This window comes from Struthio camelus, chromosome 5 (genome assembly GCF_040807025.1).
Source record: "Struthio camelus isolate bStrCam1 chromosome 5, bStrCam1.hap1, whole genome shotgun sequence".
Taxonomy (NCBI): domain Eukaryota; kingdom Metazoa; phylum Chordata; class Aves; order Struthioniformes; family Struthionidae; genus Struthio; species Struthio camelus.
The window spans coordinates 17,943,629-17,995,591 of NC_090946.1; the positions used below are offsets into that span (position 1 = coordinate 17,943,629).

At 56.2% G+C, this 51,963-nt stretch overlaps 4 protein-coding genes across 8 annotated transcripts; 1 reads left to right on the forward strand and 3 right to left on the reverse strand.

Moving 5' to 3' along the window:
- Positions 1–777: 777 nt before the first annotated feature.
- On the reverse strand, positions 778–19,645 carry IFITM10 (interferon induced transmembrane protein 10). 4 transcript variants are annotated; one of them, XM_068944781.1, is made up of 4 exons: positions 19,539–19,645; positions 14,091–14,876; positions 12,271–12,685; positions 778–1,820 (listed from the first exon to the last, which is right to left on the reverse strand). In XM_068944781.1, exons 2-4 carry the CDS (start codon positions 14,132–14,134, stop codon positions 1,671–1,673), a joined length of 609 nt encoding a protein of 202 aa, XP_068800882.1. In that variant the 5' UTR covers positions 14,135–14,876; positions 19,539–19,645; the 3' UTR covers positions 778–1,670. The 4 variants fall into 4 exon arrangements, with proteins under 4 accessions (XP_068800882.1, XP_068800879.1, XP_068800881.1 ...); XM_068944778.1 differs by lacking the exons at positions 14,091–14,876; positions 19,539–19,645 and adding an exon at positions 13,278–13,576; XM_068944780.1 differs by lacking the exons at positions 14,091–14,876; positions 19,539–19,645 and adding an exon at positions 13,120–13,421.
- Positions 19,646–19,722: 77 nt separating this feature from the next.
- Positions 19,723–31,938, reverse strand: CTSD (cathepsin D). The gene is made up of 9 exons (XM_068944777.1): positions 31,616–31,938; positions 31,329–31,485; positions 30,218–30,341; positions 28,803–28,921; positions 26,680–26,879; positions 25,115–25,237; positions 23,648–23,792; positions 23,011–23,109; positions 19,723–22,258 (listed from the first exon to the last, which is right to left on the reverse strand). The coding sequence occupies exons 1-9, from the start codon at positions 31,678–31,680 to the stop codon at positions 22,097–22,099; spliced, it is 1,194 nt and encodes a 397-aa protein (XP_068800878.1). The 5' UTR covers positions 31,681–31,938; the 3' UTR covers positions 19,723–22,096.
- Positions 31,939–36,115: 4,177 nt separating this feature from the next.
- LOC104143742 (cytosolic 5'-nucleotidase 1A) lies at positions 36,116–43,749 on the reverse strand. Its single transcript, XM_068944776.1, has 7 exons — positions 43,537–43,749; positions 42,221–42,307; positions 41,442–41,609; positions 40,820–40,949; positions 40,015–40,137; positions 38,981–39,159; positions 36,116–38,398 (listed from the first exon to the last, which is right to left on the reverse strand). The coding sequence occupies exons 2-7, from the start codon at positions 42,263–42,265 to the stop codon at positions 38,096–38,098; spliced, it is 948 nt and encodes a 315-aa protein (XP_068800877.1). The 5' UTR covers positions 42,266–42,307; positions 43,537–43,749; the 3' UTR covers positions 36,116–38,095.
- Positions 43,750–44,586: 837 nt separating this feature from the next.
- On the forward strand, positions 44,587–49,032 carry SYT8 (synaptotagmin 8). Of its 2 annotated transcripts, XM_068944783.1 has the most exons (9): positions 44,587–44,720; positions 45,511–45,630; positions 46,000–46,157; positions 46,822–46,917; positions 47,129–47,296; positions 47,492–47,659; positions 47,733–47,850; positions 48,055–48,188; positions 48,421–48,982. In XM_068944783.1, exons 2-9 carry the CDS (start codon positions 45,528–45,530, stop codon positions 48,652–48,654), a joined length of 1,179 nt encoding a protein of 392 aa, XP_068800884.1. In that variant the 5' UTR covers positions 44,587–44,720; positions 45,511–45,527; the 3' UTR covers positions 48,655–48,982. The 2 variants fall into 2 exon arrangements, with proteins under 2 accessions (XP_068800884.1, XP_068800883.1); XM_068944782.1 differs by lacking the exon at positions 44,587–44,720 and having other exon boundaries at positions 45,116–45,630; positions 48,421–49,032.
- The last annotated feature ends 2,931 nt before the right edge of the window (positions 49,033–51,963 follow it).

Sequence of the window (51,963 nt, forward strand, 5' to 3'; positions counted from 1 at the left end):
CGCTGCCGAGCCCCCCTGCTGGGGAGGCGCCGCCATTTTGTGGGGCACCAGCGGCTCGAAGGCGCAAGATGGCCGCCGGGTTCCGGAAGCTTCCGCAGGCGAGGGCGCCGCGGAGGGCTCGCTCCTGCCCGCGGCTCTCGCTGCCGGGGAGCAGAGAAGCCCTGCTAACGTGCTTTAGTAAGCAAAGCAGGAGGAGTCTGCCTTTATTAAGCCTCATCCTGGTCTCTAATAGTTCCTGGTGAGGTCATTTTACACGTGGAAAAAGATGAGGCAGCTGCGGTGTATGAGATGAGATAAAGGCTCAGGCATCTGAAAGGTTGTGTTTTAGCCCCGGTCTTGCCCTTTCGTTAGTTTTGTGACCTGGGGCTGATCTCGCAGTCCCGTGTGTTCATGTGAGGGTCTGCTGATTTCCAGCACGACACGTAGCTGCCGGCGGCTTTTGGGGGGGCTACCGCGCGGCGTCCCCTGAAACCGGGCTACCGCGCGGCGGCCTGCAGGGCGCGGCGGCAGTAGCCGGCTGCAGCCACGGCTCTTTATTTTTATAATAAACGTTAGCCCTAGTGGGAGAAGCGGAAGCTGCCTGCCCCGGCCGCGCTGGCTTGTTCGCGAGCGATGGACCGTCGCAGGAGTCGCTGCGGTCCGCGCTCTTAAACGTGGATACGCGCGCTCCTCCACGAGGGGCGTGGGGCAGGGCAGAGCCGTTTTCACTCTCTGCCTTGGGAGTCCCACGCGGGTCGAGCGAGGAGAGCACGATCTTAGGGATTAACCTAACAGCGTCAGATAGCAGAGGTATCTTTATTGACGGTTTACAGAAATACAGTAGCACTGGGTTTAACGGATTTATGCACGTTCTCCAGAAGGCGTCTAGGCCCTCAGCATTGCCAGCAGATCCCAAGGAGACGCCTTCCCTCTTTCGTCTGTCGTAACTCTTTGGGGTTTACCTGGAGGCTTTGGGGTTCTCCAGCATGAACTTTTCTAACGTTCAGTTCTCCGGGGAGGGTAAGCGGTTACAACCGTTGAATGCAAGTTCAACAGAGGACTACAGCAGAGAAGGAAAACGAACAAACAAACAAACAAACCCGAACGTACGCTGGGGAGCTGGGGGCAGGGGGAGAGCGGTCTGAACACGTCTGATATGTTCTGCGTCAGCCCTGCCTTGATCGTCAGGTTTCTCTCTCAGCAGCAGGCAGGTTGCCTTCCTCCCTCCAGCTCCGAATCCGTGCGCGCAGGTCCCGGCAGGTGCCTCCAGCCCTGGTCACCAAACGGTAGCGGCTGGGCCGCGTTTTCTGTGGCCGCTCTTCCTCCTGTACCGCTGCGGCCAGTTTCCCTGTCTAGGCTTATTGGCTCGAGTCATGTTTAGCTCGAGGTTTTGCACGCTGCTGTCACACGGTTTTCTTTACTGTAAATAGATATTTGTTATTGCTTTGTTTTTCTCCCTGTACAAATGTACAAGTGAAACCCTTTCCTACAGTAGTTCACATACAGTTTGGGGGCAGGAAGGGTATGCTCAGTTAGGCTGCTAAATTCATTTAATCTTTACTTATGTATTTACTTGGGGTTTTTTGCAATCAAGGTGGAGTCTTGTTTTTGCACCCTTGCTACAGGAAATAACTGCAGACACTTCTGGCATAGAGGCATTTTGGCGGCGGCTGCTGCTGCTGGCCTCACTCTTAGTAGTCAGTGAGTGGGTATCGCAGGAAGATGAAGATGAGGATGATACAGAAGGTGGCAAGGGCTGAACTGGTGATGTTAAAAAGCCGTGCTGTCTTGGCATCTTCAACTGCTCCGTTTAAGTCATTTAGGAGTTTCTTATCCCGGACCTGAGACAAAAAACAATTGGGACATGTATAAAAAGACATAAGCATGCTGGTTTCAAGCAACACCCGCGCAACTCCAGGCAAGTGCGCACTTGGAGAGGGAGCTGTAGAGCAGACAGCAGCTTGGAGGTAGATGTTTGCATTTTAATGCCCTGGGATCCAGATCCTCCCACTATAAAATACCCTGAGGTTTGTGTCCTGGCTCTGTTAAGGATTGAGCCTGTGAATCCAAGTACTGTAATGCATGTGGGCATGGAGTATAGCTTGAATATATCTCCAAGCCCAAGGGTGCACAAGGGGACTATTCGTCACTGCTGTCATGCACGCTGGACACGTGGACCCTTTCACTTCCCAGGGTGAGCTGGGTGCTAGGACATCCTTCCCGCCATGTTATACCCTGTGCATCCTGGCCCTGAAACACTGGCGTTTGGGTCAGCCGGTGGGAGAGCGAGAAGGCTGGCTCTGGTTCTGGTGCGTATCTCTGTGCCTCCGACTGCATTGAGGGGCTGAGCGTGCGAAACCTGGCACTGGATCCTACTGCAGTTCGCGGGCTGCGCACAAGCCTCCAGCATATTAAATAGTCCTGGGTTAATGAGCTTCTTTTGCAGGTCTTATGCAGCTTATGTAGCTTCTCTACCACTGGCGGCTTTCAATCCTAACAGCGTGGTCTGCTGTGTTCATTATCTTAGAGGCTGTGACTTTCATGGGCTCAGCTTGGGAAGCTCTGCAGGTGGGTAAAGATCTTGCATGGCCGTGCCACTGGCTGGCCCCCACCTCCGCCGGGCTGCCAGGGAGCCGGTGGCGCTACCAGCCAGCAGTTGGTCGGGACTTTAAAGCACAGCACATCAGGATGTGCTCCATCCGTTCCTAGCGCCGACACGTCCCCATCACTAAACTGCACTTACAGATGGCACTCAACACATCCTTGCCAGTAGCTGGAGCAAAGGGGAACGTAGGATGAAATATCTTGGAGATTTTAGCCCTTTTCCCTGTCTGATGTCAGAGCAGGGGCACCCGTGGGATGGTGAAGCATGGCAGCATGGGCCTGTGCGCTGTCTGCTCTGTCATTGGAAGGCTTCCGGCTGCAAGACTGTGTCTTTCGTGACACCCTATATTTGTTTCTGGGAGCGTGAGCACGTTAATGTGCTCCCGTCTGAACGCTAGATGTCGACGGCAAGCTGTGAAAACCTGCAGTCAGCGCTAGAGTGCTACCCAGAAATGTGAGAAGGCTTTTATCGACCAGGAGCCTTCCAAAGACATTCTGCAAGGGATTCAGGCCGCATCTCCGTGACTTTTTCTCTCTCCCTCCTGCGGCGCCTGCCCGCAGTGCTGTCCAGAAAGCTTGCTGAACATGGGGGAGGGCAGGAAACCCCTCAGTCCTGGATAGTCAGTGGGCCGTGCCAGCTCATGGGGCCCCTTAAAGGCCACCACATATTTCAGACCCTCCAGCAGTGTCCCCTCCATTCTAACAGTGGCAATCCTCCCCTTCGTCATCCCAGCGAGCACATCTCCGTGCCAACACCCCCTGCTCTTTGTTAATCCCGCATGGGGAGGGAGGCTGTTGCTTGCATACAGCGTGCAGGAGCCTGCACTGACAGTCACATTGGCAAGGCTGGAAAAGAAAACCTCTGTTTCCTTTTCTGTATAAAATCCTGGAGTCCCACCTTCTCCTCTCATCTTGCCCTCCTGCCAGGAGCGTGTGGCCAGAGCTGGGCTGATCTGCCAGACCTGCACTGGTGCCTGAAGCTCTGGAGGAGAGCCGTGGTGCTGCTAGCACCGAGCACTCGCTGATCCTGGCCCACGCCGAGTGCTTCTCGAGCAGCCAGCCTTTGAGCGTGCAGCCAGCGCTAGGAACTGAGCCACTTTCTGCGGGGGCCTGTTGCTGTCCCTATGCAAAAGAGCCAGGCTGAGAAAGCCGCCGGGAGCTGCTCCTCGTCTTTGCAGGGCTTTGAGGAAAACCAGGCACCAGGGGTGTTGTCCGGATGTCCTAGGACCTGCACATCCTGCTCTTTTGCAGCCTCGGGGGACCTGCCTTATCCTGCTGGGAGAGGGAACAGGTGAGAGCCCAGTCTCCAGTCCCCTGTAGCAGGATTTCTCATGAGTATACCAATGAATGTGGCAGAGGTAGGGAGCTTGTTGCAGGCAGCTATGCAGCAGCAAAAGCATTTTCCTTACTGCGCGGAACAGAAAGGATGCCAAGAGGAGTCCAGGTGCGGCTGGCAGAGCGGTATATACCCTGTTGTCAGCCTCCCATGGTCCCAAACTGAGCTTGGCTTTACGGCACGTTTGGATGATGTTTGCAGTAGTGGAGATCACCTTGGAGAAGGGGGCAAGGCTAGAGCCTGGGAGCTCACGTGCCCTTTTGTGTCAGTTTTGTGTCTGGCGTGACTCACCTCTGAAATTATTCTGCAGATTTAGCGTCCTCCTGAAAACCGTCAGCACATCAGTGCTGGGCAGCCAGCGCCTCCTCACCCACCAGTGGTAAACGCAGAGCTCTGTGCTTGGTGAACCGGCTGTGCACAGACAGGTTTCTCAGCCCAGACACACAGAGCCGCAGGGGCACTGGATTTGGATCATAAAGCCTTAAAGACACTCCCAGCGGACTCTCTTAAGTGAAGAGCAGTCTCTAATGTACTTGCCTCTTCACAGTGGTTGGGCTGCCGAAGGCAAACCGCGTGCTGCAAATATTGCGTCTCCTCCCTGCGCTTCGGGCACAGGCGGGCTGGGTGGTTGGTGGCAGAGCTGGAGGGCTGAGGGGAGAAGTGGGCCTCTGTGTTCATAGCAAATACCTGCTGCTGATGTCCCTCAAGCAACAGCTAAGCAGAACCAAATGTAGACAGTGCAGCTTGGAGAGGTCCCTATCTCTCTCCTGCAGCCTGTTTTTGCCTTCAGCCACACTGTGCCAGGGAGATGGAGATATCTCTAGCAGACCAGTATGTCTTGCGTACCAAGCTTTCCACCCCTCCTACTGCCTCCTAACCCCTGGCTCTTGCTCCTCCCTTCCCCGGTGCCTGGTTCTCCTTCACTGCTCCCCGCAGCAGTGATTTCCATGCCAGGCTCTTTCCCAGTGCTCCAAGCATCCTCTCTGGCCTGATGCTGACTCTCAGTAGCGACCAGCGCTTTAGCTCTCTTCCATGCCCTGCTTCGGCAGCACTCCTGCATCCCTGCCTTCTCCTGCTGCCTCTGGTTCCTCAGCCTCCCCTTCCCTCTCTCCTTCCTGACCATGGCACCATTTTTGCTTTTAACCTTGCTTTCTCCTTTGCCTGGTGCCTGCCTGCAGCTTTTCTTGAGCTCTCCCTCTCTGTCTCTATCCCTGCTGCAGACCTCAGTGCTGAGCATTTCTAGAGAGAGTCCTGGAAAGGTGTTGTCTTCCCAGCTCCACTTTTTCTCCCAATTCAGTTTTTGTCCATCCCATCTCTCCTCTTTCCAAAAGTTGCTACCCTCAGCACCCTCCTCGTGGTCTCTCTCCCTCCTCTGCCTCCTCCTCTTTGTAAGTTCTCACCAACTTCTGTTTGTGCCCAAATATGAATACTGAGCAAGATGTCCCCTCACCTGTCTTCTGCGCTCACCTCTAGCCTCTTTCTCACCCTTATTTCTGATGTGCCCTTGTTCCCTCAGCCTGTCTTGGTCTCCACCCTCCTTCCCTCTGTTTTATTCTCCTGTTTAACTAGCCTCCTTTGACTCCTGCCCCTCTGCAAAGAGGGACACAACCTCCCTCTTTTCCTGCCTCTCTGGAGGGCCCATCTGTCTGCTCCCACGAACCCCTGCTGCACACCAAGCTTTTCCCACTCCCTGCTGTTCCCTGCAGTCCTGCGCCCACTGCTTTCTGCTCTATGGGGAATATTGTGGCTGAGGAGGTAACGTGGCCTATCTCCTTCGAGCAAATGAAAGGAGAGCTTTGCATTTGGCTTCATCTAGCTAAATGCTGCCTTTGATTCATCTGACCTTTCTCTTCAGCTTGACTTTCCCCTCAAATCTCCTCCGACTGCTTTGGCCTGGGTTGTGTGGCTCCTTCATCCTGCCCCCGCCTCACTGAGTCCCTCTGTGTGCCGTCCTTGGCCTCTTGCTCTCCTCCCTTGCTATATTCCCATACATCCTATGGCTTCAGCTGTCAGCTGTACACAAATCATCAGTTATTGTCCGTTATCATCTGTACTGCAGTCAAGCCTATAAGCTCCGAACAAGTACCAGGGCTCCTGCTGTATGCAAATGTAATGAAAAGACATTTCTTGTTCCAAACCACTCACAGTCTGAGCCTCCTACTTCTCTCTGGCTCAGTCTCACCTCCTCTGGCCTGGCCTTGCATCCCCCAGCACACTCTTGGACGTCTCCCTTTAATGTCCTGCAGTGACATGAAAATCAGTCTCTGTAGGAGGAGCTCTCCTAGACAGCCGAGGCGGCACGTTCCTGTTCCTTCCCTGCTCTGTCCTTCTTGAGGAGATGCCTGTCTTCCTCATATCTCAGCCTCATCGTTTTCTATTTTCATGCTTCTGTGACCACCATTGCCGTAATATGCTGGCACCTGGCACATAAGAACGAGCGAGTCCTCTCAGTGCTTTTGAGAGACCTGGAGCTGTCTCCTTGTGTACCAGAGAAGGTGAGGCCCACAGGTGAAAAGGTCTCCAAGGTCACAAGGCCAGAAAAAAAGGGGAAAACCCCTGAATCCGGATCTGATGTTTCCTTAGTCACCGACTGTCCTTCCTCACTGTCACTTCGCCCCTTCCCACTTTGCCTAAAAATTATTTTGGGATTTTTACCCTGTTTCACACTGAGGTGGCTGACGCATAAGGACAGTTAGCATGCACCTGTGGGGTTTCACCAGGCAGCCCAAAGCACTGTGTGTTGGCTCTTTTGGAGAAATCACCCTAGAAAAGGCAGCTCTTAGCTCTGATTCGGCTTGGCACTTCATACACTTCTTCCTCTCATGTTCTGCCCAGCCTTCCATGAAACACAGCTGATTTTGTACTTCAATATGCAAACACTTCTCCTGCCCTCTCCCACTAGCGAAAGGTGGTGGTGGCCTCTCCCTTCATCCCTGTTTATCTGCTGCTTCCAAGCTGTTCCCCTTGCCCTCCGCCACCTCCAGCACATCTGTGCCTGCAGTCTTTCTCTTCTCTCCCTGACCAGCGTCCCCTGTGGCTGGTCCCTGACTGGATCTCCCCGCAAGGCATTTCTCTCTGCTTTGCCTATTTGTCTGTCTTTCAGTCCTACTCCACGTTTGTATTTATCCACCACCTGGAAGTCTCTCTCCTACATGTCTGCTATGTGCAAGCTCCCTTTTCCCCTTGAGCTCCTTGGCCTCCTCCCGACACCTTTTCTCTCTTGGATGCCTCGGCAGTGACCTCCCCTTTCCTTGCTTTCCGGTCTCGGCCCCTCTCATTTTCAGGAGCAAGGAACTTGCTGTGTGGGTACCAAGTGCTGCGTCAGCTTCCAGAAGGAGACAAATGGTTTGTTGATAAGGAGTCTAATGAGGCTGTATTTAAGGCAGCCTGGCTTTTAGTATTCAGCCCACAGCTGGTTAGATGCATGCTTTGGGAAGAGGCTGGTGCGGCTATAAACCTATTTCCACACAGAGCTCTGCTTCCCAACCCATAAGGAGCTTTTTGCTCTGGAGGGGATCCTTGGATTTCCTTGCTGTAGGAATCAGTTAGGGCTCTCCAGCCTGCTTATCTCCTTTGTGCCTAGCGCTGGGACCTGCGTCATGTGGCGAGCTGCGCTGCTGAGAAGCAGCTTTTGCCCCTCAGTCTCACTTACTTCCATAAACGGTTGCTCTTCCCAAAAAGCAGTCCGAGAGGCCGGTCACTGCAGCCTCACTGCTTTTGTAGCTTAATTACTACCTATGTATTTGTGCCAGCCTGCTTCCACTCAAAACAGAGAAGATCAACAAGCGGCCAGATAGGAAGCCAAGCAGAAGTGCCCAAAGCTGCGTGTTCGGGATCGCTTACAGAGCAAGGAAGAGAGCTCAGATTTTTGGAGACCCCCACCATCTCCTCCTGCTAGGCCATACTGCTTCCCCCTGGCCCTCTGTTTTGATGGGCCACTGAAACTGCTCTTTTTTAGCAAGGAAAAAAATGCCACCACGTGTCAGAGGTCTCTCTCCATTGCCGAACGTAGCCACGTTTCCCACCGAAAGCAGGCACCGCACCCGTGGGAACGCAGACGCCTCGCAGCTCCTGCTGGCTTGCTGTAATGCATCTTTTGATGGCAGGAAAGGGTGGCTGCATGGAAATGCGGCAGGGAAGGAAAAATTCTGAAAGCAAACCCAGGGGTTGCTGGTTGGACTTAAAAAGGCAGCAGGGCTTCTTGCCACCTTGATCTCTATACATTCAAAATTAGGCCTCCATAATATGACTTGTCTCAGATCCCAGCTCCTCTGATCTACTGCCTCATAGCATAATTGGTACTGAGAAAGATTTGGCTTTCCCCAGTGGTCTCCTGAGACAGACCGCCTAATGACTGAAGCAAGATCTCCTAACACCAAGTACTGATGCATCATTCATTACTGCTTAGAGCTGGGAAAAAGGGGGGAAGGGAGTACGCTGAGTATCTAGTGCAAAAAGCCAAAGCCACAAAATTCGCCTCTGATCAAAAACAACAAAACCTCCCCAAAACCTGTCCATTGGAACGATCCTAGTATTTGTGCTGAACTTTTATTAATATTACTGTAGGATTTCTAACTTCCCTAGTCCTGCTATTTATCTCTGTTTCCCCACCACGAACACACACTTGCAGTTACATGTAAGCACATTGCTCGCGCTCCATAAGGCTGACCTTGAGAAGCCTGGGATGCCAGAAATAACCCCCAGAGGGATATGTGAGTTGGTGCAACTCCATTGCAGTCCAGAAAGCCATGTCTGCTGAGGATCTAGCCCACTGTGGGTGTAAATAAAAACCAGGTGTGCAGTCACAGTGTTATTCAGAGCACCCGGCTACTGTGTCTGTGACGCGCTGTACTTGGGCTTGGGTGTCACAAGCTTTGCACTCACCTGACTTCAGATGTTTCTTTGAAAAAGAGCACAAATTCTTTGATGTAGGTGCTGGCATATTTCTTTGGCACGTTTCTGTAAATCGTGATCACAATGAAATGGCAAATCATGCATTTCCATGCAGAAAAAAGGCTAGAAATCTATAGCTCACGTCCATCCCAGGACAAGAGGACAAGCAGATGTGGAGCTACGGTTTTCACAGCTGCGGCTGAAACCAGTAAAAGTGGGCATGGAGAGTGAGCATTTTTAAGGTAATATTGAAGTGGACCCAGCGGTCCTGGTTCAGCACAGTACCTAAGCACGCTTCTAAACTTCCGTGTGTACGTTATGCTGTGGAAATTGGTGGAAATAGTAGGGTGTGCTGAGGTGCATAATGAAACAGCTCACTGACTTGAGGCATGATATGGCTACTGTTTTATTAGCAGTATGAATTTGGCAAAAGCAGATGCTGTTTTTTATGATGTATTGAAAAAGCTATTTGTGATAATGAAAACAATGATTCTTGTGGTTTCTAAATGTTTAAGTTATTTAAAGGAAATGTAAAAAAGCATAATCTGAGGACCTAGTGCTATCAATGCATTAATTGCAATTCAGCCAGGAAATCTGTGCTACTCTGGCCAAGAGGCTCTGCCTTCAAAGGACGAGCCTCACTGCTGGGGTCCCAGAATGAGCTTTGGAAGGGTTAAATGCTGCTGCTCTCCTGTCCCTCCCCACAGCACCTTCCTTGGTCTCTGCAAAGCACAGGAATCCTAGAAGGGCTGGGACATAAATATCTGCCACTGGATTGTCCTTAAAAGCAATTGCAGAGGAACAAGACAAGTCTTTTTTAAAGGGCCATCTATCCCCAGTGCATTCCTTACTTCTGCTTTCTCTTAACTTCTGGGAAAAACTTATTGACCATAAAAGAGATGACAACATTAGCACTGGGTAGGAATGACCCTTACATCCGATGGTGGCTCCTGAGGGCACACGCATGCGCGCGCACCAGAGCGCCCTGGTTGGGGTATTGCAGAAATCTCTGCTGCAGTTGTGAGTAAGGAAGGATCCTGTATTTCCTAACATCCCACAGGCGTTCCCCAAAACAGACCTCCACAGCAGCCCCATTTTCTTCCACCACTCCTCCCAGTACCGGCCTGAGGGGGCTGAACACTGTCTCTGGCGCTCACTGTCCCTCCTGCTACTTGCTAGCCGTCTGGCAGCTCTGAGGGACATTTCATTTGTATTTGTCACTCTGCTTTGGAGTCACAGTTGCTGGAGAGGACTAAGAACAGAGCAGGGTTCCTCCTACCATCGGTTCACCACAGCTTGGTTCAGCTCGGCTCAGCCAGGCTCTGCATCTGCACATGGACCACCACTGCAGCCGATCAATTACTGCTCTACAGTCCAAAACGTAATGCTGGTTTCTGACAGCCATCTTATTTTCTCTTCTCCCTGATTCCAAGCTAATTTGCCCCATTAAATTCCCTCTCCGCCAATTTTTTTTTTTTTTTCCACACTAGAGTTTATAGCCTTTAGACATTTGCAGAGTGAGCCCACACATCTGCCCTTATGGTAAGGCTCAGGCTCTGGTTTCCTTCAGCATTACACAGGTGGATGCTGCCTCCTCTTCCTCCTCATGTCAAAGACAGCAAAGGGTGAAACCTTTAAAAGCCTTGTAAGAAGCAGACCCCGTTTGCCCTGTCTCCTTGGGATGAGTCAGTCTAGTTCTCAGGCTGTCCTGCCCATGCCACGGGCTGCAATCAAGGAACCGCTTCTACAGAAATATCTACTATGTCCCAACAACATGAAAGCTTTTCTCAGCCCGCTGTGGCTATGACTTGCTCGGGAAAGGCTCCAGTCATTAAGGTAAAGTCAAGCTAACAAAGACACGAAAAAGAAGCAGGAAGCCAGTTTCTTCCTTCTCCTGGCGTAGCTGCCCCAAAGCGTCGATCACGTTAAGGGAATCCTCTCTTTCGCACAGTTAGGCTGCTGCTTGCTGAGTTTGCCCTTGGGTCAGCCCTGCTTGTGGTAATGCTCAGCACCCATATAATTTAAGCTATTAAATGCCTCTTCCAGGCAGCCATGGGTTAAGCCTGCTGCATGGATGGCAGATGAGTGTTCAGCTCCCCGTCTCACGGAAGGGGAAACTGAGGCATGTGGCACTGCAGCAGGTCGCCCAATGCAGAGCTAGGGGACCTCGCTGGTGGGGTCTGTGGGCTTGACTCTGAGCTTTTTTGACAGTGACCCTGGCAGCGTGAAGGCTCGTAGGCAGCCTCCTCGCAGTGCTGTGGCATTCGCCGTCCTGGGAGTTAGACGAGGTTAATTGATCTGTTTGTGTGATAAAACCCGTCTGTGTACTGGCCTTCCTCTAAATGCTGCCTGCCAGAACAAATCAGCTAGATCGCTGTCCCTGAGGCCTGCCGAAGTCTGGCACAACTGGGGCCACCCAGGAGCCCTGAGACTCTTTACATATATATTTAGTTAATTTTTATGCTGAAAAGAAGGCAAGGGAAGCCTCTTTCCCGACAGATGCTGGGAACCTGCCTGTTGGCCGAGCGCTCCAGCAGTGAAAGCCTGCAGCCCAGCCAGGCGGCTCTCCCCCTGCAGCTACAGGGAACGGTTGCAGAAGCATTGCATGGGCTCAGAGGATAGGGTTACCCCCAGGAAGGTCTAAGCAAACAGAGCCATCAGGGTAGCACACTGCAACGCTGGCTGCTGAGAATTAGACCCCGTCCTCATTTCTAGGGTAAGCAATCGCTGTGGACTGCAACAAGCATCCTGCGTAGCCTTGGACTAACCCAGTCCCGTTCCCTTTGCGGGCTGTGCTCCATACTGACTCCCTCTCCATCAACACATCTATTTTTTTTTCCTGAGCCACAATGTTGTGCAAAGCCCTCTGCACTCTCTTCAACTTCCTCGGCTATCGGGGCTTGTTCCCACCGTGCTGGCCGGACTCCAGGGCTTGCCTGGTGATTTACCGGGCTCAGGGGAGGGCTGGCTACAAGCCACTTTCCCCTCTCATGTTTTAATCAGAGAGAGGGCAAGCGGCAAATCGTTAGGATTGCCCTGCACCTTGGCAACCTCTTCCCCCTGCCGCTTGCCGGGTGCTGGGGACTCAGTCCGGCTGCTTCTGGTTCCTTTTGGCTGCAAATATAATGCTGCTGGACCCCATACTAACAGGATCTCTGTGTCCCCAAAGAAGGGAACGAGTGCTAGTGCCTTCAGGCACAACCAAGCTGAGCCCAACCCGTGCTGCCTGCCTGTAGACCTCGTCATGGTGGTACCCAACAGCCTTCGAGGACACCAGAACAAGTCCAAGCACCTCTTGCAACACGCACAGCAACGTCCCCAGCTCCGAAACTCTCCTCGGCTCTCCCAAGCCCGCTCCTCGGCGGGCGCAAACTGATGCCTTTCCGCTCACTTTCATGGCCCAGAGCTGATTTACACCAACAGCTCCCCCCATGCCGTGCCTCGCACTCAGTACTTACTTTCAGCGAGTAGGCCAAGGCGATGAAGCCAAGGCAGCAGAAGTTGAGGTAGACGAAGTTGAAGATGGACCAGAGATAGTAATCATTCACCTCGGTGGTGTCTGGGTAGATCTCGATCACTGTCGTGGGGTTGGTCATCGTCTTCTTCTCTACAAAGTGCTTGCACTGGACAGCCGGCCGTAGGCTGTCCCCTTTGCAGCTCTTGCTCTCCATGAGGTACCCGGCGGAGGAAGGGGCCAGGATGGGTGACGCGGGCTGCAGGGCGGGCGGCTTGGCGATGCAGGCGAAGCAGCCCTGCGGGGGGCCGTGCGGGGCGCGGGGGGCCCAGGCTGCCGCGGCGAGGGGGCACGGCGGGCCCAGTGGCGGCTCCTGCGCTCTCTCCGTGGCGGCTGCCACGGGTTCACCAGGCGCCGTCCTGGCAAAGTAAAAGCCCCTGTGAAAAGCGGGGACGGGGGAAAGGGGAGGTGGGTGCCGGGAGGAGAGGGGGGGAAAAACAAGGGGAGAGAAAAAAAGGAGTGGGAAAGGGGAGGTGTGGGGGGAAGGCAGAAGAGAGCAAGAGGGCCAGGGAGATGGAGGAGAGCGTGGGGAGCAGAGGGGAGAGGCAGGAGAGGAGGACAGGGAGGAAGGGGGAGGAGAGAGCACCGTTACACCCCGGCCCACCAAGCTGCTCTCTCCGGCGCGCTGAGCCGCCTGCAATGCCGGCGGCCCCCCGTGCCAAGCGGCCGGGGGTCCCGCGCCGCTGCCGCCCCGGAGCCGGGGACGTCCATCGCTCGCCCATCCTGTCCTGCCCTGCCCTGCTCGCCCTCGCTCCCGCCGTCCTGCCCTTCGCGGCCGCAGTCCGGCGATAACCTCCGTGGCGGCTCCCTGGCTTGGCATCGCGCACGCACACGCACCAGCATGGAGGAGGGAGGCTGCGTGCGCGTCTTGGAAAAGAGCGAAAGAAGGAGGGAGCGGGGATTAAGGGGGAAAAAGGCGAAAGCGAATGAAAGGCACAAAGAAACACTTGCGGAGGAGTGGGGGGGTCTGCAAAGAGAGTTCCCAGGCAGTCGCGGCGCCCTCCCCCTCCCGCCTGCAGCCCGTCCGTCTGTCCGGCAGGGCCTCCAGCTTTCCGTCCCATCCCGGGATCCGCGCGGGTTGCTGGGGGGCAGCTTCTCGGCTGTTGGTCGGTACGGCTGAGCTCGTCTCCTGGTGCGGCACAGCAGCCCGGATCCTCTCGCTCTTGCTCGCTCACTCGCTCCCTTTTTAATTTTTTTTTTTTTTTGCTGAGTCCTCATCTCTGCGGGATTCCTGATGTAATTGCATTTCCCAATTCCTTTCACCTGTCAGCAGCTTCCCTCCCCCCCCCCCCCCCCCGCTTTCGGAGAATATCATGGCCCGAGTGGAGGAGGAAGAGGAGAGGGAAGAGGGGGGAGAGAGCATGAGGACAGAGGATGGGGAAGGGGTGCGCGGGAAGAGGCTGCCTCCCTCTCCTCCCCCCTGTTCCCTTGTTCGCCGGGCGATTAGGAGAGACGAGTCCACCTCGTGCTGCCTGTCCGTCCGTCCATCTCTCTCCTCAGAAGGCATCAGGAGAGGAGAGCGAGACACTCACCGGGAGCAATGCGGGGAGTCGCTGCATATCCGGCTCAGCACTGCCTCCGGCTCGGCTTTCTTAGCGCTGGAGTTGATGGAGGAGGGGAGGGCAGGGGTGGGGGGGCGCGGACGGGACCGAGGTGGGAAGGATGGGGGCTCGGGGCAGGAAGGTCAATCAGCAGCCCCCCCAAAACATGCTCTTTACCTCTGCATGCGTGCCTGAGCCCCGATGCCCTTCTCCTGGTGCCCACCTGCCTCTCCCCAGTGTGGGGATGTCACCTCCCGGTTCAGCCATCCCGGGGCTGCCCCGCTGGAGAAGTGCGTCTCCTGGGCACGCTCCTGACGGTGCTGGGCATCCTCCGAGCAGGTTTCCGTGCCAGCCGGCGGCGAGGCTCAGCCCGACTCTCTAACGCCCAGCATGGTCCATGGAGACCTTGGCAGCCGGGTCTCGCTGCAGCCGGGGCGGCCCGGAGGAGGACCTAAAGCACGCCTGGAAGGGGGGTGCGGGGAGGACGAGGACAGCGCTGAGCGAGGTCGCGCTGAGTGCAGCGCCGTGGGCAGAAAAGTGGCGTTTGTGCTCCGGTCATGAGGATCCGATAGCAAGCGGATAAATCCTGTGTGCAGCGCGAGGCAAGAGCGTGCCAGAGCCCCGCGCCAGCGGGGGCTCGCAGCAACCGGGCAGCGGGCCTTTCGGGCGCTTTAGCGGAGGGAAGTGGGCATGGCACCAAAGGTGGAAAAGCCCCGGTGGATCTGGCTTTGGCTTTCCGTCCGTGCCTGGCTTTGGCACGGGATCAACAAAATGGCTTCTGCCTCCAGTTGCCGACTGAACTGGGAGCTGTGCGGAAACCGCTTGTAACTTCATATCCTGGGGATGCGATGCCGGCGCGCGGCTGGTGCCGCGTAGGGACGGCTCTCAGGTCATTGGGGAGGCTGCAGCTGCGGCGTTGGGGACGTGAGGACGCGCTGTGTCACCTTGCCGTGGCAGAGCCCGGCATGGCACAGGTGGGCTTGAGGCAGCGGCCGGTTGTGCTGGAGCGCTGGGGAGGGAGAGCAGATCAGTCTCAGCATCGCAGGAGAACCCATGGTAGAGCAGTCACTGGAAATGGGCTGATAAGACGCGTAAATTATGTTAGATAAATTAAAAGTTCATGAGAACAGTACCTGCAGGGGAAGGGAAATCCTCTGTAACGGCTTTAAGCCTACCAACAAAGTGCTGAGTTAAGAAATAATAACTGTAATTTAACTTGGTGGCTTGCAAGCAAGTTTGGCTCTGGGATGGTGGCACCCACAAAGTTTATTCTCACAAGTCAGTATGTGGTGAGGGGACTTTTTGCACTCTCAGGCTATAAGGGGTCTAGTTTGCACCATGCTGCTTTAGTCCCTTTGAAGGCATCTCTGATGGTTAAAAAGGGGAACGTGTCTTCTGGTTAGGGATTTAGCACTGCCAGAGAGGTGCCAAAATAGAGAGGGTTTCACTAGTGCTACGTTTGTCCGTGACAAGACCGAGATCTCTCTCCGAGAAGCTGTTAAGGAACATAGACAGCTATGGGATGAGAACGATGATCTCCAGGGATTAAGATATTTGCAGGAGAGGCAGAAAAGAATCTGTGGAAATGCTAAGCTGGAAGCTATGGCCAGCTATTGTCAGCTGGTCTGGAGGGCTTTGCTAAACCGAGGAAAGCCGTGGCTGTGCCGAGAGGCTTCTTCCAGGCTCAGAAGAAGCAATTAAACCCCTTTTATGCAGGGAGGTTGCTGTCATCCATAGGAGCTACTGCCCAAGGCAAGGCTTGATCCCAGGGAGGCCCTGTGGTTGAGGGGGCTCAGGGGTCACAAACGCAGGGACTGGGAGGCCGTGCATGTTGAAGGCAGAAGCCAGCAGAAAAGCCAACATGCAGAGAAGCAGCTGTGACCGTGCCCTGGGGGCAGCAAAGCCACAAAGATCCTCAGGACACTGTGCCTGGAGGAAACAGAAATTAGACAGTTGCTTTGTTCCTAACCAAGCTTTTTGTTCCTGCTGTCCTCAGGGAAAGGTGATGCTGTGTTCATACCTTGTAAATAAGCGAGATTGCACCAAATTGCCCATTGTACTGCTAATTCTCCTTCTAAAGGCAATGTATTTCAAGGTCCTACGTATCGGCTAACCACTCAGGGCCCTAGAATAAAAAGTCCATCTTCAACAGAATTCCAAATTTTCAGCGAGGAACCATGAAGACCCATACAAAGACCAGTATCTTTAATAGTCACTAACAAACTGGAAAGTAAGTTAAGCAATGAAGTGGAAATACAAGCAGCTGATGCACATTTATTTAGTGTAGCCTAGCCCAGAGAAGACTATGGGCGAGTTCACAGAGGCCAAAGCCAGGTGACTAAGTGACATGACTTCAGCATGTATGAGCAATACAGTGTTGATTAGAGGGATGAAATGAAGGGTTAGAGCTTCCTGTAACCTGCTGAGAGCCAACAGGATATCCCGCTATTCTCAAATTCCCTTCATGGCATTCCCCTGAGGCATGTGGTACTGCTGGTGTCTGGGGAGAAGCTACGAGCCCGGATGGAGCACAGCCTCGTCTGGTTCTTCTGTCCTCCTGGTGATAGGCTCAAAGAACACGTCTCCATCAGCCAAATATCAGCCTGTCGTTTGTTTGTCTTGTGAAAGTTGTGTATGTAGAACTGCCCCTCTTCATATGTTAAACAGGGAGAGAGGGTGAGAAGAGAAAAATAGAGAGGTCAAAAAGCAGACTGGGAGGAGCAGACAGCAGGGTGGCGTAGGGGATTGTGAGACCAACATGACTTTGCTTTGGAAATTGAGGGTAGAGAAGTGGGATGGAAGCTAAAAGGGTGTTGGGAGACTGGAACAGAGACAGAGAGGAAACAGAGAGAGAAATACTGTGCAAGGGGAAAAAATGAAGAGGGTTGAGGAACCCTGTCCCAGTTCATTCATGGTGGAGAGAGCAAGAAAACTAGTTAACTGAAAGGTGAAAAACATGCCTTGAGGAGAGCACAAAAAATGAAAAATCCTGAAATAAAACCCGAGGCAGAGAAACAAAATGGATGGAGCAAGAGGAATAAAGGAAGAGAAGAGAGCAAAGGTGGAGATGGACCTTGCTTCTCTGTTTGAAACACCAGAGCACGTCTGCTCTCTCCCCATGCTGGCTCTGCAGGAGGAGTCTTGGGAGGGATCTTCTGGCCTGTTGCGCTGACTCTCAAACAGTCCCAGCAGGGAATGGAGAAACACCTCCTAGATCCTGCAGCCATGTCTGGTGTGACTGGAAAGCTGCTCCACACACCCCTTGGACACTGGATAGGCCCCACTGTGGCTGGGGAAAGGCAGTCTGAGGTCATATTCCACAGGTGGGTACGTTTCCTGATGTAAGTAGGACTGAAAGGTCAATGAAGTTGGATGGTTGTTTTTCTGTTCTGTGGCTACTGGATCAGGCCTACAGTTTGCAGAGCACTTTGAGGTCTTTTTTATGATTAGCAGTTCATCATCTTTCTTAATGCTATGTATAAGCTATGAAAGGTTTATTAGCTTGGAACACAGTGCCTTATACGCAGCATCGTCAGTTCAAAAAGCATTCATATGACCCTTCAAAATTAGTGAATAGGCTTAAAAAATAGTGACGCTGAGAACAAAACAAAACAATATTCTGCGTTATTTTAATGTTCCTCCTGTTTTTCACAGGTCACACGTCCAAGCCCACAGCCAGGAGGGCTAGGAATACTTTCTTTTCAAAGAGAAGCTGCGATGAATATAAATAATTGTTTGTATTACTGTGACATCAAGGCCCACATCCCATTGTGCTAAGGGACAAACGGAACAGAAAGACGCTTCCTGCCCAGAGCAATTCTCTGGTAATCTTGTTAGAGATGTGCGGGCTGTAACATAACCAAGTGCTTTAAGACCCGTGAGAAAGTCTTCCATCTCAAATCCTACCTCAGTTCTCTGGAAAAATATCAGAAGGACCTGCCCCTACCTTTTATTACAATGACCTGAACGGGCTTTCCTCTTTCCCTGGTGAAATTCCTCAGTGGGTCGCTAAGCCCCCTAAGCAATAAGGTGATCTGAAGGGTAAATCCCATCTCCCCACTTTCCCTTGATTTCTCTCTCCTGTCCTCTAGCTTTCAGTTTGCACTCCGCTTCTTTTCCCTCCCAAAGAAACCTAAAAATAAAGAAACCGAAAAAGAGCGGAAAAAGCCATCAACCCCCAAACAAAGTGCTTAGTCATTCACGGTTAGTAAAAATAGTTTCCAAAAGCAACAAATTGCTGCACCAATCAGAGGAGCATGTTATCTCCATAAACAAGGGGTCTAATCCTCCCTTTGCTTGTGACCTGGTGTAAGAGCCCCAGCATGGGCAGGTCCTTATCTGAACAGGCTTTTGGCAAAAGACCTAGAGCGGAGCCAGCTGGAGAAGGATCATATCCATGAAGACAGCCTTGGGGACCAGTGCCAGACACCCTAGTGTTCAGAGGGAGTTGTAATGAAAGTGTTTATCTTCTTTGCCGTAGTGGAGAAATTTAATAAGGACTAAGTTTCAAATTGTCAAGTGAAGGGAGATCTGCAGAGGTAATGCAGTAAATGGGAGGGGTGGGAGACACGGGAGGGAAAGGAGACATCATGTAATACTGAACATTTGCCTGGGCAGGAGCTGAACAAGACAACGAGGAACCAACTTCAGGCTGCTCATGGAGTCAGATCCACTCCACTCCCTGGTGAGCCGGACCTTGTTAAAACACAGACTGAAGAGCCTGGCCCTTGGCTTTTCCAGCTCTTGTCCAAGATCAAGCCTGCGATTGTTCCTATTGAGATGCAACGTTCAATACTCATGGTACGATTAAAGGCTTAGGCACGATCCCCAAAGCAGAAATGATGTCCTATATCTGTATCAATAAACATTTGACAATACGTTCTCCCCTTGGGCTATTGAGGAAAGGTGGGCAGCAGGAATGGTTTCCAGGACCCAGCCAGACCTTTTGAGTTATATCCACCTCTTTAACTTGGGAGAGCAGATGACTGTGGTGGTAAGGCTTCCTGGGGGAATAGAGACTTGGGACACACCGGCAGGGAATCTGTTGAGCAATCCAAGCGCTCAGATCTGCACTCAGAAAATAGGATGGGATTTTACTCTGTCTGCCTTGATTATGTAGATGCTATTTTTTTCCAAGTAGGGATTAGCTCTCATCATGTGTTGGTACAGCACCTGGCACATAGGGCTTTTGTTCTGCGCTGGAGTCTCTAGCTCCCCTACAGCAGCTCTAGGCCTAAAAATGAGACAGCAAGGCCGTAAGGATGGATTTTTCACACGTTTTGAAAAACAATTGTGCTCTTCATCAGCAGGCTCTGACAGTATAATCTCCATATCCCAGTTGGTTTAACGGTGCTGTGGGAACAAGGGCAGGACTAGAATTAGAAACAGGAGTCCTGCTTTGGCCACCACAGGAATGCTTTTTGTCCCAAGTCCACCACAAAATTGTTCTATCTATCTGACCCAGATGATCAGGAGACACCGCGATTATCCTGTTGAAGGACTATCCTCCACAGCACTCGGCCAGAGTGATGCGGCCCCCAAGAAAAGGCTTTGGCTAGCAGAGATGTTCGGAGCACCTACTGGGTCAGGTTGTGTTGGGTCAGCCAGGTGAAGCTGTCGCGTTGCCTTGTGGATGCTGGGTTATGTTTTAATAAATTGAAAAAAGACAAACCTGACAGCCGCCCAGCATGCTTCGTTATCAGTGAGGAGAGAAGGAGCCCTTCCGAAATGCGCACCATCACACCCAAGCGAACTGCCAGACATTGCAAAACCAACAGGTCTGAGGGACACAGGCTCTTAACACAGAGTAGGAGTTTGGCAATTTCAAACTGCTTAAAGAAAGACCACTCTCAGAATAAGGGGGAAAACACTGTATTTTCTTTTCAATTTTCTATAATGAGACAGTAATTCTGACAGCAAATTAGATTTAAAAAAAATCACACGGTTAGAGTTTGGTTTAAAAATGCAGATAAAACAACAAGGGGAGGAGACCAATTCACTGAAGTTGCAAATGTGGTTACATTGAATAATCTGCTCCTCCAGCCTATCCTAAGATATGTCATTTGGGGCATCATTTGGGGCGATGTTCTTTCCTCAGCTAGAAGTGTCTTGCCTGCCTGAGGACAGAAAGCAGCCCAGCATTAGGTTACCACGAAGAGGCTACATGTACAGCATAAGGCATTGTACGTTCAGCAGACTTGCTGTAGGATGGCTTGTTCTTAGGCTACACTGTATATCCTGCCAGGATTTAAATCTGATGCAGAACACATTCAAAACCCGCAGTCAACTCCATGTCAGGCTGTTCCCCACATCAAATCTGATTAACGAGTACCTGAGAAATTGTCTCTGTCTCAGCCACTATATTGGATAAACCCTGCAGCCGCGGGAGGATTTAGCAGAACTTTGAAGAGCTCTGGGCATTTAATCAGCTTGAAAAGTGGGTTCTCCGGAGAGGTGCTGAGTATCTGCATTTGATTTTTTTGGTAATGCGCTACTGTTCTCTAGCCAGATCCCCGGCCTGCCACAGATGTCTTTAAGGCTTCCAAACGCAACGTTGCAGGTGAAGACTGTGAACAGGCAGAAGGCGGCTTTGGGAGCAGCAGATTTATCATGCCCGGGAATCTTTACAGTCACTCCCTGACAGCCACGGAAAACACTCTCTTCTGCTTTCCAGTGTTGCTTAAAACTCACTTCATCTTCCTTCCAGCTACTATTGTCTCCTTGCTCCCCCAGCATATATGTCTACTAATTCCAGCCCAGTGAAGCGGACGGCTCCATACACATAGGTCTTGGCTCTCCAGGAGCAAGATGTGGGGCTGTAAGCACAGCTAAATCCATCATCTGCAGACTCTCTAAAGCAGGGAATGTGCCTCACTCCTTCTGTAACATATGATGCAAATGAGCAGATCTCTCACCAATGTAAATAATATAGAAACTATCATACAATGTAAGGAGGGTATTGAAGGTGAGTTGGGTTTCAGGACTGGGAAATGGTGAAAGGAGAGCAAATGAAAATTCAGAAGCCTCCATGGTATCCTCCTGCCTGGAAGACTTGCTGACTCTGTTCTGTCAACTGTCTCTCGAGTTTTGAACAATCCAAAACACTATAAATAATGTTTCCAAAAGCTCTTATGTGACTTACAAACACCTACATATATCATTGATTTAATCAATGTGATTTAGGCTTGTAGACCACTTAGTTGCTTTGGGAAACGTTACGCTCAACTCACTAGCTCCAGATGAGGTTAGAAATTTCTGTGGTTTAGGAAAACTGGGAGAAGTTTGCCAAACTCAAGAGCATTTATATCAACTCTGACTTTGCTCAAACTGGTTTGCTCAGCCCTAAGCTTAAAGCTGGGCTTTTGTGGACATGAATTCAAGCAACTCCTATTAAACCCTATTGTAACCCCCTTTGTATTCTTACTCCGTGAAGAGTCCTACTGGCTGGAGCCCCCCCAATGAATCCCTGCCCCGATAGGTCTGTGAGAGACTCAGACCAGGCATGGCTAGACCACGCCTCAAGCTCTCACTAGTGTTGTCACAACACAAAAACACACAATTAGAGCCTTTGGACTCTAAAACTTCCCTTAGGCACGCTACAAGATCCCCCTCAGCTCCAGCCCGGGAAGCACTCTCCCAGGACTAAGCTAGCGCAAATTCATTGAGAAGGGATTTAGCGACTGTTGTTTCACCAGTCTCAGAGGAGTGATCAAGATGAACGCTCTTCCCTCTCCCGCTCCCCCACTTCATCAGTGAAAAAGAGGAAGAAGTAAAAAATGTGCAGGACAGTCTGTCCCTTCCCTCTCCCCAAGCGCAGAAGCCCAAACCCAAGAGCACCCGCACAGCTTCTCTGCAGGAATAGTGGCATTGCTGGATGGCTCCAGCAAGCCGCCTCTCCAGTAATGAGACCAGTGCTGGGAGACGTGAGAGGACATTGCTCAGCTTTGAGAATCAATATTAAAAACAAATACTGGAAGATATAACAGTAAAGCAAGGAGCTACTCTAGCTGGAGTTGTCAACTAGAGCTGTCCCAGCACCACTTACTCAACAGACAGGAAAAAGTAGCTAGCAGGGCATTAACAATGATTCTGTGCCTTGTAAATTTAAATCTAGCTCCAATTCTCTTTTCTTCCTCACTGGGTTTCTAATCCTGGTAATCATTCTCTACAGCTTCCGTGTGTGTGTAAGTGTGTGTGTGTGTGTGGCAGAGGCAGTTGGGGGTCAGGCGCTTAGACGCATTTGGCAAAGCCAACAGAGTTGTTATCCCGGTCAAAGACGGTGTAGTAGGGACCAATGAAGACATCTCCCAGGATCCAGAGCGGGCCCCCAGGGGGTGGGACATCCAGGCCTGAAAACCCACTCAGGCAGATGGTCTCCCCCTGTGCAGAAACCTAGAGAGAAGAGCGAGGGGTTTAGTCAGAGTAGGTCCCCACCTGCCCTCAACCTCACGGGCTCTGGAATAACACCTGCCAACGCTGGCTGCGTTTCAGGCTCTCGGCCTGTGATCTGCAGCTTGCAAAAGCTGTGAAAAATAAGTAACTCCCAACTCTCCATTCCCATAAAGCCAAACCTAGCTCCCCTGCCAAGAACCCTTATGCACATGTTCCTTGCTAGCAAAACATCACGTAAAACTGCACGTATTCAAAAACATCCCAGCCTGTGCTGCTCTAAATTAGAGCCGCTGTTGAAAATGTGCAGAAGGTGGTCCGTGGAAGCTGATTCTGCCCTACGTCATCTGATGGCTTAAACGTCGTATTGCTGGCCTCTGCCTGACAAGGGCTGGCCTAAAGCTACCATCTACCAGAACCAGACAGAAAAGGGCCTAGAGTAGGGCATAACGTTCACAGAAAGCCATGCCACTGCCTGCCCTTTCTTCCTCCCCCAACCCTTTTTTTTCCTCCATGAGCGGAGAGCATCACTCAGGGTGTCCTGTTACTGCAATGCTTTGGTTACGTTCCCTGGATCCAGCAGTCAGTGCCACCACGTTACCACCCCAGTCCTTCAGGCTTTCTCAAGTGCCAGCTCCAGCCTTGCTTTCATCACTCGCGTGTTACGAATTTTATGGTTTAGGTCCAAGTGAAGGAGGCAAAAGTTAGACCTCGGGGGAGAAGCGCAGGGCTGACAAAAGCTACCCCGGACTCACCTTGAAGACATACTGCTCTCCGGTGAGCTTGTAGGGCTTCCCTCCTAGCGTGAGCGTGACCGCAGGCAGAGACGACACCTTGTCGCAGGGGATCACGTACTGAAATGGAGACGATAACAGTAAGGGCCGTGGCGGCGCCTTCCACCAGCGAGGGGCAGCGGAGGGGAGCCAAAGCCTCCCGAAGCTTGGTGGGATCGGACCTCCTGCTCGTCCCAGCTGGCCACGAATGGGTGCGGGGAGGGTGCAACCCTCCGTCCTGTTGCACCGGTAGCCGCCCTGGCCAGTGTTCAGCCAGGACTGAGGCTCTCACGGTTCAAGGGGCTCTAATTTCTCCATGGCAACTCGCTCCTCCCACACCCAGAAGCAGGTCAACGCCGAACGGGGCGGACGGCAAGGCCGGCCGGACAGACAGGGTGGCGCAAGCCCCGGCGGCAGCCTCAAACTCTCTGGCCCCTGGGTTGGTTTTATAGCAATCCACCCCCCCCCCCCCCCGAAGACGCAGCCCCAGGGCACGTGCAAGGCGGCGATCGCCACCCCGGGTCAGAGAGGGAGGGGACTCGGTCCCTGCTTCGCCGGGGGCTTTTCTGGGAGCGCGGCGGCTGGGGACGCTTCCCCAGCTTTCCCAGCCCGGCCTCACCTGGCCTTTGATGAGCGGCTTAGCGCCGATGGCCTTCTGCAGCTCCTTCACCTCCTTGGTGGGGCCGGTGATGAGCGAGGTGCCCGTATCCACGATGGCCTCGCAGCCCCCTTTGCACAGGGTCAACCCGTTGGCGACGTCCACCCTAGGGAAAGGTGGGGCAGGCAGAAGCCAGCCCTTTGGTCAGTCAAGAGCGACGGCTGGGGACGGGAGGCAAATAGCCGAGGTGGGAACGGAGCCCGGGCAGCGTACGGGAGGGAGGGCTGCGGCAGGGGCCCGGGCCGAGGGCGAGGACGGCCGCTCAGAAATCCTGACGCAGCCCAGACTTGGTTTCTTTTCTGTGGCGCGCGCAGTCCCTCCGGCTCCACACGCAGCCCTCGCGTGCCCGAGCTGGATTTCTGTATTGCTCCAGGCAGCCTGCGCTGCTCTCTTTGCGTCCTGCTCTCTTGCTCGCGCTCTGGAGCAAGCACCGCGGCTCATGGGCATCCGAGCGAGCAAACAGCCGTGCGTTAAGGGCTCAGATGACCTGGCGTTTCTCGCAGGGGCATTACGCAGCAGCCTGTGCTGCTGTGAAAAGCAAAGGGTTAAGGCGGGGGGGTGTGACAGCTGGGGAGGGGGGGCTGCGGACGAGCATAGGATTTGCCTACGTTAAACAGGCAAGACAGGAGGTGCCCGGCTTCTTCACCCAAACTGCATTTCACAGCAATGTGGACAGGTAAAGCCTTCCAGCCCAGGGGCTCGGCACGCTTCGCCAACGCCGCATGACTTGGGGAAGATGAGAACGAAAACCGTGCGCTGGGGGAGGGCTCAGCAAAATGACACGCTCTGATCACAGGCTGCTTTTAAGTTCCCATCACGTGGGAGAGCTCAGAATAGACCGCGGGCTCCCAGGCTAGCAGCAGCCCTCCGCTCAGACCGCTCAGTCACGCTCATTCTCCTTCCCTCGGCCTCCACAATGCGCCGTGATTGCTGCGCCGTGTCCTTCAGCCAAGGGCTGAGGTGCTGGGGCCTCGCTCTGCTCCTCCTGAGCTGCAAGCAGCCCTGGAGGGACACCCGAGCGAAGTGATCCGCCTAGCTCGGTGCCTGCCGAGAGAGGCAAAGCTGGGGCTTTATCCTAGGGGTTCGCCCCGCTTGCAGGAAGGACGGGACGCAGTTTTTCCTTGCTTTGCAAGGGCGCAGCGTGCATTTTCACAGGCCATGCTGTAAACAAGAGAGAAGGATTTCGCAGAACGTCTCCTGCTGTTTCCTGCCTCTCCTCACTTTCCAGGGACAAACAACCCAGCCATAGGGTGGGATTTTAATCTGCTTTTTTTTGGCCTGGCTCTGTTGCAGGAGCTCTGTTGCAGAGCTCTGCATAGCAGACAGTTCCCCTTTGGGGAGGCTCTCGGCTCAGGCCCGGGCACGACTGACGTAGGGGCGCCCACACACGTGTCTGCATGGGTACAGTGAGACGGAGGGGGCACTCACGCATCCATGTGGACCTGCCAGTAGGCTTTGCGCGTGACGTTCACCCAGCTGAAGTCACCGCTGTAATACTTGGGGTCAGTCCCTCCCAGGAGCAGCTCCCCACCAGGCTGAGCTGTGGGGTCCCTGAAAGAAGAGCAAACCCATTAACGTCAGGGTGGGAACACCCCCCTCACATGCCCTCAGGTCGCGAAGAAACACATGCGGGGACAGCGGAGGGAAGCACAGCATTAGTAGCATCGGATCCTGACAACTGGCACCGCACTGTATCAGCGAAAGGGAGAGACACTGCGAGTTAGGCTGAGGTGGGGAAGGGGAAACTGGAAGGCTTCAGCTCAGCCGAAACATCCTGCAGCTTTTCACTGAGGCTTGTGCATGGAGACCTGAACCAACTCACTGCAGCAATGGAGGTGGCAAAGGGAAGCTGAGAACTGAGCACTGATGCCCGGACCCCCAGAGAAGGCCCTTCCTTCAGCTCATAACCAGCATCCGTGTGGGGCTGGACACGGCCGATGCCCCAATAGGTTATCTGTGCCCGGCTCTATTACAGCCACCGGCTGCAGCGCCGAATCCTCAAGGTTACCCTACGATAAAAGATTGCTGCCGAGCAGATGGGAAGAAATATGGTGAAGGGAGAGGGCCGGCTTTTTAGCTGCCAGAAGCAATGGTCTCTGCCCTTCCCCTCCAAGATGTGCTACTTTTCAGCTAGAAGTAGTTCAGGGTCTCCCCGCTGTGCCCGGAGGGGGCTCGGGGTGCCGGGGCTGAGTAGCAGCAGGTGGGAGAGTGCCAGGAACAGCACCCTGGGTGGGTGAGGGAGCATCAGCCCATCTTTAGCAATGGGTGGCCTGGTGTGGGCTCGCCTGTGAGGTGATAATGGTGCGGGCCACGTAGCCTGTGGATTTGGGGGCTGTGTTTACCCCCCTAAAGGACTCCATTAGGAGCACCTGATCTCATGATCATAGCACTCTTGATTTTCATTCCTCTTTCCTCTGGAAACATCTTCCCTCTCTTCAACAGCTAAAAAATCAGGTAGTGAATCTACCCAGCTTTTTATCAGTGAAACGCCTGTGTTTCTGCATCCCCTTTGCCTACTTCAAACCTGAAAAGAGAATTGGCCTAACTGCTCCAGCAAGGAGACCGTGCTGAGAGCTTTCCAACAGCGCTGGCCAGGGCAAAGTTACTCGGCGCTGGGCCCCCTGCTTAGCCTACACCAGTGACTGGGTACCGGGCATGTGTGGATGCTACACATCCTCAGGTGCCACCGAGGTGACCTCCCTGGAGGATATGGCCCCGGGGGGACTCCTAGGGGCAGCAACTGGCACAGTGACAAACGCACCATCCCCAGGTGATAAAAGGCCACCTCCTCCGAGGGTGTAAATCAGCACTAAGAATTGAGCTGTCCTGGTTTCCCCAAACTGAGGAGCTGGCCAGAGGACTGAGATAGCAGGTTAGCGCAGAAAGCAGATGGTCCCAGCCTTCAGAAGATGGCTAGAGGTGAGCAGAGAGCAGAAATGCCCGCCTGGGCTTGCCCTCGCCATAGAGCTGCTCCCCACCGAGCCCCACGCTACCTGTTCAAGTAAAAGGAGAAGATGTTTTTCTCAATCAGCTTCTGCTGCATGACGTTATCGAAGAAAGGGGTGACCTTGTCCACAGAGATCTTTGGGAACGCCATGCCCAGGATGCCATCGAACTTGGCAGCAATGAAGGTGATGCCTGGCTGCTTCACGGCCTCCCCAAACATCTGGTTCTTGATTTTCAAGTCACCCAGCTGAGGGGAGGGAAAGGAAAAACAAGTCGTAAAGAAAACCGACTCAGGATCTCGGTGAGCGCAGAGGCTGTAGCACGTCTCGCACAGCCACGCTCCTGCGTGCTTCGGCACGGACGTTTGTACGGGGCTGCAGAGACCAGATATGCTTGTGTCACCCTCCCCAGAGGAAGAGGCAACCCTAGGTAGCCACCAGCACCTCCTACTGTGTTATTGCCTAATGCATCCTTTTCTTCCAGTCTGAGCAGCTCTTGTTTCACTCCTTTAATCCTTCAACAAATTCCTCCCCACTGTCTCCCTATTGTGGACATCCAACTCCTCTCCCTGTGTCCTGCCTCCTCGAATGCTGCACACGTAACCAGTCTGGACCACAGATTCCTCCCACCCCTAGGCACGGCCCCTGTGATCTCCTCCGTATCAGGATATTCCTCCCTTTCCAGAAGAGATGCCAGCTCACGGAGGTCTTGGCGGGTAGGGGGAAGACCTAGCCGGGAAAGTGAGGGTAGGCCTGCAGCACAAAAATAGTAATCGCAGTAATGTGAATGCAAAGGTCACCTCTCTCGCCAGACATTAGGAGGCCTGATGTTTGCTGTCGGAAAGCTGAAACGCCTTGCTTTCCAGCAGGCAGAGCGCGAGGGCAGATCCCCAGCTCATGGAAATCAGGGGTAGCTCTCCCGAAGGGCCGGCTGAGCGAGGACGTGTCTGCTGGCCCCCGTCTAGCAGTTCACAAGGCTGCAGAGCGTCAGGCTCACCACAGGCAGTTTTAGCACGGGCTCTAGGATGACTTCAGCCTCTCTGGCTCCAGCTAACGGCCCTGCAGTGAGCTGGGCTGGACTGAAAAGCTCAGCCTCTCGTACCTGACGGCAGATAACGATCCCTGCAAATGACTAATATCCCCGCGGGGCTGGACAGTGCTCTGCGCAAGGCTGCCTGCGCGACCGGCCAAGCGCAGGGCGGGCAGCGCCGACGTTATCGGTAGCTAGGCTTCTCGCTCCGAAACGGCAATTTCACCTTGCGAAAGCTGAAAGCCACAAGGCAGGATGTGGGGCAGCGCGGCTCGGAGCGACACATCCGCTCGCCGGCGCTGGGCCAGGGGCGGTTGTACGGCACGAGTTTCCAAAGCAGCAACCGCTCCACCCTCTCGGGGCGCAGAGGGCCTGGCCAGGAACCGGCCAAGGCGCTGCTGCCCCGGCGGCGCAGCCACGTTTGGAAGGGTCAATAAGGCTTTGGGGGAGGCGGGAGGGCAGCCGGGGAGTTTGGCTGCAGGAAGGAGGGCAGGAGCAGGCCCAGTAGCGGCGAGCTCTCGGTATCCAAGCTGAAGGGCCCGGAGCGCCCTCGGCTCCTTTGCAACCCGCTCGGGGTGCACGCGAGAGGTTTCTCCCGCCGCTGCCCAAACCGAGCGCTACCAGCTCTGCTGGCTGCCACGAGGCATTCCCGCTGCCCCGGACAAGCCCAGGCACAAAATCCTCCCTCTGAGAAGCCGAGAGCTAATGAGCAAGCAGGCACTAACGGTGATAATTACCGGGGGAAAAAAAAAAAATTAAAAAAACCCAAGCTGCAGTTCTCCTGCTGACTCCCTTCGGTCCTCCCACTAAGCTGGAGAGCGCCTGAACCTACCCTCCCTTTCCACAGGCAATAAAGCTGGCTGCTGGCCTCGCTGCCCTGCTCCTTCAGCTCCTTCCCGACCGAGCCGTGAAAGGACTCGGGAGGTTTTTTGGGGTTGTTTGCTTTGGGGTTTTTTTTTTTTTTTTTGGCCAGGTTTTTCTAAGCAAAAAGAACCAAAGAACTCGCAAAGCAAACGGGGTGAAACGAAACTGAAAGCAGCCCCAAGCCGGCCCCGGGGAGCTCAGCGGGCTGCAGGAGGCAGAGAGCAAAAACAGACCCCGAAAAGGTGGTGACGGTCCCCGCCCCGAAGCCCTTACTAACCGTCACGGTGTCCTGGCTCAGGTACCCGGAGAGGCTGCCCGTCCCGTAGTGGATGGCGAATTCGGTGCCGTTCTCCACGTAGGTGCTGGACTTGGAGGCGTCATACTTGTGGTGCAACACTGCGGCCGAGGACAGGGACAGGGGAGGACGCGCAGCGTTAACGCACGGCATCGCAGCCGGCACCCGGCGGCGGGAGGGAACCGAGCAGAAAAACTGAGGCTGGAAAACCCGCCCGTCCGTCAACAACACGGCAGCAGCCTGCTGCTATCCGGAAAGGGCCAACAACAGCCTCTGTGGAAGGGGACCCAGCCGGCCTGCTCGTCCCACTTCCCAGCGCCTGCCGGGGACAGACGGAGGCAAAGACAGGCCTGACTTTTGCCAAATCCGGCATGCTTTGGGAAGCATTTCTAACGCGGGAGCGAGGCGCCGAGATCCAATTTGGCAGTTTAATAGGATTTGGCCGTAGCATATTAAGAGGCCGGAGTCTAGGTGGCTGGCGTGTCAGGGTACGTCGAAGAGCAGGGGGTGACACGTCCCCGCAGCTGCCCCCGCGCCACGGGCACCGGGGGCGACTTCCCCTTTACTGTTTGCTCTTTCTCTTCTCTTCGATACAGCCGTCAGTTTTCGCCCGTAGACGGCCCGAAGCATTTTTGTCGCTTGCGGAGGAGAAGGGTTTTCCCCCTCTCCCGAGCTGTTTCTCCCTTGGAAAGGCCGGTACCGGCCCGTGGCAGGTTTTTGCCCGGTCAGGCGGAGGGCCTGCCGCTCGCTCAACTAAGCGGGCACCGCCTGAGGCCGAGTCAGACAAAACGCAAGGACTGAGTAACCCGAATCTCGTTGCGTGTACCCAAAGGGCAGGTCTGCCTCTCCCCAGGCTGCCCCGGGCGCTGCGAAGGCAGGCGGGAGAGGAGACGAGCCCCTGCCCTCGGCGAGCGTTTTCAGCCACCTCTTTTCTGGTTGCGTTTGTTGCCTCCACCTGTTTCTCCGGTGCCTTTGAAACGGCATTTTGCCCCGGCTGGGTTTGACGCCGGTCTACTATGGAGAGTTACCGGCTGGTAACATCACCGAGCCAAAAAAAAAAAAAAAAGAAAAGAGAAAAGCACGGTGCCTACGACTCAGAGCGGGGAGAAGAGCGCCTACCTGGTGCTTATTAACTACAAACCCATAAACGCGTCCGCACGTGCTCCGCGCAGCAGTAAAGCAGAAACTAGGGCGCTTCGTATCAGATCTGGCACGACGCTACTTTCTTCTCCCCCAGCGTTGCGCAACGGGCCGACAGCGGCGCCAGCCCGTCATTTGGGGACTCAACGCCGCAACGTACGGCCTCGGGCCGCGGCTGGAAGGGACGGCGGGGGGGGGGGGGGGCTCCCCGCCGCCGCAGAGGGGCCGGGGCCGCGGCGGGCGCCGGCGCCACTTACGGCAGGCGATGTCCAGCAGGTGACAGTGCACGGAGGGCACCCACAGGTTGGAGGAGCCCGTGTCGAAGACCACCGTGAACTTCTGCGGCGGGGTGCCGATGCCGATCTCGCCGTAATACTGCGCCTGCCAAGGGGGCGGAGGAGGGCGCCGTGAGCGAAAGCGCCTAGCAAACCAGCCAAAAGCCGGCCTCCAGGGCAAAAACGCGGCAGGACCAAGGCGGCTGCCTCCTGCCTCGGCAGCTAGGGCCGGGGCTGGCTGCTGCGGAGAGGCTGCCTCACCGCTCCGCCGGGGCCAGGCAGGCTCCCGCGACCTTCAGACCCTAACTGCGGCGCGCGGGCGAACGAGATAAGCCGGGGGAGGAGGAGCAAGATGGTTTTTCTTTTTTTTTTTTTTTGCCGGGGCGAGGAATTTCAGGGCAGGAAGGTGGCCCAAGAGCAAGAGGAAGGCCTGCGGGCGGGCGGGCGGCCACGGGGAAGAGGGAAAACAGAGCGGAGGAAGCCGGGCCCAAACACCTGCCTCTCCGTCGCGCCGCGCCAGGCAGAGCCGGCGGCGAAGACAAAAAAGGGGGGGAAAAGAGAAAAGAAAAGAAAAGAAAAGAGGATGAGGGGAGCTGCCTGCTCCGAGCGCACGGCCTGGGCGCTTAGCAGGTTTTTAGGGGTTGCGCGCTGAGTAATTAATAATCCGCTGCAATTAACTGCAGCGGGGCGGCAGCGGTTGCTTCCAGTGATTCTCTAATTATCGCTGCAGCTAATTATCGGGGAACGGCCGGGGGTGGGCGGGGGGGGGGGGGCGGCGAGCCGGACCCGAACGTCCCTCTCCACCACCCGGAGCCAGAGCGGCCTCAAGCTGGCGAGGGGTCGGCGGCGGGGGGCGGTGGTGGTGGGGTTGGGGGGGGGGGGGCGGTTTGCTTTTTTTCCCCCAGCCTGGCGAGGCCGGCAGGGCTTCCCGCCTCCGTTGCGGGAGCGAAACCCGCTTGGCGGCCCGCCAGCGCCCCCGGGGATGAAACGGCTGGCGGCTCTCCCCGCCGCGGCCCCCTTAGCCCAGCAGCCGCCTGCCGGGAGCTGGGGGCGGGCGGGCGTTTGCCGAGGCCAAAGAAGCGATTCAACTCACGTCCATGTAGTTTTTCAGGATCTCCGGGGTGGGCCCGGCCGGCTCGGCGAAGCCCAGCTTATACTTCAGAAACTCGGTCATGGCGTCGAGGTCGGGCACGTCGCTGCCGACCTCGCTGAGCGCCCGCCGCACCGAGGGGAACTTGGTCAGCGGGATCCTGCGGGAAGACAGCCGCGTCTGGCCCCGCCGGGTACCGTTTCCCCTTCCCCAAACCCCCCCCTCCCTTTTGCCCAGCACCGCCGATTCCCCCCCCCCCCCAAGCCCCCCCCGCCCCGGCCTCCGCTTACCTGATGAGCGCGGCGGCCGGCCCGGCCAGCGCCAGCAGCAGCAGCAGGAGGCTGCGGGGCCCCATGGCCAGGCGGGATGCGGGATGCCGCGCGGGGAGGGATGCGGGATGCTGCGGGGCGGTGGGATGCGGGATGCCGCGCGGGGAGGGATGCGGGATGCTGCGGGGCGGTGGGATGCGGGATGCCGCGCGGGGAGGTGGGGTGGGACGCGGGATGCTGCGGGGCGGTGGGATGCGGGATGCCGCGCGGCGACGCGGGGCAGCCGGGGGCTCCCGCTGCTGCAGCCGGCGACGCCGCGACGCCCGGCCCTGGCCGCCGCCCCGGGGGTATTTGAAGGAAGGGCTGAGCCGCGGCCCCTATCCAGCGATTTGCAGGTCAGCTGACAGTCTAAAATTGCAACTCGGCATCATGTGATCGGCAGGGCCGGGGCGGGGGAAGCAGCCTGGGAAAGCCTTAACCCTGTGCGGGCACCTGGCACGGGGCTCCCTCCTCCCCAGCGTCCCCAGCCCGTGACTCAGCCGCCGGGAAAAGAGGAATAAACACAATTAAAAAAATCACGAGGGTGCTTTGCACGCTGTGCTAATTTTTTTGTTCCCCCCCCCCCCCCCCAATAGCTTCCTCCTCCTGCCTCCCCCTTTCTAGGATTTCAGGCTTTTCTCCGCAGCCGCTCAGCGAGAGCTGGGGGTGGGGGGGGTTGCAGGGGGGGGTCCGGCGGGGTCGGCGGGCTGCAGCGGCGCCGAACCCCGCCAAGCAGAGCCCCTGCAGCCCCGCTCCGCTTTGCAACGGCGTTCCCGGAAAAAGCCGCCTGCAAGCGAGGACGGCGCAAGGAAGGCGAAACGTTTCGTCGGCGCAAGGGAGCGTTCGGGGGCCGCCGGAAATCGCTGCCGGCGGCGAAGGGACGGAGCTGCTCTGCGGCTCCCGAAATCCCTGGGCCGAGCTCTTGCCAAAAACCTCCCCCCGCAACCCCGAGACGAGCTGGGGGGGGCTGCTGGGTTGGGGGCTCGGGGGCTCCGCGGCGGACGCCCCGACCCTGTCGGCCTCCGAGCGCCTGCCGGATGGAGGTGGTGGTGGTGGTGGTGGTGGTCCCCGCTGGGGACAGCTGAGCAACAGCCCGGGGCTCTTTTGGCTTGAACCAGTGGAGGAGAAGGGTTTCCCCCTCTTTGAAGTGGCGAGGGAGAAGGCGACGAGCCCGTCCCCGGCGGGGACGAGCGCCCGGGGCGAGGTGGGGGCCGCGTTGGGCACGGGCCTTTTCGGGAAGCCAAAAGTCTTGGGTTTTTCAAGAAGGAGCCGTAGCCGGGGTTGGCTGCAGCTTGCTCCACGTGCGCTTGCGTAGGTGGCACGCGTCCGCGTGGCGCGCGCGCCCCGCCGGCCACCACGTCCCCACCGCCTGCCGGGCTGCGGCCCAGACGCTCCGGTCCCCCCGCGCCGGGTCGGGCGCCCGTCCTCCGCGCACCTCCCCGCGACGCTGCTGCCACCGCCGCCCCGGGGCCGGGTGTTGGTGGCACCGGGGGTGTTTCGCAGCACCCCGAAATTACCGGGGCGGCGCGCGCCAACAACAAGGAGGTCGCAAAGCCCGGGCGCGTACCGGTTGCCCGACGGCGAGGGGACGGACGGTGGTGGCAGCACCCGGTTATTTCCTCCCACGCCAGGACATGCCGCGGGGAGCGCCGGCACCCCGTTCCCATGCCGCCCCTTCCCCGCGGTGGCACAGCTGGAGCACATCTGCAGAGGGGTCATGGTGGTGGTGCTGGTGGTGGTGGTGGGGAAGGGGGCTTGCCCGGGACGTTGGGCTTCGGCTGGCTCTCGGCTTCCCGCCGAGATCTCAAAGCCACGTTGAGGCACCGGGGCAAAAGCAATCTCCTTTTCCACGGGCTTTTCCTCAGGGACCTCCGAGCTTCCCAGCACCTGAGGACTTTTCAGAAGAAGCAACTGTATATATTTTGGGGGACTGGGGCATCTGCAGGGCCCTGGGCAGCACCAAGGCGACGTGGCGTGGGGTGGCCTGACTCGAAGGACCGCTGAGATTGGGTGGGGGGAGAAGCAGCCGCCCTGCGGGGAGGGAGCCGTAGGAAACTGCAGGTTCCCAGAGGACCAGTTGGGTAAGATGCGAATCTCATTAAAATAAAAGGTGGAAGACGTTATTCCCGTCTTTCAGCTGTTCTGGGTGTTCACGCCGGCTGCTGGCAGGATTTCAGCCTGCTGGGGGGTGAGTCACGGGATGAGGCATGCCCTAGCCCCCGCGCAGGTGAGCCCCGCGCGGTGTTGCTCAACCGCCCCGCTGCCGGCGAGGGGCCCTTCGCCTCCGGTTTTCTTTCTTTTTGATGGCCTCCGCTTGGGGTTTTTTTTTTTTGTTTGTTTGTTTGAAGTCACGGCCTGCTGCAAAGGTGCCTCTCGCTAGCGCTGAGGTTGGGGGCAGCTGCTCCTTCTGCTCGGCCCTGGGAGGTGCTCTTGCCGTCCGGCCCCACGGCGCCCCGGGACTGGGGCTACGGGGCGGCGAAGGAGGATTAAGGACGCCTGTGCTCCTGGGCAAAGGTCTTCTGCGAGCGCCTCGGGGCGGCAGGAACAGGGCCGCCTTGGTGCAGCTGTGATCACGCGCGCCCCGGCACAAGGCCCGCTTGTTTGGTGCCGCCGGCAGGGGGGTCAGCTCAGCCCCGTAGTGGGCGGGCGGTCCGGACGGGATGGGATTATGTGTGTTTGGGATGGGTGAAAGACCTGGCCTTTTCCTGGCCCAGCGGAGCATGGGCATCTCCCACGTTCTCCCCTGGCTGTGAGGTGTCACGAGCGGTGTCAGGTCTGTGCCTGGTGCTGTGGCAGGGAGATCCTTGATGCCCAGCAGCTTTGGCCTGGCAGGGGGCGATGCCTGCAGGTCCTCCTTGGTGTTGTGGGCTCCTCCTGAAAGACCAGCCACCAAACCCCCCAGCCCAGGCCCAACCGGCAGCGAGCCCCAGCCCGCGCCTCCCCCGGGGCAGGGAGAGGGAGCGCAGCCAGCCAGGATGAGAAGCACCCGGCCCCCGGGACAAGCGGCTGCTGCTAAACCGAGGGTGGCACCACCTGGAGAGCAGCACGAACGCTTGTGGCCGTGCCCCCGGTGGGTGCAAAGCGCGCACCGGAGAGCAAGGACCACGACCACGGTCGGGAGCCCGCTGCCGGTGGGGCTCAGACACGGAGCAAACCTCTGCACAAACCTCCCGTAAAGATGTTAAAACGCCTTTGAAAGCAAAGAGCCCAGCAATATCCCAAGCATTAAACGGGGTGAATTTATGGCAGATGCCTCTAAGACAAAAACAAAGAGGTTCTTCCTGCCACAGGAGGCAGTTAAGCTGCAGAAGGCCTTGCTGGGGGATGTTTTGGATGCTAAACCTTCACCGAAGTCGGAGGAAAACATGGGGCAGGCAGCAAGGCTGGGGTCAGAGCACCTGCGAGGGCAGGTCCCGACAGGCGGCGGGGGAAAACGGGCACAACCTCGGGGGTAGCCAGAGAGCAACCTTCCCGCCAGCGTGGCGAGGAGACACGGGCGGCAGCGGGCGCCCGCGGAGGTGCGGGAGATGTGGGCCAAGAGTCCTTCGCTGAGACAAGCCTGAAGCAGAAGTGCTGCAGCCCTCGCGTGAAGCAATCTCCCCCCCCCCCCCAAAAGCCTGATGCTTCCTTCCCTTTTTCCGTTTTGGGTATGTTTGGGGCACATTTTGCCTCGTCATCCTTCCGCCTGCACTGACAGCGCTGGACGACGGGCACGTGGCTGCCTTGCCCCGTCCTCAGCAGCTCCTCGCGCAGCGCAATCGCTCACGTGCACCAGCTTCACCCTGCACAAAGTTAGCTTTTCTGGAGCAGGGTGCTGGCCCCGCTGCACCCGTCCGCCCCGGCCTTGACACAGCTAATTCCCTCTTGCGGCAGTCCTTGCCTGGGTCAGCGTTAAAATTAGCACGCGCCGGCCGCGGGAATAGCGATTGCCTCATTTGCCGCCGCTCTGGGGCAACAGATTTGTTGTGCCTGGTGAACGGGGGCTGCGGGACGTGCCAAGCAGGGTACCCGACCCCTGCAAAACGGCGACCAGCATCTGTACCTGCTTAGCAGGCACCTTTGGAGGATCCTCTAATTAATGTTTGCTCAGTGATTGAAGGTGACAAATACTTGGCTTTACTAGCGAACGGTTAGTAGTTGATGCTGTGGATGTTGCTGTCGCTCGGATGGGAGCCAACGTGGAGGTAGCATGGGCTGGGGAGTAAATTCTATTGAATTCTATTAAATTCTGGCATTTTCTGCAGTTTGGTGCTTGATTTTGAAGCCCCTCGTGCTGCAGGGAGCTGATCCGAAGCCTGCTGAAGGTTTCCTGTGATTTTGGGAGTACTAAGCCAAGCCCAAGTTGCTTGCTGTGATGCCTGCCCGGATATGTGTCTGCATAATTGAACCTAAGGTCTGTAAAGATACACCGAGTTATTTCTTCCCCTTTTTCCATATAATTGAACCCAAATGTGATGGACAAGAACTCTCAACACCAGCAAATCATACATGTCTCTTTCTTTATTGGAGGAAAAAGGCATCGGTGAGAGTGGCACCTGTAAATCCATTTTAAAACATTGCTTTCTGAATCCCACTGAGTATACAAACACCGTCATCTTCATCCCCTTTGGCCACAATCCCCACCTCGTTCAGCAGCTGGGACTAGCATTTGGCTGGATTTATGTTCTCACGCTGGTTGCAAGCAGTGGGCAAGAGGTCCCCGTGGCGCATGGTATATCATTAATACTTTTTTACTACTGGCTCTGGCCGATGCCCCCCATCAACCATGTCCCCGCTCTGTCTTCCCATTCTTTTCTTTGCTGATGCTGTTTGGGATTTGCTGGGTTCTTCTGGGAGCAGGGCTAGGACCAATGTTTAAGTAAGGATAAAACACAATAGGCGGATCGGTTTGGCGCAAATGGGGTGAAACAGCCGTGGCGCGGAGAGGACGGGGGCAGCCCGGGAGCCACCAACGCGTTTCAGAGCAGGATGATTAGACTAAAAAAAGTGAGAGTCCCAAGAGAGAGAACTTTGCACCTGTGAGGGTGACCTCAGTGATTTTCTGCATTTGGGGAAGCTTGATGAGCCCTTCAGAGACCGGAGCAATGCAAGCCCTGAGCTCCTTCGCGGGAAGCTCAAGTGGATCAAAGTTAAAATACTGGAGCAGGCTGGATTTACCGGGCCACTCGGCGACACCAGTACTTACCGGTCATTACAGCCAGCCAGCTGTTTTTCAACCGAATGGTTTTTCATGCAGCAGTTTCAGTTTCATGAAATCCCCTCAGCTCAACCAGCTGCGATTAAAAATTTCATCAGAGATCTCTACTTCTCTGAGGTCTGCCATAAAATTTGCATTTCAGGATTTTGCAAAAAAGCTGAGATGGAGAGCTTATATCATGCTGGAAGTGACCTTCTAGTGTCATCGGGGGTGGGAGGCCAGTAACCTTTTTTAGACCGTATAGCAAGGCAGAGCTACGCTACGGGGGACCAGGGGAGTCCCCCAGGAGGCTTGTTTTTGGCAGGCTCTTAGAGGCACGCTCATTTTTCTCGTTCGCTCCCCTGCAAGAAGGGGCCCATGGGTTTGTAACTCCTGTCCCCTGCCGCCCTGGGGCTGCGGTGGCGGCTGGGCTGCAGCAGGAGCGCAGCACAGTGTCCCCTGGTGGCTACTGCTCACATCCGTGGAAAGGACTGGGGCCTGCATGTGCCTCCTTGTGGCCCAGGACCTCCCAGGGTTGGCCTGAAAACGTACTGCTGGAAAAAGCATAGCCTTTGAAAATAGGATGCCCCAGGAGCTGAGGTCTCCTAGGGACGTTCTGCCTGTGACCCCAAGAGAAGGTGATTCATCCTGTAATCTCTTGTATGCGGGGCTTTTTAATTGAGATCCAAGCTTCTTTTCTCAACCCAGTCGTCCGTTTTTACCAAATCGGCAGGACCCTCACACCTTCGCACACCCTTTGGCTGGAAGTGGTCAGAGCTCTGCTCTGCGATGAGCAGAGCGCTGCTAGAAGGACACAGTCACACATCAGCCTCGCTTCCTTGGGAAACCGAGCTGAGGAGCACGTTTGGTGGAGGCAGAGTATCAAAGGCTTGCGTTGGCCAGCGTGCCAGAGAGTAAATCTTGGAGACTGTGTCTAAGGCAGCTTAATTGCTTCTGTTGGGAGAAAGGAAAAGCACCCAGGCTCTACAGGGCAGGAAAGTGGCAGCCCTTGGTGGCACAGCAAAGGTATTTTTCCCTCCTAGAGAATTTGCATTTTTGTTGGCTTCATCCCAGGACCACAGGAACCTTGTCTCAGGGGCAGAAATGAGCATAACGCCTTGTCTGGTAGCTGGCACTCCCCTGCAATGTTCTCTTCTCCCTTTCCCTGAGGTTTGCTTGCTGCAGCTTAGGGCGTCCTTCCCTTCCCACCAGAAGTTTTGCCTTGAAATGACCCAACGCCACATGGTGCTGGGAGGGAGGACTGATAGCCCTTGGTGCCCGGCCCGTCAGCACTGCGAGGGGACCCAGGCAGAGGGTACACCCACTTCTTGAGCCCCCTGGATGTTGTGAAAGCCATCATCAAAGAAGATGTGGGGCTGGATCTGGGTGAGGATGGGGCCCTTGGGAGCCCCATCCATGAAGAAAGCCTCGTCAATGGCCAACCCCCATTCCCGAAGCGTCTTGATGGCTCGGATGCCCATGTCCCGGCCGCTGCGGGCTGTCACCAGATAGGTGCGTATGGGGGATTTCTCTTGGCCGAACTTCTTTCTCATCTTCCCTAGGTGCATGGCAAAAGCCTTCAGAGGACCCTGGAATCGCACAGAGAATTGGGAGGGGGTGGGAAGAAGTGGCTGCTCTGCATAAGAGCAGACAGACTGTACACAAACTGCCCTTCCCCGCTGCAGGCTTTCTCAGGCCGTTATGGAGTGCAGACCTGCAGGGTGTGGGTTTGGACAGCGCTGGGGCTGGCACTGTGCGTGTGTACACTGGCATTGGTTCAAGCCCTGGGGTGGTCAGAAGACAGTGGAGTACTGTGGTGCTAGGGCCAATCCTGGAGCGGCCAGGGAAGCCCATCCCAGCTAGCAGCACTGCTGGGTCTCAAGCCTGCAGTGACTTGGATAGCGAAAGGTCCCAAAGGTGGCAGCGATGTTGCGAGTGACCACGGCTGACCTGCCTCCAGCTATTTGAGACCCAGGGCTCATTTACAGGAGGCATCTCCAGTGTGATGATGGATCAGGCCCACACCAATGGCTGGGGAGCAGTTAATGTGAAGGGAAACCATAAGGATTTGTGCTTTTTCTGCTCCAAGGGGCTCATGGCAGAGCCCTGGCAGGAAAGAGACATTTGCAGCCTGGTGCAAACTGCCCATGAAGGCAGGGCAGCCAGCTCACCTCTCCCATGGGCACGGCCTCCATGGCCCTTTCGTACTGCACAGCTCCCTCCAGCCCCTTCTCCCGAAAGACCTGGTCTGTCTCATCCGAGAAGAGCACAGCGTCACCGTCAAACACCACGCGCAGCTGGGTGCTGGGGGTCTGCACCTCTTGCTGGAAGACGAGCGCTGCAGAAACTCCTGCGAGACATAGTGTGGTGGGATGGGGGGGGTTCAGGTGGGGGTGGGGGGTTCGGGTAGGACACCTCACCCAAGGAGCAGCTTGTCCATGAGCAGCTCCTCCCTGGACCTCTGCCGTGGCCCTGTCTGATACCACACACTCTGGAAAAGAAGTTGGTGGGGCTGGGCTCTCCAAGCCAGGCTGGTTTCTGTGGCGGTCAGCCCAGCCTTTCTGGGGCTACATTATTTGGGGGTCAAGAAAGCAGCTGTTGGCCAAAGGCTGTCTGGAGAGAGAGTGAGGGCTACTAGGAGACCCCAGGTGCCTGCATATACGGCAGGCACAGGCCACCCTCCTCCTGGCACGCACTCATTCTGCCAAGCCCAGGTTTAATACCCAGACTTACCACATCGTGCTGTGAGTAATAGGGACCGGCACCTCCACCAGATTGGTATAATTGGCTTAATTACGGCTCCCTTCCTACGAGCTGCTTCCTATCTCATCTGCAGACTGAAGACCCCAGGTGACACATTTGTTAGAGCAACAATGTTCTCCAGGGAGATTTTAGAAATTTCCTTTGTAGCTAAGGAACGCCTCCTCCTTCCTTCCCCCCCCCCCCCAAAAAAAAAAAAAATTGGTCAGGCTGTAGTTGATTTGTTACTAACTTAAAGGAGCTTGGCCAGCTGCTGTGCTCAATACCCCAGCAAATCAGCCACATTAATGAGATTAACCTCATTAGAGCTGTTGAGGAGACCATACGCTCTCCAACTCAAGCCAAGCATGTCAGGGCTGGGTTTGGGGCCGGGTGACCCAGGCATGGTGTGAGGACACCCCACTGTGGGGCCAGAGGACCGCGCAGGACAGAGGGGAAAAGGCACCTCTGCGGAGGGCGTTGCAAACATCTGTCCTGTCGGCTGAGAGGAAGAGCTTCACCTGGTGGGATTTCAGGTACTGCGTGGAGTCCTCATCGCTGACGAAGCAGAACTTGGAGATCTCCAAGCCTTCAGGTTGGGAGTGGGGCGGGGAGGAGAAAATCTGTTACGGGATGGCATCCTCTGCCTCGCGGCCCCCTCTTCCCCACCCCAGACATTAGCATGCGGCAGCTCTGAAGCTGGGATACATCCCCTTCCCCGTAAAGGAGGTGACAGTCCTGTCCCTGGGCCACACTGAGTGTTGGGGGTCATGGTAGGGGCTGCCCAAAACAGCAGAAATTGTTAGTATCTAGTGACCTTCCCTAAAGCCAGGCAGGGAAATTGTTGCTGTTCCTGCTGCGTTTTCTTGCCCCATTGCTCCTGTAGGAGCCTTTCCGAAAGCCACCCTGGGATTTTTCTATAGCCCTGGTGTCTTGAGTGGCTGCCTTAGGATGCAGAGGCTGCGCAAAATGCTGCCAGGTCCCACTGGTGTAAGGACTCGTGCAACGGATAAGGCAGAGGGGAGACTTCGACTCCCCTGTGGCCCTTGCAATATGCTCTGACACCCCGGGAAAGCTGCTTGGAGCCAGCAGGAATTTGACTTCTGCTGCCAAAATAACCCCTTCCCCTTATAATATCACCCCTCCTCAGTGGCTGAGTGGCTCCTGGCCCTGAGTCTGCATTTCCCGCTGATGCTTCCCTTTCTTGCTGCATCTGTTTTGCAGCGCCCCGAAGGAGTGGTGGCCGCGCGGCAGCGCCGGGCTCCCCGTACCGTAGTGCTTGGCGCTGTTGATGATGCGCGTGCCACTCTCAGGGCTGTTGTTGGAGAGCACGATGACATCGAAGAGGTCCCGCTCCGCTGGGTCACTCGCCAGGAGTTGCTCGTTCACGTACTGCACCGCCTGCAAGAAGCCGACACTGGCACCAAACGCTTTCAGCAGTTGCTCACACTGGCTCAGCGCCGGTGATGACTTTGTCCAGGCTCTGATTTGTGAGCGAGCAGTTGGTGGCTAGGGCTGGAGGCCAAGCACAGCAAGGACGTTGCTCCACGACTGTCATTTCACAGCGTTGAGCTTGCTACAGGGAGCTGGGCAGCATGGGCATCCTGCAAAAACCAGACCCAGGAGGGCAGGGAGTAGGACGCCGCTGCCAGAGCCTCAGTGGGCAAGGACACTTGTATCCCCACCCCAGGATGGCAATAATGAGGCCGAAAGCCAGGAGTGGCTCAATAAGGTCAGCACGGAGCTGGAGGCAAGGAGGGAAATGGGCTTTCAGCCCGTGCTCCAAGCGAGGTGTTGATGGGGCAGCTCTCCTCGCCAGAGGGGAAGGCTGGAAAGCTCAGAAAAGGTGCTGAGCAGGGTTTGCACATGGCCCCGGCCGGGCTGGGGGCTCACCTGGATGAAGGTGAAGGCCGTGCCTGGTGGCAGGGGCTTGTCCTGGTTGGCCTGCTGGTGCCTCACATATTCGTCCTTGCCCTTGGCCAGGAAGAGTGCATGCTCCTCCTCCAGGTCGAAGATGGCCCTGGTTGTCACCGCGATGACCAGCGCCTCTCTGGGGTCTTTCTGTGGAGTCAGGAGGAAATAGCGGTTGGGTGGCAGAGAGGGAGGTGGCCGGGGATGGCCAAGGACGCTGGGGCGAGCGTTGGAGGTATCACACCTGCCCCTTCATTTCCGGCTCTGCTGATGCCTGCGACAGCTACAGGGGACATGTGCCAGGAGTGACGTTCGGGCCACCAAGGCCGGGGGTGGATGGATGTGACAGCCCAACCTGTTGGGTAAGCGTGACGCATGCCAAGGACGGTTCACGTGGAGGGGATTGCTCCATTGTTTGGGCAGGTTGGGGCATGGCATGGCCTCAATCACCTCCCTGTGCTGAGCTGGGCATGGCTGAGCCGCCCTGCATGCTGCACTCACCAGCAATTTTAAAGCCTCAGTCGTGCAGCCTGTTCCCGTTTGGAAACCATGGACCTCCATGGGACCTAGAGCTACCCCGCGGCCCTCAGACAGGCTGCTTCGGCCACAGCCTCTGCATTTGAGGGCTCCAGCTGTGCAGACACGAGCAATTTGGGCCGCTGCGACATCATGCTGTGGTTGTCATCTCCGAGGGTGACATTGCAAAACATATTGAGGTTAAGTTTGGGAAATACTGAATCTGCCTTTAGTGGCAAACCGACCTGCTTCACATCGGTGTTCAGAACGGTGCTTTCAGGCTCTGCCATCTTCCCGGTTCAGCTTCAACCAGCAGCAAGTCTCTGATTAAACTGATACATTACAACGCAGCCAACCCAGAGATGAAAAATGAAGAGAAAAAAAAAAAAAGAGAAAGAGGATTACACATCCTACCCACTAGTGGAACAGCCCAAAGAGTGAACCCATTTTTGCTGACAATAGCTCTGCTGTGGGAAAACCTGGCCTAATAGGTCCAACTGAATATGATGGAAAACCAGGTTTCAACCAAAGATCACTTTTTTTCCAGCAAAACAAGTCTCTTTATGGACCCCTTGAATTAAGGCTCGGAGACTCAGTGGATGCAAATAGGAGCTATGGTCCAAATGGGTCAGATCTTAAAGGCAGGCTTTCAGCTGTGCCCTTAGCGCCGTTCTTGTCATTTTGTTGTTGTTGTTTACATGACAAATTCGTATCTGCAAATAAGCAAGTTCGCTCTGTAAGCAACAAGTTTGCAGCTGCAGAAGGCCTGAGCGTGGCCGAAACCTGTGCTGGCCTTCTGGGGCTGGAAACGCGAGTGATGCTGTGCATCGCTCCGTGCGTGCCCCTGCACTGCAGGAAAGGGGTTTCTTCCCGCAGAGCGGAGACCGCTGCCGCCCGGGACTGACAACGAGCAGCCTTGGCTTCCTGAGCGGGGAGGAGTTGTCCTGCGAGAGATTTTTTCACCCAAACGGGAGGTGGGGATCGAACCGCTTTTCGGAAAGCGAAAACAAAGTGAAAGGAAGGGGAAAGGAGCCGAGTTCCCCTTCTGGGAGGGAGAGCGACATGTTTAATTTCTGCTCCTTTCTTTTAAGCGCTGAAAACCCAGCCTGATTTCTCCTGTCTGTCAAACTGCCCGTAGTTAAACGCAATGTTGTTTGCATACACCTACAGATATATGCATCTACCACCCCCCCACCCCACATGTGCACACATCTCTGGCACAGCTACCACATTTTTTTTTATATATATATATATATTTTATGGTGCCGTACACAACGCACACACATATATACACACACACACATATATATGGTGCCATACACACACACGCTATACATACGCATACATGTATGTGTGTGTATATATATATATATGGTGGCATATACACAGAAGAGCATCCGAGGAGGAGGATGCCTGCTGAGCTGGGTCTCTGCCGCAAGCAGCCGGAGCGCTAGCCGAAGCGCGTACTTTATCCTATCGCTGGCTTCCGGCTGGGAAACGGTCAAGAATTCGCTAACACTAAAAAAAAAAAAAAAAAAGACAAAAAAAAGCCCAAACTCACGGCGCGTGCTGTCCCCGTCCCCAGCGCAGCCCGTCCGGTGGCACCAGCCGAAGCCCGCAAACTTTGCAGAAGATGCTGCCGTTTATATTTCCCCCGGCGGGCAGGAAGCAGGCGGGCCTCGCCGGCGCGCTGGGATTTGTAGGCAGCCCGGCGGCCTGGCGCCGAGCCCGGCTGCGGCGGCCCGGCCAGCCACGAAACTGCATGTCCCAGGCTGCGCCGCCCAGCCGGCTCGCAGGCCTGCGGGATGCTCGGCCCCGGCCGAGGGGGGCCGGTCCCGGCCCCGGCGCTTCGCTCGGATGTCTTCCGAGTTTGGCCTCAGCCGCGAGGCACCGTGATTGCTTCTGTTTTCGTAGCCGGCTCATTTATCGCTCTCCCACCCTTGAATACGAAGCTGTGGCCCTTTTGACCAGAAGTAGGACGCGCATCCAAGGCGGCAAAGCGCCGAAAACCGCCCGGCGGCCGGTCCCCGGGGAAGCCCCAAAAAGCCCCCAAAGGGTCTTCCTTCCCCCTTTGGTTTCCCAAGACCTTATCTGCGTTTAGCAAGGGGGAAGGCTGCTGGGGTGCTCACCCCACCTGCCGGCCCCGGTGGCACCCGTCGCCCCGCGGTCCCCCGCCTCCTCGTCGCTGGGCCGAGCGCAAAAATGCTCCTTTGGTCACGTTTTGTTGGACTTCTTGCTTTCGGGTGGCCACGGGGAAAGATCCCAGCCGGGCTCGCGGGTCCGGGCCGTCCGGGGTGGCGGGTTCGCGCCTGGGAAGGCTCCTTCCTGCCGCGGTTTGGTCGCCTTGCGGCACCGCCGCGTCTGTCGGCCGCCGCGGGGTGCGTTCGAGGTGAAGCTGTGCCCGGCTGGCAGGGCGAGGGGAGGCAGGAGCAAGCGGTAGGAGGGCTGCCGTGTCCCCGGCGGGACGTCGTCCCGCCTGGAAAGCAGCCGGCGTCGGGGGGGACGGGGGGTGCCAGCCCCCGGCGAGAAGCCCGCGGGGCGCTCCGTCAGCAGCGGGAAGCTGGCGTGCCGCGCGGGGCAAAATCCCGCCCTCGGGACGAAGCCGGCGCGTGGAACAGCCCAGCGAAATACCAGTTGTCCGCCGGCGGCCGCGGCGTTCGTCCTGCAAAGCTCGCCGCCTCCCTCCGGCCTTTCCCGGCGAGGAATAAGGCCGCGGGAACCGGCGCCGGGAGCATCCCCAGGGAGGTAGGAACCGGGGAGGGAGACCTCGGGGAAGGGAACTAGAGAGCGTTTCCCTCCCCGGGGGGCAGGCGTTGCTTCCTGCTCGGCCGGCGTCTCCCTGCTGGCGGGTCTCCTCTCGCCCTGCTTGGCTGCCCGAGCAGATTTAACGGCGATGACGGCAAATCCCACCAAAAACTGTGTGCCCGCCCCCCAGCCCCGCAGCGGAGGGACTGGGCTGGCTTTGCCGGCTCGCCCTCGCCGGAGGTCTCCAGCAAGGAAAGGGCAGCTTGGGAAGCGGTCGGTGGCCGAGGACCCCCCCCACCACCACCACACTGCTGGAGACTTCGTCCCCGGCGGGACTCAGGGCGCCGGCGCAGCTGACTGGGCGGCGCTGGTGCGAACGGGATTCCTGAGATGCCAGGGCTGGGTCGGAGGCGCCTGCTGCAGCGCAGCCGGTTTTTTCCACCCCGTTTCCGCCTGCCCCCCCCCCCCCCCAACCTGGCTCGGCAGGGCCCCGAAAGGGAGAGCTCCTGTTTCGGCAGCCCAGTCGTCCCTCGGACCAGAGGGAAACTCTCTGGTCGATCCCCCCCTCCGCCCCAACCTTGCTCGAGGTGCCCCCAGCCCGAGCCCGCTCTGCCCCCGTTTCACGCCTGGTTTCTCAAGTGGCCAAGCCCTATGGGCGTCCACCGCGTCTTTATCTCCGCTTTTTTAATCGTTATTTGCTCTTTCGGAGGCGTGAGGGGAGGTGGCGAGGAGCGCCCGCGCCTCCGCCAAGGAAATCGCTCTCCGGTGACCTTGCGTTTGCTTTTCTCAGGTGGCCCGAGCTGAGTCATGGCCAAGTGGGCAAGAGCCGGCGGCTCGACCGCCCGGCCGCTCTCCCGCGGCCCCGCCACACGGCCCGGCCTCGCCGGCACCTTGCCCAGCCGGATCCCGCGTGAGTAGGAGCCCCGGGGTGGGCCAGGGTCTTTCGTTGGAGGGGGGGGGTCTCCCGTGCTATGGGAAAGGCCAAAGGTCCGCGTGAAAGATGGAGAAGGCGGGGAGTGGAGGAGGGAGAGGAGCGAAGGAGGAGCGCGGGAAGCGAGGCGGGGGCGACGCAGCCCTCCGGGTGGTATTCGGCGCGGCAGGGGCATCTCAGCTTTCCTTACGGGGAGACTCGGTTTCCGGCTCTCGTGGTTGTAGAGGAAATACTGGAGGTGCAACGCCTTAAGGCTGAAAAAGCCCGGAGGTGGATTTGAAAGTGCTCTACACCTTTTGCTTGGTTTTAACTCTTCTGTCCACCTCTGTCCTCTGAACGCCGCGCCAGTACCCAAATGGGCGCTCATTGCTGTGGCCGTCGCTGTGGCCGTTCTCCTCCTCCTCTTCCTCATCTGCCTCATCAAGTGCTGCTGCTGCAAGAAGAAGCCCAAGAAGAAGGAGAAAGTCAACTTGCTTTCCTTGAGCGGCTCCACCGCAGCCAGCCTCGTACGTTGTGCTTTCCCTGCTCTGGCCCTTGCTTGCGGTGCGGTGCTCTGCTCCTGCGCGTCCCCCTTGCAGGTGCCAGGTGGTCCCAGGCTGAGGGGCTCCGTGGTGGGTGTCCAGTTGGACCCTCCCTACCGAGGGACACCTCGGCACTTCCAGGGCGCGTTTCAGACCAGAGAGGGGATGTGTTGCCATAAAGCTGCTCTTGTGTGTGGCTCCAGCTGGGGCCTGAGATCTCACCTTGCCCCTGGATGGAGAGGGAAAGCCTCCGGACAGGGTGCAATCTCCAATTGCAGCTTGAGGATCCTGTGTAGGCTACAGGGGTAAATCAACAGAGCCTCTCCTCGGCTGGGCTGTGCTGCTTGGCTTTTATCAATATGGCCTGGCTTCCGGCTGGTTACCAGCACGTAGTGGGGGGGCTTTCTGAAGTCTGAGGTTTAAAGCATCTCAGTCTGTCAGATGTATCCAGCAGCGTGATGGGAGGGTGCTCGGCCTGGTGCCTGGCCTCGCCGGTCTGGAGCAGAGCAGGAGGCTTGCTGGGGCTGCACCGTCCCTGCGCCGCTGGCACGAAGCAGCCTCTCCGCGGGCAGCTTTGCTCCGGGGACTTGGCCCAGCACCCCCGGGCTCCCGTGCCAGGCTCGAGGTGACTGCTGCTTCCTTGCCGCAGGTGCAGCCTGAAGTGGAAGACCTGGAGCGTGGCCCCGAGGACAAGAAACGCGGGAAGCTGCAGTATTCCCTGGAGTACAACCTCCGCGGGCAGGAGGTAGGGCTCCCTGCGCTGGGGCGAACCACTGGGGCCTTTCTCCTGCCAGTCCCCCAGCACTTTCTCTTGCACGGTCCCTCTTCTCTGTCCACCAAGGGAGACCCCAATATCCAGGCCATACTCTGCCATTTTTTGCTGATCCCCAGGACTGCTCCATTCACGTGGCCATGTCCTCCTCTGCAGAGTCACCTTGTGTGCTCTTCCTTCTCAGATGAAAGTCGGTGTGAAGCAGGCAGCCGACCTGAAGGCCATGGACAGTGGAGGGACATCTGATCCGTACGTTATTGTGTACCTAACATCCGACATGAAGAAGAAGTATGAGACCAAGGTTTACCGCAAGACCCTGAACCCTGTCTTCAATGAGAGCTTCGCTTTCCAGGTAAGAAATAAAAGGCTGCTGGTCCTTCCTTGGTCCTACTGAGAGCACTGCACGGATCCTGCTCCCAAGGCACAAACATATCTGGGCAGAGAGGTGTCTTCGCTGCAGGCATGGGGAAGCAGCAGAGCAAAGGACCTGCTGCCACGTCTGCTGCGGCGGAAGAGTGAGAGGGTGCTGTGGGATCCTCCTCTGCAGGTGCCCCAGGCAGAGGTGCCCGAAACCACGCTGGTGATGCAGGTCTATGACTTCAACCGCTTTGCCAAGCATGACATCATTGGAGAGGTCCGCCTGCCCCTGGCCAGCATCAACCTGCAGCATGCCATCGAGCAGTGGAGTGACCTTGTGGCCACCAGCAAAGTGGAGGTTGGTCCTGGGAGGCTAGGTGCCTCAGCCCTGGCTCTCCATCTGATACTCACTGCTCGCATCTCTCCAACAGCAAGAGCAGCTTGGCGAGGTCTGCTTCTCACTCCGCTACGTCCCCAGCACCGGCAAACTGACTGTGGTGGTCCTCGAAGCCAGGAAGCTTAAGAGGATGGACTCCCATGGGCTGTCAGGTCAGGAGGGCCCCTTCTATTCAGATCTCTCTCTCTCCTTGCCCGGGATGGGCGTAGCTTCCCTTGATGATAGCAGTGAGGAGTGATACATGGGAAAAGAGGCTTTAGACCCCATTACCAGGCACGCCAGCTCTGCCTGGGACAGCCAAGCAGGCCGAACAATAGCTGTCACTTGTCCCAGCCACGTTCTCTCTCTTCCCGCAGATCCTTTTGTCAAAGTGCATCTCATCCTGAACAGGAAGAAGTGGAAGAAGAGGAAGACAAGCGTGAAGAAAAATACCTTAAGCCCTTACTTCAATGAGGTGTTTGTTTTTGAGGTGCCTTTCAATCAGATTCAGGTGGGTTTCCCCTGCCTGGAGGACATCTCAAATCAGTGCTCCTCCCTCTGCCCCATAAAGCTTGCTGATAACACACGTGTGACCGAAGGCACAGTTGCGCTTGCGAGTGCCTGACCTTCTGTGGTCACTGTTGCATGCTCCCTCTCCCTGGGCACCCTTGGCCAGTGGTTGCTGAGACGTGTCCGGTGGGCAAAGCGGCCTCCCGCTCACCATCTTCCCCGTTTCCCCTTAGAATGTGGACTTGGTCATCTCTGTTTGGGATCACGACAAGGTGACCAAGAACGAGCAGATCGGCAAACTCCTCCTGGGCTGCCGGGCCACAGGCAATCAGCTCCGGCACTGGTCCGACATGCTGTCCAACCCCCGGCGGCCCATCGCCCAGTGGCACAGCCTGCAAGCAGTGGACGTGGTCGACAAGGCCCTGGGGCTGAAAACTCACCTCAAGCTGCCCCTGCCCATCAGATAGGGGGGCTCCTGTGCCTCCCTCGGCTCGCCCTCACAGGATATGGGACCAACCACAGGCCAGGCTGGGCAGACCTACGTCTCTTTCTAGCCGAGGCCGAGAGGCGAGCTGGTTGCTAGTGCCCAGTATAGCACCGAGAACCAGCACAGCACAGCACAGCCCTGTGGAGCAGGGTGGCAGTGAGCAGGGGACGCTAGAGGGGACGGCATGGGCATGGGAACCAGCTCGTCGCATCTGCTGGTGGGTGGAGGGGAGATATGCCCAGAGCTTCGAGCTCATGCGGTAGCAGTGAGTCTGTCAATGTTTTTGAAGTAGAGGACTGATGTGCTAGCACCCCGGCGTGGGTATTTATTTCAGCTGCGAATAACCAGGCAAGGGGTGAGCTCTTGGCTACTTCTTAACCGTGTCCTGGAGAGGTGGAAGGAGGGAAGACTTTTGAACAAGGCAAAGATCCTGAGAAACGTTGAGAGAGAGAATGGGCTGATGAGGAAGGTATCAGAGATGGACCAGCAGGACCAGCTCTTTGCTCTGTGATAAGCATACTCTGTGCCCTGGCAAAATGCTAAATGAAATGAAGCCAGGGAGCAAACCCAACCTCTGGATTCTTGCTTGGTCCTGCTGTTTCACTGTTAGCCTGTTCCTGGCCCAATTTTGGCCCGTGCTGCCTTGCATGCCCTGAGAAGTGGCTTGGGATGGGACTCTCCGGCTTTCATCCCTACGGATGGGGCTGCACCATTTGCATCCCTATCTGCCCTGCACAATCTTCTGACACTGGCAGCTGGAGGTGCTGTCGTGGAGGGGGACTAGGGCACATCCCTCATCCTCTCACTTTCCCGCTGTGGGTGGCTGCTCAGGGCTGCCTTCTTGCATTTCTTCTGGGCAGGCTGCGTGTCCTCCGGAGGCTCCTTGTTCCCTTGGCCCCTCTGCTCTGCCTCGCAGTCCCTTGGGGTGGAGGTGCGTAAGTAAATGTCCCTCATGGTCGGCCAGGTATGCTGAAGAGAGGCCGATCTCCTGCCTGTCCCTGCAATGCTATGGTTTGGGTGGCTCGGGGGCAGTTCCTCTGACCTTCTGCAGGAGGAAACCTGGCTGCCTGGGCTGACTCCAGCACAGCATCCTTCAGGGCTCAACAGGGCTGGTGCAAAGGATGTGCCCCAGCAGCTCCCCAAACATATATTTCGAGGAGACGTTTAGGGAGGGAATCGCTCTCGAGCGAGTTTTTTGCTTTAACTGAGGAGACTTAAGCCAGATTTGCTCCGATGTGCCTTGACACCTATGCCTGCCTTTGTGTCCCCGCTCCCACTGAAGGAGTGCCATGGGAAAGGGAAGGGAGGGAATTGCCCTTTCTCTAAAATACTCCAGGAAACAACTCCAGTCTCCTGGCCTCGTGCTACAAGGCAGCCATAGCATAGGGAAGATTTGGCCTCGTTCTGTGTTTGGGCCCCAAAGCCAAAAGGAATGTAATTCGCACCAGTGCTATCGGGTGGGATAGCATCCTGCAGGCATCCTGCAGGGAGCTGCAGAAGCAACACTAATAGCTATTGTCTGGCCTCCAGAGCTGGGGAGAGCTGGACATGTTAGTGTAGAGCCACTAATATTGGAAAGCAGTTAATCTTCAATCACCTGGAGTTGCTCTGAATGCCTATTGGAGAGTTAGTCAAATACTGTGAAGCTGAGGAAGGTGGTGAAAACTCTCAATAGAGATTAATAACCTGAGCTTAACTAAAAACAAAGAGCTGGTACGTCTGCTTCTTAATAAATGTTCCCTTGGCTTAATAGTGGCTGTGATGAAGGAAGAAATGACAGGGTTGTTTTGAAATTGCTGTACTAAGTGGAGTGTGGCTTCTGTTGGGAAAACAGCGTGTGATGGCTCCAGTTAATGAACTGGAGGAGAAAATCAGTCACCTGAGAAATACTTGTTAAAGGGTACTGAGTAAATTAAAGCCTCGACCTTAAACCGAGACAGGATGGGCCATTCAGAAGGGAACGTCTCTGAATGGGGTTTGGGGTCCAGAATACATCTCCAGGTTGGTTTTGGATATGCTTCTGGGGCAAGCAGGGGCAGCTCAGCACTAGTGGGGCGAGCCTCTGTGTGCTAAAACTCAACAAACCAATTAATTTGCCCGAGAGGGGAGATGGGCTTCCCTTGTCTGTGGTTGCTTTTTCCCTCCCTGGCTGCGTTTCACGCTTTTGCAGCGAGGCTTTTGGCACCCTTCTGAGCTCTCCTCCTCTGAAGGCATCCTTTCAGTATCTGCTGGCGGTTGCTTGAAGCAGGGTTGGTGGAATTTGGCTGCATTTCATGGCTTTTTTTCCCTGCCGTGACTTCACAGTGCCCAGGTTACTTTTTGCGGGAAGGAAGACGGCCCTGTCTCATGCACGAGCCCCGTGGGCGGAAGGACTGGGCTCTTCTCTTGTGTCCCCATCAGCGCCTGCTGGTGGCCTTGGCAAGGTCAGCTGTCTCCCCAACACGTCTCCAGCCGGGACAATGTACTTGTACTTGGAGAGCTGAGCATGCAACTGCATTTCCAAAGCAGGCAGATTCCCCCACAGGAGATGTAATAAAAACCAAACCTCTGTTCATTAAATGAGCGGGAAACCAGTTTGTCTGCAGCTTGTAAGCAGGCTTGTTAGCCTGGGTCTCATCCTGGCATGGAAGAGCATGCTTAGCCACAGGATGCAGCAAGTGGACCTAGATCCTGCGGGTTAAACGAAGCCTACGTAAAACTCTGGTGCCTCCCTGCCCTTGTTTGCTAGAAACCATCCCAAGTTTCACAGATGGGTTTGCAGCGACAGGAGTCCTTTACGTCCTGACAGCAGTGAGAAGCAACAAGCCATGGGCATTTCTAGCTGCAAAGCCCCAAGTCCCAGGTCGGTGCTCGTCTTCAGGGCCAGTGAAGGGCACAGGATAGGGGTTCCCCCTTGGGTGGGGGAGCCAGGCAAGGGTCCACGAAAGGAGACAAGAAGTTGCTGAATGATTTATAGCCTGAGCTGAATTATTTATATCCAGCTCCAAGTGGGAATATTCCTCAGAGAGAAACCCTGGTGTCAATCTCCCCTGTCTACCGGGACAGCTTAAGGATGAACTCATGGAGAAAGGGGCAGCATGGCAAAGCCTCCGGGGGTAGCCGGAGGGCAGGAGTGCCTGGGACGCCCTGGGAAACCCGCATGCCTGCAAGGGGCAAGCTCTGACTCTGGGTTATTTTTGTCCCAGGTCCCATTTATCTCGGGACAGTAACCTGGAGCCTGCAGCCCCGTGGCAGGGCAGTCCCCTCTGTGCGGCCGCGGCCTCGGAAATCAGCCCGGGGAAATGCTGGG

Coding starts and splice junctions, on each gene's coding strand:
- IFITM10 (XM_068944778.1), bottom strand. CDS start 13,387: ATGGGACGGAAAGCTGGAGGCCCTGCCGGACAGACGGACGGGCTGCAG. Junction 12,686..13,277: donor GCAGACCCCCCCACTCCTCC/GCAAGTGTTTCT, acceptor TTACTTTGCCAG/GACGGCGCCTGGTGAACCCG. Junction 1,821..12,270: donor CCTTGGCCTACTCGCTGAAA/GTAAGTACTGAG, acceptor TTTTTGTCTCAG/GTCCGGGATAAGAAACTCCT.
- LOC104143742 (XM_068944776.1), bottom strand. CDS start 42,265: ATGGCAGAGCCTGAAAGCACCGTTCTGAACACCGATGTGAAGCAG. Junction 41,610..42,220: donor TGAACACCGATGTGAAGCAG/GTCGGTTTGCCA, acceptor CTGACTCCACAG/AAAGACCCCAGAGAGGCGCT. Junction 40,950..41,441: donor CGGCCTTCACCTTCATCCAG/GTGAGCCCCCAG, acceptor GGCTTCTTGCAG/GCGGTGCAGTACGTGAACGA.
- CTSD (XM_068944777.1), bottom strand. CDS start 31,680: ATGGGGCCCCGCAGCCTCCTGCTGCTGCTGCTGGCGCTGGCCGGGCCG. Junction 26,880..28,802: donor TGAGCCAGGACACCGTGACG/GTTAGTAAGGGC, acceptor CCCTCCCCTCAG/CTGGGTGACTTGAAAATCAA. Junction 23,793..25,114: donor TGGCAGGTCCACATGGATGC/GTGAGTGCCCCC, acceptor ACCTTTCCCTAG/GGTGGACGTCGCCAACGGGT.
- SYT8 (XM_068944783.1), top strand. CDS start 45,528: ATGGCCAAGTGGGCAAGAGCCGGCGGCTCGACCGCCCGGCCGCTCTCC. Junction 47,297..47,491: donor ATGAGAGCTTCGCTTTCCAG/GTAAGAAATAAA, acceptor CCTCCTCTGCAG/GTGCCCCAGGCAGAGGTGCC. Junction 47,660..47,732: donor TGGCCACCAGCAAAGTGGAG/GTTGGTCCTGGG, acceptor TCTCTCCAACAG/CAAGAGCAGCTTGGCGAGGT.